This window comes from Coffea arabica, chromosome 8e (genome assembly GCF_036785885.1).
Source record: "Coffea arabica cultivar ET-39 chromosome 8e, Coffea Arabica ET-39 HiFi, whole genome shotgun sequence".
Taxonomy (NCBI): domain Eukaryota; kingdom Viridiplantae; phylum Streptophyta; class Magnoliopsida; order Gentianales; family Rubiaceae; genus Coffea; species Coffea arabica.
In genome coordinates, this window is record NC_092324.1 from 30,288,757 (window position 1) to 30,360,845 (window position 72,089).

General features: G+C 35.7%; 2 protein-coding genes and 1 long non-coding RNA gene across 5 annotated transcripts; 1 reads left to right on the plus strand and 2 right to left on the minus strand.

Moving 5' to 3' along the window:
• The first annotated feature begins 15,370 nt into the window (after positions 1-15,370).
• On the plus strand, positions 15,371-17,137 carry LOC113703405 (uncharacterized). 3 transcript variants are annotated; one of them, XM_027224759.2, is made up of 3 exons: positions 15,371-15,750; positions 16,171-16,490; positions 16,901-17,137. In XM_027224759.2, exons 1-3 carry the CDS (start codon positions 15,683-15,685, stop codon positions 16,909-16,911), a joined length of 399 nt encoding a protein of 132 aa, XP_027080560.2. In that variant the 5' UTR covers positions 15,371-15,682; the 3' UTR covers positions 16,912-17,137. The 3 variants fall into 3 exon arrangements, with proteins under 3 accessions (XP_027080560.2, XP_027080559.2, XP_071916675.1); XM_027224758.2 differs by having other exon boundaries at positions 15,379-15,750; positions 16,171-16,522; XM_072060574.1 differs by having other exon boundaries at positions 15,383-15,709; positions 16,171-16,522.
• Positions 17,138-24,221: 7,084 nt separating this feature from the next.
• LOC113702727 (probable WRKY transcription factor 17) lies at positions 24,222-26,362 on the minus strand. The gene is made up of 3 exons (XM_027223854.2): positions 25,539-26,362; positions 24,777-24,902; positions 24,222-24,654 (listed from the first exon to the last, which is right to left on the minus strand). The coding sequence occupies exons 1-3, from the start codon at positions 26,267-26,269 to the stop codon at positions 24,444-24,446; spliced, it is 1,068 nt and encodes a 355-aa protein (XP_027079655.1). The 5' UTR covers positions 26,270-26,362; the 3' UTR covers positions 24,222-24,443.
• Positions 26,363-46,068: 19,706 nt separating this feature from the next.
• LOC113703464 (uncharacterized) lies at positions 46,069-61,526 on the minus strand. Its single transcript, XR_003451457.2, has 5 exons — positions 61,164-61,526; positions 59,335-59,394; positions 53,177-58,606; positions 52,166-52,227; positions 46,069-46,532 (listed from the first exon to the last, which is right to left on the minus strand). It is a non-coding gene; the product is annotated as an uncharacterized lncRNA (long non-coding RNA).
• Between the last annotated feature and the right edge of the window lie 10,563 nt (positions 61,527-72,089).

Below are 72,089 nucleotides of genomic sequence, written 5' to 3' on the forward strand. Positions count from 1 at the left end.
TCTAGCAAAAAAGTGGGTCGGATACAAAATATAGGATTCCGACCCATATCCGACCTGGACCTGAATAATACATTAATAATTATAAAATATAAATATTTCTAAATACATTCTTTTACTAAATTAAAAAATATTCTTTTACCAAATTAGCCAAATTACCTGTATCCCAGATGAAGCATCTAAGAAATTAGGATTTGGAAGAGGCAAACTTGTTTGGCCAGAAATGTATTCATCACAAGTTGCATATAAGTGCTTTTTGGTAAATATCCTGGGATCATGTTGGGCCGTTTTGCTAACATGAATAAGAGAATGAATGATACATGTTGGGTCTTTTCTTTCCGGTAGACCCGGGACCTGACCCGAGATCCTTCAAACCCGGTTCCGAAATCTTAAGCACAAGACCCGTTGGGTATATGGGTCAAGTTTGGGTCTAATACATTAAAATGGGTTCGGGTCCGAAATTTTCAATTCCGACCCGAACCCGATCTATTGACAAGCCTAGGTTTAGCGGAAGATAATAACTACCAAAAGTCATAAACATTTCCCACAATTGAACATTCAATCTTAAGTATATCACCAACCAGATTAGAGTATAAATCTGTCCATTAAACACAAAATACAAGTTTTAACATCGAGATACAAATTGGACTTCCAAACCAACTATCTCTACTCGATGCTTCTCCCAACCTCATCTCCTGTAAGGAAAACAAAACTAAGAGTTGAGCTAAAGTTCAGTGAGGTTCAAAAGGGACAAGTAACTAATAAGCAATAGAAAACATTCACTAAACATAGCAATTCAAGTTATAACTTTCAATAAAAGTAATCAATCAATTCAAAGGATACAGATTATGTTCACTCCGCCATTCTTTCCCCTTATAACCTCCAAAATAATGAACAATCCCCTACATTCATTAATCAGTTCAATAATCTCCGAACTTTAGGGTAATACTCGAGTTTACCATACAATTGTCCAAAGTGGCTGACCTAATCGACCAAGTTCAGTACTGGCTCAGCTAGGTCAACTTGCCAAGGGTTTAGGGCCCAATTCGGCTGATGTGATAAAGTACACAATGACCTATAGTCATGCACATTCCATTCAACAATCACAGTAATAAACTATTCCAGTTTAAAGAGGCAAGCGGCAATAAAGTACACCCTAGTCTTTTAACAATAATTCCAATAACATAGCAATAATCTCATTTCTTTTCATTCATATCATTTACCAATACGCAAACAAACCACCAAAACCAAACAACCAAATAAACAAGTATTAACAACTTAAGAACACTCACCAATCAATGTATAGTTCACACGTTGTCCTCGGGACAGGGTTCTTGATTAATCTCAACTCCTGAAATCCAACACAAGTATTAAATTATCTCAAATTTTAGTTTAGTATGTTAAGTGGTGTATTATCTATACCATCCTAATGAACAAGTTTAACTTATCTAAAGTTGCAAGAATTAGGATTTTGAGTTGCATTTTAGTACTTAGTACTTTATTAAACTTTCATATTTATGAAATAACCCCAACTTTCTTAAATTTTATGTTTAATGTTTATAATTTTTGAATAGCTTAAGTTTCTAGCTTTGAGTAAGTGTTATTTTATTTTCTTTAGTTTTTAAAATTCATTAACTTTAGTTTTCTTCTTAATTTTAGTATCATGATCTTTAAGGATCTTCATTCAATTAGAGCTGTAAACGAGTCGAATCAAACCGAGTATCTCATGTTTCAACTCTGTTTGTTAAGCGATTCGAACAAGGTTCATGTTCGTTCGTTAACTTTTGAACTCCAAACCTGTGTTCGTGTTCGGCTCGTTAAACAAAGTTCATGTTCGAGTTCGAGTTCGTGTTCAACTCATTTAACATAAACGAGGTGTTCGTAAACATGCTTGAAAAGCTCGAATCCAGATTATTTTAAGTCTTAAATATGCCATACAAATCATTAATCATCTTAAAAAACAATTAAAGCACTAAGTGACTAAATTCTATTATTCATTAACTGTATGATACGTTCCTCGATCAACTTGTTTCGAGACACGTAGCACGTTTGCCCAAGGATCTAGCGAGGATGTCCAACGCTTGGAATTGCGGGATCTAGAACCAAACGGATGACACGATTGGATTCAAGACTGTAGTACGACGACTCCAGTGAAGGTGACTACTCCACGAGATAGGTCGATAGAACAATCTAGGACGAGATGCAAGATTACTCAAAACCCTTGCCAAAGCAAGTAAAAGGCTCGAACACTCTTCTTAGAAGAAGGAACGAAAATAAGACAATTTTATTGATAAAAGTTCTGATCCTTAAACCTTACAAAGCAAGCCTATTTATAGGCTAAAGTGACTAAAACCCTAAAGGCTAGGAAAAGGAAAAAGTCGGCTCATGCTCTTGGAACAAGATGGGCCGGCCCATGTTCTTACTTAATCATTAACTAATTGCTAACTAATTGATGGGGCCTAAGGCCTTATTCTCTTGGTGGCCCGCTTGACTCTTCGTGGGCTTGGATCATGGTGTAGATAACTTGATTGTCTCCGTCCAAGCCTTCAATATCTCTATAGACTCCATGTTGGTCTTGGTCAATTCGAACAAAAGCTTGGAGAAATTCTTTGAAGAGCTTGGCTCGTGCATGTGTGACTGGGCCCAATGGAACTCGGATTGGGTCATTACTTGGGCTAAGGTCCGTGCACACATCAGTCCCCTCCACTTGAGAAGGATTTGTCCTCAAATCTGGATGGAAATGAATGACACGAACAAGGGTTGGTAGTCTGAATCCTCAAATCGAACGCCACCACAGATTGACTTACATGTTTCTTGGTTAGTTTGAAAAATGCTCACAACCAGCCTAGAAAAACTCATGGCTTTACTCCAGTGGCTCCTCTTGTTCGTATCATTCCCCTCCTCTTGAAAGCAATTTGCCCACAAATTGAAGCACGAATGGTGACAAGACGAGTTACATGCCTTCGACTCAATCTTGTTATGATGGCTACAGATGGCATCCAATTCAAAGCCCATGTGCTAAGTTGGGAAATAACCCTTGTCGAACCTTGAATCTCACAAACCATCTTCAATGTATGCTCAACTTGATCGTTTGTGGTCATGAGGTAAGGGTCCTCAAAGTGGTATGAAGTGTATCCCATGAAATCGAACTCGGTCTCGAACACACTTGCAAGGCACCAAGGCGGATTTGGTGATGTTGGAGCTTCATGTGGACTAAGAGCAAGACAAAAATCGTAATGGTCATTGAGGTACTTGTTCTTTAAATGAACCCTTGGTACACAAGCATCCCCAAAATGTGGAGTGTTCCCTTCAAGACGAGCTCAAATCAACTCCCCTTTGGTGTGGACTGATTTGAGTTGACATTGTTCCATGAATGGATACCAACGGGGTTTAACTCTTGGAGTACCAACTCCATGGAGGCTTGCAACGTCTATAATTGATTTTGGAATGGAACACACCAAGATCAGCTCAACTTGCCTTTGCTTGATCTGTATAAAAGAAGAAACACTAAACAAAGCAAAGGTAAGTTCGTTAAGAAAATAATAGGCCTTCACCGGGTTGCTCAAGATCAGCCCACTTTCTCTCTTTTCTTTCTTTTTACCACCCATCTCATTAGATTTTTTCATCTCTTTTTCTAGTTCAACAGCTGACCCTTTCATTTCATTACTTTCAACTCCCTCGGATTTTACCTCTGCAGGCACAATTCCCCCATCTAGCTTTTTCTCCATTCTATAATGCTCAACCTCACTTTTCATGCATGCTAGATCAATACAAAGCTAGTCATAAGTAAGTGATACAAGTGCCAAATGACGACTATTAAATAAGAAGGAATACTTATTAGTATGTCTGTCATATCTAACTTCTCGCCTCGACATCCATGCTTTGCCCAACAACACATATGTCACTTGAATTGGGACTACATCACACAACACCTCATCCACATATTTGCCGATTTGAATAGGTACAAGTGTGTGCTTAGTAACCCAAACATCACCATGAGTGCTCGTCAACTTGTACGGTTGAAGATCATCAATGGTTGGAAGATTTAATTTCTCAACCATGATAGCACTTGTAAGGTTGACTTCACAACTCCCATCAATGGCCAAGCTACAAATTTTATCTTTGACACCGCAATGGGTATAAAACCAACCAAGCAACTGAGATTTGACGAGGTCCAATTGCTCATCTACACCACGTAATGCCACTTCTTTGACTCCCTTAGGATCAGGAAGACAATGTTGTGGGCTAGCTTTTATGCGTCTTGTATTCGCCATGACGTATGAGAGAACCTGTAAAAAGTTAGCAACGAAACCGAAGATATTGCCTCTCACGCTCCCTTACATGTATATACTCGTACTCGTGTATATGGATGTCTAAAACACTCTAAACAAGAACAAGAAGGTAATGAATGAACCATAGGTAAAGAACAAGAAGTAGAATCTGAAATTTCCCTTTTAAGATGAGCTCGAATGAATCCTCCAATGGTGCGGACAGATTTGATTGGACGTTGTTCCATGAATTAATACCAAAGAGATTTAGTTCCTAGAAGACAAACTCCATGGAAACTCACAAAGTGTCCAAGTGACTTCGGGATGGAACATGCCATGACCAATTCTACTTGACTTTGTTTAACCTGCACAAACGAGAATATACTAAACAAAACACATGTTATCCGGTTAGCAAACAAAGTGTTCACACGTTCAATGTTTGCAGACATGGTCAACTCTTTTTCTTGACTCTTCACTAAGGCCAAATTGTTCTTGCTTATCCCCACTCCCTTCTTCTCGGACCATTGATCCTTCATTGCACTTGAGTTTTGTTTTTCATTGGGGAGCTCTTGTTCACGGCTCGGCAGCAACTCATTCGTACGTGACTCTTCAATCAACGAGGGACTAGACTGAATTTTTCCTTTATTACCACCGGTTGGCACATGGTTAAGTTGCTCCAAGTGTGAATCCAGCACTTGGCTAAGTCTTTCCATCATGTCATCAATCAATGCTTTAGTCCGACTTCGGAATTTATCCTTTGATTCACGAAGCTTTGACTCAATTCGAGAATTCTCAAACTCCTCGTCTTGATTGTCAAGACACTTCTTAGATGCACCTCGTTTGCTTGAAGTTGACCTCGATTTAGATGCTCTACGCAGACTTCTTTTCTCCTTCTCATACTCATCACAATTTTGTTTATACCTTTCATATACACACAAAGCACGGTGGCGTTGCATCTCCTCCCGGAGTGAATGATACCCATGTTGTGAACTGGATTGCATGGAACTAGAGTACTTATGAGTAGGCATCTTGAGACCCCTCCTCTTGAGAGGCTCATTCTCCAAGAATTCTTGGTTGTATGGGTAAGACGCAACTTCTCTAGGCATGAGTGCGTGACCTGCCAAAATGGTAAGCAAAGAAAAGGAGATTCCTCACGTCACACAAGCTCACGTGTATGTGTTCATCCCTCGTGTATCTCTCGAAGCGTTCTAATGGACTTACCAAATACCTTTACCTGTTGGATTAGGTAGTTGAGAAATACTGCTCAAGTCCAACAACCGTTACCAACCTTTCCACAAGTGTAACCACAAGAATGTAGGAGAAAATGTAGGAAAGTGTTCCTAAAATCTAGGAGAAAATATAGGAGCAAATGTAGGAGAAAATGTAGGAAAGTTTCCTAAAATCTAGGAAGAGAATATAGGAGAGTTTCCTAAAGTGGATGAGAGAATATAGGAAAGGTCCTAAAAATGGATGAGAGAATTTTAGGAGAGTTTCCTAAAAAATGGATGAGAGAATATAGGAAAGTTTCCAAAAAAATGGATGAGAGAGTTTTAGGAAAATTTTCTAAGAATGGATGAGAGAATTTAGGAAAGTTTCCAAAAAATGGATGAGAGAATTTAGGAAAGCTTCCTAAAAATGAATGAGAGACTTTAGGAAAGTTTCCAAAAAAATGGATGAAAGAGTTTAGGAAAGTTTCCTAAAAATGGATGAGAGAATTTAGGAAAGTTTCCAAAAAAATGGATGAGAGAGTTTGGGAAAGTTTCCTAAAAAGGTAGGAGAGAGTGTGTCCAAGTGAGTACAAAGAGTTATCCAAGTGCTTTATTTAGTTTCCTAATTGATTTGGAAACAAGTTAGTTTTTAGAAACCTTTTGAAAATCCTTTTCCTCTTGAACAACTTTTGGTAACTTTCTTGAAACAACTTTTGGTAATCTTCTTGAAACAACTTTTGGTAACCTTATTGAAACAACCTTTGGTAATCTTCTTGAAACAACTTTTGGTAACTTCCAAATTCTACTCCAAGAAAGATTGTACAAATCAGATTTGGTTCCCTATTCAAAACAATTCGGTTGCCCCTTTCTTTCCTTTCCTTTCCTTTTTTTTTTTCTTGCCAACCGATTCCTCTTTTCTTTCTTTTTTTTTTCGTTTTTGTTTTCTGTTTTTTTTTCTTGACTACAACTATCAACCACGACACAAAACAAGGAAGTCCACAAATAATAACTACCAAGAACTCCAAGATCTTTCAAGAACTTTCAAGGAAGTTGTCAGGAACTTCAGAAATTTCAAGATTGTGGTCAAGAATTCAAGAAACTCAAGATTATTGTAAATTCTCTTCAAGATTCACAAAATTCCAACAAGTTTTGCCAAAATCCAGATTTGAAAACCAAGTAAACAAGTTGGATAATACAAACAACAAGGCTGGATAGATTTGTATTCGGATGAACAGTAACTATGAACAGCGTCGGTGAACAGTACGATGAACAGTGTCGGTGTGAACAGTACCGGTGAACAGTGACTTTTTTTTTTTTTTTTGTTTAACAAGGCAGCGGAAAAACACAAAGACCCTACGATACAACTACGAAAAATAAGGATATAACGAAAGATACCTCAACCTAAGTTCTGAAGCCAACTGATACGTTCCTCGATCAACACGTTTCGAGACACGTAGCACCTTTGCCCAAGGATCTAGCGAGAATGTCCAACGCTTGGAATTGTGGGATCTAGAACCAAACGGACGACACGATTGGATTCAAGACGGTAGTACGACGACTCCAATGAAGGTGACTACTCCACGGGATAGGTCGGTAGAACAATCTAGGACGAGACGCAAGATTGCTCAAAACCCTTGCCAAAGCAAGTAAAAGACTCGAACACTCTTCTTAGAAGAAGGAACGAAAATAAGACAATTTTATTGATAAAAGTTCTGACCCTTAAACCTTACAAAGCAAGCCTATTTATAGGCTAAAGTGACTAAAACCCTAAAGGGGCTAGGAAAAGGAAAAAGTCGGCCCATGCTCTTGGAACAAGATGGGCCGGCCCATGCTCTTACTTAATCATTAACTAATTGCTAACTAATTGATGGGGCCTAAGGCCTTATTCTCTTGGTGGCCCGCTTGACTCTTCGTGGGCTTGGATCATGGTGTAAATGCCTCGATTGTCTCTCTCCAAGCCCTCAATATCTTTGTGAACTCCATGTTGGTCTTGGACAACTCTAACCAAAACTTGGAATGATTCTTTGAATAGCTTGGCCCATGCATGCGTGACTGGGTCCAATGGGACTCGAAACATGTAAGTCATTGCGTGGGTTTTGACCCGTACACACATCACTGTATAACTAACATTAACATAAAAACAACAAAGAAAACAAAGCAATTTGCCCTCCAAGTATAAAAGTCCAGCCATAACATTAACCCTAAAATTTGTCAAATGACAAATATGTCCATGTTCGCGAACATGTTCGTGTTCGCTCGGTTATTAATCAAACAAAAAAACTCGTTCGAACTCAGTTCGTTTAAGGTTTCAAACTAGTCTTTCACGAACACAAACGAATTGACATGAACCGAGTTATCGAACAGCTCAGTTATTTAACAGCTCTACATTCAATTAAATTCAACTAAATTTTTTGCCTCTTTATCATTCAAATTTTCACAATTTTCACCTTAAATTGAATATATTTGATATGTATCTCAAAACAAAGAAATATGCTATGTGTGCAATAAAATTCCTTTTCTAGAAATTCAACATGTAATCAAGAGACCGTAAGCTTCAAATTCCTCCCACAAAAACTCATACTCCTTACTTAACCCACCATACCCTTCTTGTATGTCAGGATAAGTAAATTTAATGGCTTAATAAGTGAATTTCCCTATACAGAAGAGATGCGGTCGGGAAACAGAAGAGATGCGGTCGGTACAGCCCCAAGCTACGAACCAACTTGATGAGGGGGAATTCACTGAGTCGGAGGCTGAGGATGGCCATTCACCAGCTAATGGAACCTTCACAGTGGCTGCATCGACAGAGAAGGCGATGGAACGTAAGCAAATTACATCTAAGGTGGGAAACGATGCACTTGGGAAGGTAGCCAAAAGTCATGATCCACATAATGTGGTATTAGTTGGAGCCACACCCCCTTGTGGGTACAGTTACAAGAACAGAAACGGAAAAGTCCCGGTTTGAAAATGTGCCACAGTTTAAAGATGTGTTCGAAGAGTTTCAATGGGAGAAATTACATGGGAAGATTCCTCTCGTTCATCTAAAACCTTTTCTTCATTCAGACCAAAATGGAGAGGGAAAGGATGATTCGCAACGTGATAAAGACGAATATCACGACCAGACTCTAATTCACGAGCAGTTTACCCAAGTGATATCAAAGAAAACGAGGAAGCAGCTCTCAAAACAAGCGGAGCATTGGACAACATCTTCTATTAACCAGAGCTGAGGAGGAAATCAACATGCCGTTTCTTTCAATTATCGTGGGAATTGTGTGCGCTTGGTAGTATTCTTCCACGTGATTCTATTTTGTCAGCCATCATATCCATCTTCGCGTTCTAAGGGACACTTCTCGTGTAGTTGCTGCTACTCCGGCTCGGGTTTCATTAGATAATGGATAACACGCTTGCGTAGGAGACCATTTTGGATAGATTAAAAATATCTTTGTTGCTCGTATGAAAAGACTAGTTATTATTGCGAAGGTAGATTTTTTGCCAAAAAAAAAAAAAAAAAAAGTGAATTTCCCTGTACATTTTAAGAACTTTTGGAACATTATAGTAGGAAATAGAGTTCATCTTCGATGGTTAAACCAGAATTTTCCAGCTTTGGTATTTCCTACTCAAGTTGAACTTTTCTGGTCTTTAATTCGTTAAACTTCACATACATAGCCAGATTAAGGTAAGGGAAGATACATAAAGTAAATTACAACTAATATTCAGCAAAACACTTAGAAAGAAAGTTGAAAATTTCCAGCTATATACCATCGGGCAGCATATAATTTTAAAACAGGATTTCCAGCAATAGTTTCTTTATAATTTACTCCTATCATGCTTGATTCAAATCAAAAACTGCATGCATATCGAGATTAGGAAGGTAAGGTGCATATATAGTGCATGCAAACATAATCTAATAAGTTTTAAAGGGAAAACAACTGAAAACTTGCAGCTTAACTACATCGGCAGCAAATAACATCCTTAGCAGAAATTTCTGTTTAGTCTTCCTTCAAGACCAACACTTGATTCAACTATTTTCTAGTAGAACTCTACTTGCATGTGGAGATAAGGGAGTTAAGGCCTAAATGGAGTGCATTTAGACACAATCCATCATGATTTTAAGAAGGAACAGCCGTAAGTTGCAGCTTTTCATCTCAGGTTTCATGCAACCTCTGAATAGAAAATTTTTCCTGTTTTAATGATCTTTTCCCCCACTAAATTCTTCTTTTCTTGATACTAATTCATGCCAAAACTTCATTAATCTGAAATAGGAAGAAATAATAGAGAACTTAGTGATGCTCACCTCTAGTTCCTCACAGTTTTTGAGCTGGAAATTTCTGCCTTTCTCCCCCAATTCTCTTAGCTGAGATGAGTTTCAGTTTTATTGTTTCTTGGTTGACGCTCAAGATTGAAGAAAAGAAAGAGAGGCAGCTGGATTCCTTTGTGTTTCTCTGGGTTCTTGGAAAGCAAAAGAAAAGAAAAGATAGGTAGCTTCTTACTAGTTTCTCTCAGCCAAGAATGAGACTCTTTGATGCTTAGGTATAAGTAGTGTGTGCAATAGTGTTTGGTGTGCATGGAAAAGGGACAAGTATTTTAAACACTTGTCTTTCATGCGTCTTTTCTTTCTTTTTTTTTCATGCTAATGCCACAACAATTTCCTAGTTCCACTAGATTAATATTTCATGATGTAAATGATGCAATCTTTTCTAAGGTGTATCAATTTATTCATTTATTAAAAAGAATAATTGGACATATAAATCAGTCAATAACAAAAGGGAAAATGTAATGTGCGCTAAATTTTAAATAAGACATGAAAATTTTCGAGCTCTTACAAAAACACAAATCTAATTCCAAGTAGGAAATGTGATAAGTGACTGGTTCAAGTTTTGAAAATTCAGCTTGAACTTGACAAGGAATCTAGAAATAACCTTTTTCCCACAAAGAACAATGATTAAGAATTTGTTTTATCCCAATCCAAAGTGTATTTGAAAAAAAGAAAAAGTTACGAAGCTCCAAATCCGATTTGGAAAACTAATTGGAAAACTAATAAGTAGCGGCTGTATTATTTCTAATTCCATCATCGATTGTGCATTTGGTTCCTAAAACTTATCAAACAACATGTTTTTTAAAGATGTTTGAAAATCAACAAGACGATTTGCAGAATTTTGTTCAAGAAAATTGGATGGACATCCTTCAATTTTCAAGAACAAATACTGACAAGATTTCCAAGATTTTTAAGAACCAACTTATGGTTCAAGGACTTTCAAGATTTTTAAGTTTTTTCAACCAAGAATTTGATTCAAGTTTCAAGAAACAATCAAGATCAATCCCAAATTTTTAAGAATCAAATTAGAGTTCCAAGTTTCTTTCAAGAATTTCAAGGTTCGAAAAGTTTGAAATGAAGAATTCAAGAAACCTTAAAGATTGTTTCAAGATCTTCAAGAACTTCACAACTTTGCTTAAGAAATTCAAGAAACTCAAGAAAGTTTCAAGAACCACAATGGACAGCCAAGAAATTTTTCCAAGAAATTCAATAACTTCAAGAACTAAGATTTAGGGTTTCAAGAATCTTGAAGATTGACAATTTATCAATCGAGAACTTCAAGACATGAAGAAATTTGATTCAAGATAACCCATATTCAACAAGACTCATGAAGAAAACCCTAGGTATGACTTCAAATTTCCAAGAAACGATTAAGCAGAGATTTTTTTTTGAGTGAACAGTAACCACGAGATGAACCGTTATAATGTACAGTATCATGAATGATACATGAACAATATTTGTGAACAGTACAATGAATAGTAGCTATGAATAGTAACATCATACTATTCATGTATCGTTCATCATACAGTACACTATTACACTATTCACTGAATTTGTGAACAGTACAATGAATAGTGTAATAGTGTATAGTATGATGAATGATACATGAATAGTATTTGTGAACAGTACAATGAATAGTAGCTGTGAATAGTAACATATTTTTTGCCTACATAAAGACACAAGAAACACACCAGACAAGAAGATGAACAACAAGATGACTCAAGAAGGAAAGACAAAACCTTAGAAACTCTGCATCATAGTTTCAACTAGTTCTAATGCCAGCTGATATAAACTACATTCGACTTGCTACGCAACCCGTAACATGACAAGCTCTAGATCTAGAATTGGATGGTATCAAGGTTCGGCAGCGAAAACCCAGCTCGTCCTTGTGCTATGCAAGATCAAGCTAGGTTTCCACTACCAATCCTTGATACCATCATGATATTATGTGCAATTATTGTTATCAATATGGCCATATGAAAAATGATTATTATGTAAAAAATGTTAAATTAGGAATGAAGGCCTTTTGGATATTAAAAGATAGAACTAACCCCTATGGACCTAAGAAAAATGGGTAACAAAAGTAATTTCTCTTGTTTAGGTACAATATGAAAAGTTTGGCCCAAGAAAGGCTTAATAGATGTCACAAAATACAACTTGGAGTCAAAAGCATGAAAGGAAAGAAGAGAATAAAGTAAGCAAAACACTAAAGTGATGATAGGATGCATCTTGAATCACAAAAGATAATACATCTCTTAAATAAAAGAAAGTGTGCCAACTCTGAGGTATGATTTCAAAATCTAAACTATTATTATCTACTTCAATCTTGGTCTTGCAATTTGGAATTGTTTACATACCTAATGGCACCATATATCTACTTCAAAAATACTTTTGTGGTTGAAAATCCTTTATGATTAACTTGTTATGAGTTTTATATGTAGATTACACTAAGTTATCTAACTTTGATATAGTTTAACTACTAGATATAATATATCTTCTTATTTAAGTATGAGAGCATTCTACCTTAATTTAGTTAAACCTAACATATTAGTTTGAGCAAGTGAAATGATTGTGACGATATTTATCAACTTTATATTTAAATGCTATATTTATACATGTTCACATCATATAAGAAAATGAATTCGGTATCCATCTAGTGATTTTCATATCTTCATTCATGATTAGAAAGATGGAATGTTCTTAATCTAACAATAAATAATGTATTTACGTCACATGTGCTTAATTGTTGATCAACTCTTGTTTTGATGATACTTGATGTACTCCTTGATAACTTACTAATACACTTTTTGGAATAGGAGAAACTTTAGTAAGAAAATGTACTTTGTGCTTACTTGATGAAAAAATGTACTTTGAAAATGATCTTTCACATGAATTCCCTTAGATGTACTTGATGATATGATTTGAAGGAAGTAATTCCTTGAATTTGATTCGTCCCTTTGTATTTATTTGATTTCTATGCTTATTTTAAGGGAGAGACATTTGATGAAAAATATTAGTAAAAATCAATATTGCCTTGATTTTAGGGGGGACCTTCATGCCTTTCTTTTGTCATGTTCAATGTCCCTTTATGCTTATTTATTTTTGATAATGTCAAAAGAGGGAGAAGATTGATTAAATGATATTTCTTTGAATATTGAGCTCGTTCCTAGGGTTTTACTTGAGATACCATAAAATAAGAGGGAGTCTATTTAAATTTATTTGATAAAAAAAATCATCATTTTGTTTGTCATCATAAAAAAGGGAGAGATTCAAGATTTAGATTGATCAATCCTTGATTTTAATGATTAACAATCCAAAATGATAATTTGGACTAATATTTTTAATGAGAATTTTATTAGTACAGGTTCTCAAATAATTGGTAAGAGAGAGAGTGAAGAAGAAGAAGAAACGAATTCATTAGCTGAACATCGGATGAAGCTTTGGACGAAACCAAGTGTTCTTCATTGTAATTAGTTTTTCGCTGATCTGCTATATCCATCTATACGTTCCAAGGACACTTGAAAGAACCTCAATAGTTCGCACAAGGAGGACACAGTCAAGTTGAACATGCAAACGTGTAAATTATGGAGCAACAAGAAGCCGGACTCTAAATAACAATGCCATTACTTCTGCTTGCAAGCCCAATAAAAAACCTCAAGAAAAAAGAATGCCAAAGTAAATTTACCTGTCTCATCTCTAAGAACTCCTCTGCTACCACTCAAACCCGGGATTTCTTTTATAGAGGCCATCAGTGCCTAGTTAATATTGAGGACTTTCTTTTGCTAGTTCTTATAGAATTAATATAATATGCAAGTTTCTAAGAATTATTGTATAGGAGCTTTCATTTTAATTTAGGGGTTTATTTCATCGATATGTACACTTGGAGGTAAGGTATATATCACCCTCATGGTTACTTCTTTTTATTAATTAATAAAATACAGGATAGTATCCCTCTCCTTTGTACAGAATTTGCCACCAAAAATAAAAAATAAAAATGCAAGCAGACAGCTAAGTGCAAAATGGCTTAGACGAATAGGTTGTGCCATAATACATGAAATTATAGTTATAAAGAAGTTTACATTACAATAAATCACAATAATTAGGGGGAGGAGGAATAAGTTAGACGGTATCAAGAGACAGGGTGTAAATGAGAAGTCCCAAATTTAAAACCTCCCACTTACACTAAAAAAATTAATCACAAAAATTAACAAACTCAAAGCTTAAAATTTAAAGACACCATTTAAACTTTTTCAAGGGAGCATAAATGCCAAAGTTAGGTTATTTTAACATGCTACGTTGAGTTGCTGCAGTTGCCCAATTTCTGAAGAGCTATGCATTTGGTGCAGGTAACTATATTTTTTGAAAACGAAAACTCATATCTTAACCCTAATTTTTTTTATTAAGTTCATGTATCTTAAATACTTCAAATTTCTCCTCCACTTTTTTAATCTATTATTTTTATTTCGATCAAATTGTCTTCTTCTTTTTTTTTTACAATTTCTTTGCATGCCGCTATGGATTATAACTAAGACCAAAAAATTATAGCAACCACTAAACTATTCCATTTGTACATTTTTGGGCATTAAAATATCTTTTGTTTTAATATGGTTACTAAACTCTTGAATCGATATATTAGTGGTCGTTCTGTCAAATGCTGTTATTAATGCTAACAGAATGAACTCCATGTACATTTCACATGCCAAAAGACAAGGCAGTTGCGTCCAACCATAGGGCAACAAATTTTATCGGCCACTAATCTATTCAAATTTTACATTTTCAACGATTAAAAAGACTTTTCGTTTCAAATGGCCCATTCAACTTAGCAAAGTGGTATACTAGTTGCAATTCCATCGGTTTTTCTCTTAAGATCTTTATTTTTCACCTAATTCTAGAATTTGATCTTCAAAAGTCAATTTTAAAATTTTTTTACATCTAGAGTTTTAGAATTTTCAATAGTTCCAAAAAAATAAAATTTAGAATCTGTAAAGTTGTAATAGTAGATTCTGATTTATAAGTTTTGGCAAAATATCTAAATTATACAATAAATTTCCCGTGAATTAATTCCAAGAATCCTGAAACTAAATGAAAATAGTAGATCTAATGATAACTAACAATATTTGAATCAAAGACCACTAATATACTATTTTTGTGAGTTGAGTGGCGACTTGAATCAAAAAAAATTGTTAAGTGACTAAAATTATATTGTTTATATAGTTCAATAGCTGTTTATGATTTTTGTCTCTTTTATTTGCATGAATTTATTTTGGCATATGTAATGAATATGCAATCCATTTTGAATTGGAGGCCATTTTGAATCAAGAAATAATGGGTAAAATATAGAAAGCCCCCTATGATTAAAGTAACTTGCAGAAAAGTCTTTTATAGTTTCAAATCATTCATTTCGCTCCCTCGTGGTTTGAACTACATCAAAACTAATGGAGACAGACGAAACGATACAATTATTCTAACATATATATAATACGTAAAAAAGACCTTATAACAACCATCCTGATTAAGCAAACTTACAGAAAACCCCCTGTAATTCAACCAACCTACGTAAAAGCCCCATATGATTACCTATTGCTGCTACTATCATTCTCCACCTTCTACTGCTACCCTCACCTCCATCACAACCTCATCTCTCTCCTTTTTCCTCCTCTCTCTTTCTCCTCCTTTCCCTCCCTTTCACCCCCTTCTTTCCCATTGCGACCCCCTTTTTGCACCTCCTCACCTTTTTCTCGTGACCAAATCTATCATAGGAGAGAGGGAAAGGGAGGGGAGAGAAGAGAGAAGAGAGAGAGGGAAGGGAGAGAAGAAAGAAAGGGAGGGATGGGGTGGTGATAGAAGGGAGGATGGCGGTAGAAGGTAAAGAGTGATAGTGGCAAGAGGTGGGAATGGTGGTGGAGAAAGAGATGACGATGGTATTTTATTTTATTTTATTTATTTTATGTATAGAAATAAGGTAAGTTTATTTAGGAGCTTTTATTAATTTATTTTGTTTATAGAAACAAAGTGAGTTGTATTTCAGAGTTTTTATTTATTTATGTTATGTATAAAAATAAGGTAATTTGTATTTGAGAGTGTTGGGTTATTTTTGAGAATTTTATAAGGTCTAAGAAGTTTAATAGATATATAAGCTAAAATTTTGATTTAAAAATTATTTCAAACCCATTAATTTAAACAAATTTTGTCACATTTTAAAATTAGTTCAAACCATGAGATAGCAGAATATAAGTTTTGAAACTTCGGGGAGCTTTTTTATAGGTTTGCTTAACTGCAGGGCATTCCTGTATTTTAACCAAAAATAATTGTTCATTGGCTGCTGGAGCTTTTAGCTTACAAGTATGGCTTCTATACTAACTCCTCGATGTTTCTCACACAGACTCTCTCCTTCTTTTCCCCGCTTCCATCTTCCGCCATCATCCCATCCTTCTCGGCGCAGTCCGTCTCTCATCAGAATGGAGGCATCCTCCAACGGTGCTTCTGATGCCAAGGAGACCGCCGCTCCGGCTGACCCAAGCAGTGACTCCACCAACGCCGCCGCCAGCAATTCAGAGTCGGAAGACCCTTTGATTCAGTACGTGGTTCTCCGGAGGGACTTAATTGACACTTGGCCTTTAGGTAGCGTGGTTACACAGGGATGCCATGCCTCCGTCGCCGCCATTTGGTCCTTCAAAGACGACCCTCATACTCTCAACTACTGTAACCCCTCTAATCTCCACGCTATGCGCAAGGCTAGTGGCTTCCTCTTTTATTTTATTTGAATATTAATCTTTTTTTTTCTGGAAATTATTGGAGCGGGTTTTTCGTTTAATTAGCCGAATGCGTATAGTTTTGCTGAGCAAAGAGCATCTAAGATCTCATATTGTTAGGGGAATCTACCAAAATTGCACTATTCTGAGCTAGAATGTGGTAGAGTCTGGTTCGACTCAGTGTGGTTGAAGTAGGCCTGTTACCTTTTCTTGATAGGTGATGTGAAGTATGATTGTTTAGAAACTTAGAATGCAACATAAAGAATACTAATGGTGGCATTCCTCTGTTGAATAGTCCGCTCATAGGCAAGGCAAAGATATGTAAATCCCTTTTTTGTCTGCTCTATTATTTGGATGCAGGTTACTCTTGAAGTGAAGGGTGAAGCGCAGATTGTAAATTTGTCGGAGAAATTAAATTCTAGTGGTATTGATCATAAGCTGTGGATTGAACAACCTGAGAATATTCCAACTTGTTTTGCTACAAAGCCATATCCTAAATCTATTGTATCGTCATTTTTCAAAAAGGTGAAGCTGTGTAAGTGATGATATTCTGGTGCCACTTGGATGATTCTTAATGCAAATGAATCTTTTGCCTTTCGTGTGGGCTATCCTATGGATTAACCTGATGTGCTCTATCTGCGTATACTGTTATTTTAGTTGATGAATATTTAATGCCAATGTTTGCACTGCTGATATACTTTTCCAAAGAACTACTTTTACATCATCTGGCCTACAATGGATTATTTGTTTTTATTACGTGATTGATATTTAACTTGAATTTTTGTTGGTTATTGGTGACAGCAGTTTCTGTTAACGATTGTCTAGTCTTTCAAATCTAGTGCTGAAGAACTTTTCACTCTCTAGAAATTCCACTTGCTTAGGAGTTCTTATGCTTGAGGTTGTTTTGCTCTGCATCAATTTAGCCGTTAAGTTTTATTCATGTGTCTACCATATTAATCTGTCCCTTGATCTTCTTTTATTCTCAATCAAAGTTGACATAGGTCCTAAAGAGTCCAATTATCTTTAATTTTGTAACTAAGCTGTAGTGCTACAAACAAATGCAACAAGAATTGTTTTGGAATTTGCTTCCCAAAATATAACCTTTGTACGTTGTGAACAAACATCATCCACACAACTATGCATTTGTGTTGTGTTGAAATTTCAGTTGTATGAACTCTTTGAACACGTCAATGGTTTTTTTTTTATTTTTTTATTTTTAAACACACCAATGTTATTAGAACAGATTATCTGTCTCAACTTTCAACCATTATGTGAAAGTATGCTTCGCATGGCATGTGCTGCACATTTGTTCTATGGCATAACAAACTTTTGTTAGGTGATGGTGCTTCCATTTGTAAAGAGGTTCTTGAAGTTTTGACATTTTCGATTCATTTCCGCATATGTATTCTCTCAATGGGAGTGGGAGGGACAAACATAAAAAAATTAACATTAGTCTTTTTAATTGACTATTCATACTGCTCAGATATTTGGTTGTTTTTATGCTACTTTAGGTGTGTTCAGGTAGTTTTTGATAAATCGACTGCCCGTGGATCACATCTCTTCTTTTTGTTATGTATCATGTTGAACACAGAATCTTTTAAGACCTAATTTTCAACTGAAAACATATCTAAAGGGTATTTCTAGATCACCAGTACTCAGATACATTTTGTTTGTGTTTTGGTGTAATTAATAGTTGTGATAGAGCACAAACAAATAGATGCACTGGAAAATGATTGTTTAGGTTGTGATCAATATCTGGTTTTTAGGAGGTCTTCGGTGGTTTATTCCTTTATTTGGCAAATCTTGATATGAGAAATAGCCATGTGAAACTAATTCCAAACTCCTGAAAAAATTTTCATGTAAGATTTATACTTTTGCTACTTAGCTCATAGCTGTCTTATGAATAACATACTCATTGGAAAAGGAAGACAACTTATAAGATTGGACTATCAAAATCAGGAATTTAAGATGGATGGGAGCTTGTAGCATAGTTTTTCATGATGATTGTGGAAGTCATATTCATTGAAAGAGTTTTGTTGGTGGCTGAGAAATAGCAGTATGACTTATGCTGAACTATTGAATGCTAGAAAATTTAACCTTTAGCCTGGAAGATGGAGATTATGAATTTTATAAATAGTCTGCTTGACCAGCATACGGCACTAACTTTTTGAGGAAATGCTAAATACATTTTAGTTTTACATTGGATGTTGCTGGTCACTTCCTCAATTAGAATTTTTCGTGCGGCATCTAATTTTTGTGAAGAAGGTATAATAGCAAATGTGGGACACAGTTTAGATTTTGTTCTGCTTTTCCTAGATAATATTTCTGCATTGACAGAAAACTTTAAGTAGATAGGATAGGATGTTAGAGGTTTGCTTACTGACCATCCTCTTGACCTGCCCTGTGCCCCCCTCTCAGGCATACCTATCCAAATAAAAGGAAGAAAGTGCCTTACATGGACATAAACACTATAAATTATTGTACCTTTTGCACTGTTCACAAACATTGAATAGGCCTTGAAATTCATGCCTTCAATGAGGCTGAGACGCAATTAAAAGCAAAATGCAAATAGAAACAGAGCACAATCAATAGAAATAGTTATTGTTAGGAATAGCAGCCAGCCAGATTAAATCTGGAACTTACGGGTATTTGAACTTATTAAAGTCCGATTAAGGCGACTGATGGAGAATTTGTTAGGGTTTGGTATTTCATGGAGGTTACCAGCGGGTAACCCGATAGGAGTTGGTAAGAAAACCCCAAATACCCACTACTTGATGTGTGGGTGAAATTGTTATATGATATAATTTAGTTAACAAAAATCTAAATGTTGAAATTTTCCTTAAATCAATTTGAAACTTTCAAAATTTTATCAATTGTAAACCGTTATTGGCTTCCAATGCTTGAAAGCTCAAAACTTACACATTTGGCTTTCTAGTAAATTAGTTTAACATCATTAATTTAAAGGCTTTCTTGGATATTGAAATCTATAAATAAGACTCTATATATTGTCTAGCATAATAGTACTGAGACTCTTGATTGACACCCACTTAAGCAAAAACTTTTGCATTTGGTTGAGTTTTCATTGGATTGATGGTTAACAAATAACCCATGGGTACCCGAAGCAATGTGGCTCTGGGTTTGGTATATACATTGTTTTTTTTTGAAACACTTGACTGGTACAGGCTTGATAAACACGTCAAAATCGGTCAGGTAATGGGTTTGGTATGGTCAATTTAGATGGGTACCCTACTCGTTGCCATATCTGGTTGTAGTCATAGCTACTTCATGAATTAACTGATAACAGAATTTATCTTGTTCTGTGAAGACATTATTCCGCTGCACTTATCCACTGTGCTATCATATAACCCATATCCAATCTTATGTTGTTTCATTTCCTATTTGTTGAAATTTGTGAGCATCTGGTTGAGTTCCCTTTGCTTTATTTTCAACTCCATGCTTTTATGTCAATATGTAGAGAAAACCATATTTTGCGGAATGAAAAGTGTAATCTTGCAGTATGTAAGTTCATTCTGCAACGATTAACTGAACTTTATTTGATCAACATGAAAGATTTCCTGTTCTAAATTGCTAGTTTTGATGAAATTATGGGCTTCCTTAATCCAATTGCTTCAGAGAAAATGTTTTATTTTTTTTTTAATGAATTTTAAGTACTACATACAAGTTGGCTGCTTTCTAAGCAGCTCCTCCAAACTAGGTCCAATGGAATTATTAGATGCATGACCACATTTATTTACTGCAATTGTTTATTAGTGTACTGGATTTACTCCAGAGTACATGCAGCCTTTCTTTTGCTTCCTTAACAGTAGAACTGCTTGAACAATATGCCTTTCTTATTGCTTGTGTGCCTTTCCTTCCATTTCGGATTTGATTATTAGATCGATGTATTCTCTTTCGAGTACCCAACGAAACCAAATGAGACCCCTCAAAAGGATCTTTTTCAAAATCCAGTGCAGGACTAAGTTCCCATATTGGAACATGGAATTTGTGAAGACAAGTTGTCTGTTTTTAATGTTAAACCAAATGAATTATTAGCAAAATGTTGAAGGAAAACTGGATGTGTATAAAGTCTGTTTTTTTTCCTGGGTTGAATTGGAAACTTGTATGGGCATGGAATGAGATACTCTTGCTGATAATGAGAGGTTAAATGAACTTAACATTCCCATGACATGAAACTTTGTAAACAGAGAAGGATACAATTGGATCATGAGTCTCACAAGTTCATTTTAGTCCAATTGAAAATAGCCAATTTTTTTACACTCAAACCCTTTCGCTTACACCATGTCTAAATTCATCTACATCATTCTTCTACTTATTTACAGCTCAAGGCAAGCTGGTTTGAACTGGAACTTGCGAGGCCCCTAATCAGTTACGGATCATGGGCCTCACAAGTTCATTTTGAGGGCAAAATAGCCAATTTCTTTTTACACCGCAATTTTACTTGTCTACACCATGCCTAAATTCATTTATACCATTCTTCTACTTATTTACATCTCAGGGCAAATTGGTTTGAATTGGAACTTGTGAGGCCCGTAATCCGTATCTTTTACATTTGAACTGGAACACGTCTAACCGGTTTACTTCGAAGTTTTGTTTGTAAACATTTGATAATCACAATTAGTATGGAAGTTACAAATTACTCGGTAATGGAAACGATTTTTGACGAAAGCCTATTGCATGTATGGTTTGACAAATTCTAGGAATATGTGATCTCCCTTGGTCTCTTTCATTCTTGCGTGTTCTTCAAAATGACCTGCAAAGTGCATGGATCATGTCTGATATTCGATTGATCTCTCTGTCATTCTAGTATGTTCTTCATATGGCCCCCAAAGTGCATGGATGATGGCTGATAATTGATTCATTTGGGAATCAAAAAAAGAAATTTTCAACATTTCCAACAGCTGACGAGCTTGTCTCATTTTGATTTCTAGAGATGAACTTATCAACTGTTCATGCTGTTGTTTCATTTCAAAAGATGAACAAAGCGTTTTAGTTCCTATGTTTAGATGATCAGCACATACTGTTATCCATCATATCAACGGAATTACCATGACTGGCAATGTTTAGTTGCATTTTCAAACTTTTTAACTCCTTCACCATTGTTCCTAGTCAATTGCCTTGACAGTGTCTCGTGTGGGCATGCAACTTTGCTTGTGCTGAGTGGCGGGTTTGGTTCAGAGAACAGGTCGAGGTTGTAAGCTCTTTTTACGGGAGAGGAGGTTTTGGATGTCGGTTTGGAGGATTTCAGGATTGGATGACGGGGCTGTTGAGATATGCAAAAGGGAGTAGATTTCATGTTGCTACTGGAAGGAAAGGGATGGTGGTGGCATTGGAAAAACTTATATCTAGTTCATAACAAGAAAACATAAAGTTTATAAAGTTAAATATAAATTAGGGTGCATTTCATTTTAGGGTAGAGCCATATGATTTCGACCAAGTGATTTAGTATGCAATTATGCCGGATTTTAAAGTTGTTAGACAACGCAAAATATCGAATGCTGAATGGTCAAATTCGGCATTAATCAAAATCAAGTACTTTTTTTTTTTTTTGGAAGGAAATCAAATACCTTTTTTTTTATTTTAAAGTTTGGCATTTCGAAAGTTTAGCACCAAAGATAATTTGAACTCCTTGCGTGACACAATGTTGGGTTTTCGTCGAATGATGAATTTGAACATTTCGGCACCCAATAAAAGATCCCTTAAATTTAGAAAGCTCTTTCCCCTGCTATTTTCAATTTATTTTTGCTTTCCTCATTCCTTTTCATTTTATTATTTCTTCTTCTTCTTTTTCACTCGCAGTCTTGACTCTTCCTTTGTTTCCTCACCACTACCAAATGCCCAGAGTACAAGAAGATGATAAATATAAAATTCGTACAAGAAGATGATAAATATAAAATTCGTTCAAATTATCCATTACAATAGAACATGACTCCAAATTTAAAATGTCCCAAGTTAAACTAGAGATGCTAAGCCACGTTATAAGTTTTCATTTGGCTAAAAGAAATCGAGGATTGAACAGATTATAAGCTCATCGTTGCTTTTGCTGACATGAAATACTAAATCAAGAGAAATATGGCATTAATTGCCACATGAGCCACCCCACACAGCATCGATCCATAAGGTTGCTACGTTAGGTTTGATATTTTGTGTTTGTCCTCGACATAAATTTCTGATCTTTGTAATTATTTTGAGCTGATCATGAAAAAGTTGACAGTTGAAAAGAACATGTTCCTTTTTGAAAAGCTGCACTTGAAATATGCCCCGCAAAATGAATCTTTTTCCAGCTCAAGATAAGTCAAAAGCTAAAGAAAAAAAAAATAAAAAGGCCAACAATATGTTGAAACTTATCTTATAATTTATAGAAGAAAAAAAAACCAGTTTTAGCTCACTTTCACATGTTGCACTGCTAAGTTGACGTTCTGATTTCGAGCTCATTAATATGTTGTTCCAATCACAATACCTAAACTCCACAAGAAAAAGAAGTGCAGCAATTATTTTTAACCATCAAGATATAGGAAGGAGTCTTTCACAGTTTCATTTTCCTATACTTTCTCATAATCTTGATGTCAATAAGAGATACACATCTTGAATACTCTCATTCAATCCATATAGTTGCCTGTCGAAGGAACTTTGTATTCTTTTTCTTAATTGTATATGCATTATGATCCACTTCCGTGGGTCTTTCGACAAGAAAGGTGTATAAGAATAATTCCATTACATGCTTTGTAAATTCGTACTACAGTCATGATGCACTGCGTTACTTATTTGAGTGGGATTTATAGGAGCACTTTCAGGGTGAGAAAGGATGAGTTGGTGGGAAGAGGTCATCTATGACTATGGCGGAGAAGGAAAAATGGAACGCAAAAGGAGTTAAAGAAGCAGGAAAAAAAAAATCAAAAACTGAAAAGAAACAATGGGAGAAAAAATTGGAAAAAAGACAATTTTTTGGATTTTAGGGTACTGTTAGAAGAATTATGAAGGATAAAGTGCCTATTACCGATGAAATTCAACTTTTAAGTCTAACTGTACATGTACATGTATTAAAGATCGCTTTTAAACTCTAATAAAAAAGTAAACTAAAAAACTTTCGATTCATATATTCAACCAACTCCAATTCCATCCATTCAACTTCAATTCAAGGATTTGAAGTAAATTTATTCACTTTAATACTAAAAACTTGAATAAAATTGAAGTATTTGTTTTAAAAAATAAAAAAATTAGTAAATTCTAATTAAACTTTTCAATTTTTATTAACTCAGTCAATTTCTTTTTGAATAGTCATCGAACCGGATCGAAAACAAGACCTGTCCGCCATTTGACCGGTCAGTCTGGTCGAATTTTCAAACCTTTTTTTAAAGCAGACTGAGTTAGTCGTTGGTCATACTAGAGACGAGCCTTTCCAGATAAATTTTATTCTTTAGTGCAGCAACTGTTGCATATTTTAATTATCCAGTGTACTCCAGCTAATTTTGTTCCTTAATCTCTCTGTTAGTCACATGTCATTACACGACATTGTTGACTTTCCCATGTATTCTTTGCAGTTTGCGCAGAACAAGAATCAAACGATCTGATTCTCTGGATTACAGGAATTTCAACCCATCCTTTTTCCACGACCCTTCTGGTTCACTAAACAAAGACAAAATAAAAGTTTGACAAAAGAATATTGAAATTGAAACAGATCATAAGCAATCTTTTAAAACATTAGTCAAAATTAGACCAAGCCTTTCAGACCTCTTTTCTCTCCTAACCATGTACATTAATGTCCCACCATCCCAAACCTACCCTACTTATAACTTCCTCTTTGGCTAAAACACCCCTCAACTACCCAGAAGTTACAAAAAGATCCCTCCTAACTTTCCCTTTCTCTTTTTGCTTCATTAGTTCTTTAATCTCTCTGTTGTTTATATCCAGTTGACTCGAATACCACTAAAGTGCCGCCACTTCCAGCACTAGTGGTACTATTCTCCTGCATCGCGCCTTGCGTATGACGATGCTCCCCTTCATAAGTCACAACCAGCATCGTTGGATCATCAGTCGCCCTCTCCACATGCTTTCTTGCTGGGCATCCTCTCACAGTACTACACTTGTAATAACCCCTGAGAAATGAATCAAAAAAACTTAATCAGATCTAGCCAAAAAACTAAAAAGATTTAAAAAAAATCAAATTCATCAATGTTAGAAAGTCCGACAGCCCAGGATGATTATGCATGATAATTACCGTGGGAAGGGAGAGCCCTTGATCGGCTTCTGACCGTACTTTCTCCACGAGTACTCGTCAGGTGGAATATCGGCGATTTTTGAACTAATCGCCGGGACTCTGACAATCGTCTTAACCCTGGATTTCCTGTAACCGAAAATTATGAAAAAATCAGTAATCGTGCGTCCCTAACAAGTATCATATGCTAACATGCACCAAATGGAGACACAAGAATTTCATTATCGTGCGCCGTTTAATGAGTACGAATACTATTGTACGCCGAGGAACTTAGTGGATGCGGTCAATCACGATGGGAGTTACGTCTAAAATACGGCAGCTATGACTGGTTGGACCTATCAAGGAACGTCACCATCACGCGCTTTTATTAAGTCAATAAATCAACAGTTCTCTAATTTTTTAAGATTTTCTTTTTTCCGTTGCTAGAAAAATACACCAAAAAAGGAATAGGTCAACAATATATTTTTTTTTTCAAGAAACATGTATAGATTTTCTTCCTTCCATATCTAGTTGCCAAGATTCCAGTTTTTCCTTACTTTTAATTTTTTCCAATTTACTTTTGCCTATAAAATGTCGTTTTTTTTTTCCCTTTTGACCGCCAAAAAAAGGTACAAAATTTTTAGGTTCTAGTTAAAAGAAAAGAAAATTATATATTAAAAAAATCAAATTATTCCTAACATGCGCCGGTGAGAAGGAACTTACTAACGTCCACCTTCTAAAGCAAACAGATTTATTGAAGAAATAGAGGAGGCATCATAGGTGTACCTTTTCTTGCAATGACATCTGCCGGAACCGGAGGTCTTGCCGGAGGCGCTGTCGGAGTGGCGATCATGTTCACGGCACCTTTTGCCAGCGATAGGCGGCTTTCCGGCAGAAAGTGCTGGAGCAGGAGCTAAGAACATGGACGAAGAACCTTGTTTACCGTTCGACACGCTTCCCTCGCCGGTGATGGACGACATGAACGAAGAGGAGTTCACTGACGTCGACATCGGCGGCGATATGCTAAAACTGTCCTTAGCAACCACCTCACAGTTCGTCACTTTCGGGTCCACTTGATTCGAAATCGGAGCCACCAAGTTTGGCTTGGTAAAATCAAGAGTCAACATCTGCTGTGGCTGAAAAGTCAACCCCAGAGATGGAACCCCCGCCGGCGCCGGTTCCGGTGCTAGAACCGGAGCCGGAGAGAGATTCAAGTCCTGGCAAGGATGAAACTGAGAGGAAGTAGAAGTAGAAGGCACCGGAGAGGACTGAAAACCCAAATTCTGCGGTTTATTAACCGGTCCACGCCTGAACCGGGCGTGACCAGTCCGATTCAGACTTGACATGGCTCTATTAAACTTGGAGACGGTAGAGTCGGCCAGCTCTCTGCAGTCCATTTGTTGCTGATGTGAAACAAGTCGGATCAATTGCTCCATGGATTTTATCCCGGCCGACGCTGCTTCTTGCAGAGCAACTTGTTCGTTAATTTTTGAAATTCCTATAAAATCTAAAGCCATTTCTCAAAAATTTCTTTACACCCAAAAAAATGAAAAAAGATTAATTTGAAGGCATAGCAGAAATGAAGTGGAAGGAGGAGGAGGAGGGGGAATATATGGGAGATTAGGGTGACCGGATGACCGGGTATCAGTCAAAGTAACACTAGTTTGAATATGTATAGGTGGTGTATAGTGGCCTTTATTTTTCTTTCCTTCTTTCCTTTTTTCTGGTGGTATTGTTTTATTAAGTGGGGAACAAGTTAAGATGATTAGTAGGATTTCAATATCTCGCCAGAGGAGAAAATTGAATTCAAGCCGTGTCGAGGATTTGGTAGGAAAAGGACAAGTTATGGATCGGGTTGTGTAGTTGTGTGGAATTGGATCATTAGGGGATGGTTTTGTATATACTGTTGTGATTTTGGTGGTCTGGGCGACAGGTATTAATAGTTGTTTTGTGGTTCATGGTTGGTTGGGGATTCTGGCCGTGATTATGGAAATCAGAAACCTGACTTTGCCGTGGCATGGTTAGCATGTGTTGTTTGGTCGTGGGATACTTGGTTTTAGTTTAGGGATAATATCATACACCTCTCTTGAGATTTCTCCGAATATAACTTAGCGTCCCTAAGATTTTGAAAATAATCACTTATCTTCCCTAATAATTACAAAAAAACTATATTAACCGTTATTTAATACATAATTCATATATCAAATAAATGGAGATCAAAAAATTAAAGAAAAAGAAACAAAAGTCACTTTCTTCACTTTCCCTTATCTCTAACATTTTCTCTTACTCATTTTTTTGGATGACTGTGCGATTTTTTATTTATAAATAATAGTAAATTGAATTTTTTTATCTTTAGCTTTTGATATTGTAATAGAATGGGATATGATTTCTTTGTTTGTTTTGAGTTGATTTCTATAATAATTAGTACAACTTAAAAGTTTAGGCCATGAGTTGAGAAGAAGTTGTGAAAAATATAAGTTTCATAAGAAATTAGTTCTAAACATATAAAATTAAATTTGTGCTAATGTATTTCTTTACAAATATCTTTTTTGTTTTTCAAATTTATATTTTATAGACTATAGATTTGTGACGTGGTGGTATTATTAGAGATTGTATTTTAGGTGGTGGTCTTTCTTGGAATAAACAAAGTGGCTTATCAGTATTTTTATTTAGCAAAATGAGAAAAAGGTAGTTTAGGGTTTGTGAAAATTTTGTTACATAAATAACAAAAGTAAGGGAGGAAAGTAATATTTTAAAACCTTAAAGATGCTAGGTGATATTAAAAGAAATTTTAGTGGAGGTTTTTGATATTATCCCTTTAGTTTATTGCTAGCCTATTTGAGGCATGAATTAGAGATTTTTTTTTAAGTGCTCACTTATACTAAATTAAATGCCAAAACTATTCTACTAGTGTGCACACTCATATTCATTGTCTCTTATATTTAATGGATTAATCTTTTCTACACTGATAATATTATATGAATGATAAATATGTAAATTTTGAATTTAAAATTCAACTTTTTCACATATGTCATAGATCCAACGATGATAGTGTATACACTATCAGTGTATATAAGATTTACTCATATTTAAATACCCTTTTATTGAATTTTAATATAATCTTAGAAATTTCTTTCAAAATTTTCACTAATATCACTTAACGCTCTTAAAGTCCCCAACATATCACTTATCTCCCTTATTAGAGGCAAAAAATCTGGTTGGCCCCTCGAATTGTTAATTTTGTATACTTTCAATCCTTTAACTATTATTCATATATTTTAATCTCTCTTATTTTAACTTTCAACCCTTTAACTATTATTCTATCTTATATGTCTAAAAACGTATAATTCTAGACCTTCTGTTAATTTCAACCATTACTCCAAATGAAATCTACCTCAAAATGATGTAATTTTGATCATTTTCAATCTTCCAATCACATCTAATCACCATTGCAACTATCACATGCCAATCAATGGCCATTGATTATTCTTGATCAATAGTTGACTGCTATTCTAATGTTATCAAATTTAGATGAAATTACACTTTTAAACTTTGTTTTTCGAGTAGATTCCAAATTTAGACTCAGATTTCTATGAATCTTGCTAGTTATGAGTAGATTTTTGCTTGTGTTTCTATTGGTTACAGAAGCATCATAAATATACACTTTTAAGGTTGGAGGGCTAAAAATATACAAATAATAATTGAAGAGCTAAAAGTGTACTGACTTATTAGTTTAAGTGCCAATTAGATAATTTGCCCCTTATTAGTGAGATGTGACAACAAATTACCATCACAACATACTAATTGCCAAAATTATCCTCACTACTTTAACAATTGTTTAGGTTAAATAATATACATGAGAAAATATATAGCATGGCTATTATAACTAATTCTTTTTGCACTTGAACCATCCCATTTATTTAGTCCTTCTATGGCAATTGTCTGCTAAATTTTGTACAGGTTGTCGAAACCTGTACAATAATCAAAATAAACCTAATTGCCAATTAAAATAGCCAAAACCCGATTCCAAGTACTGGAGCAGGGACTCTAGGTGTGCAATGGGTTACTTGATTCACCCTGTTCCCGAAGAGTTTGCTTGATCCGATATACCCGAATGATTTTCATAAATAATTATTAATTTGCAGACAGGGCAAGTAGGGTTGTATTCTCAGGGATTGGGGATATTTGTCTCTTTAGAAATCCAAAGTAACACAAGGGGTGTTTTTGTACAAAAGATGACAATTAAAACAATTCAACTAAAAATAAAAGAAGCAACTAAAAATTAAATGACAATTCACTAAAATTAGAGTAGCAATAATTAAAGGTCTAGCCAAGAAATAACTTCAGCAATGGTTCACCTAATTGATCATCGATGCACAAGCAATTCCAATTATTTATTAATAAATAAGTTATAACTACCAAACAAGCGATGACAGTCAACCCCTCCTTACTATGTCGGTGATTAAGGTACGCCCGTTAATCACTGCTCTAATTGAGAAATAATTCTAAGTATGCCCATAAGATTTAATTCCCCAATTGCCTTACGTATTAGAGGAGCTCTATTCTAACCAAATAACACACTACCAGGGTTATTTCAGATTAGCCCGCGTATTCCCCTGACACAAATCCAATCATGCCAGTTGTCACTATTTGAAGGCAATTAAACAATTATAGATTTAATGCCCTAATTGACAATAGATTATCAAATTAATTAATTATCTGGATCCAAGACAATTAATTAATTAAACAATCACAAGCACTGCAATCGAGGAATATGCGAATACCAATAAATAAAAGGAAAAGACAAAATTAAATCGATCTCACAATTTTTAGTCGAACCAGAGCCTCCATTGTCCCTTGACTAGAGTGGGAAAAGTAGTTCATAGTTGATGAACAAAACCCACAGGAGATTGAAACAAGAGCTGCGGCCATCAGTTGGAAGATAGGCGAATTCAATTCGTTTGAGCAATCAAGGAAAACGAAGCTACAGAGGGAAGTTCAATGCTTCCCCTTCGTCCTAACATCCGAGGGAAACGAAGTACTAAAAGACAAGAACAAGAAAAGTCAAAGAAAGCAATTCCTAATTGCTCCAGACATGCGCCGGAGAAGTCTTACTAAAAGCATCCAAAAGAAACATCAAAAGCTAAGCCTCCAGAGTAGTGCTAATTCCCTGCAATTTCTCGTTTCTATCTAATAAGTTTCCAGATATGCGGCGGCTCCCCATTCGAAAGGAAGACTTCGGCCAAATTACCCAAAAAGGGCTCGCGTCTCTTTTGTTCCCAAAATGCCCCTGAATGCCTTCTATTTGAATTCTTTCCCGATGACTGTCAAATTGGCATTAGTTGTGGTATTTTCGTTCTACTCCCTGAAATAACTACAAAATTTGAAAAGTTAGTAGAATCTAATAATTAATCCACATCAGGTCAGGTAATAGAGGAAATTAATAATAAAATAAATAATAAAATCGCAACCTATTAATTCCCCCCACACCTAAACCATGCTTGTCCTCAAGCATAAGAACAATAAACAAATACCAATAGTTGACAATGGTCATTGCTCTATCTACCATATTGCCAAGATACCAAGAAAAATCATATATCAAGCATTAGTGATCAAAATCCAAAAAATATCACCCCGGTTAGCTTCTAAACCACAAACTCCTTCAATTCCAAGTTAACTAATCTAAGAAAGAGGAATGGCACACAACATTTATCAGCAAATGGTTCAATTATTAACCAAAATCTCAACATTAAATCCACAAGTCGGTAAGCTGACTTTTATCACACACTAACACAACTTTCACTTCTTCTTTTTTTTCGTTATTTATTTATTTATTTTTCTTTTTTTTTCAATAGTACAAAAAACTTAGTCTCTAGCCATCGGAGCCTTTTGACGCGAACTCCAACATTTACCAGATGAAGGAGTCCGATTACTCAACTCCTATCGCTATACGACCACGTACTCATAAAAATTACTACTTTTGACGCGAAAATCGACATTTTTAGGTGAAAATCCCCGATTACTCAGTACTAAAAAATAGCGGAGTAGATTCAACTTTATTCACAACCAAATAACACAATAACGCAAAAAACACCACTAAAAACAAAAATAGGAGCAGCTAGCCTCATTATTGCCAAACATGAAAAACTAAAGTTAATATTGGACCAATTCACATGAAAATGCCAACAATCATTCCCTATACCTAGAAAAGTTAACAAAAAAATCAAAAGAATTAAGCAGTCACCGATATTCATCAAAGAGATGTTTTGGATTCATCCACATTAACTCGATACACTTTTATTATTAAAACTTGGCACGAGTAGATTTAGAATCAACAATCCAACATCAAACTTGGCATTCACATGAGAGCTCATCACTAAAAAGAAAGAAAAAGACTGAATGAAAATAAACAAATAACAAACTAGAAATAAAGGAAAAAACACCTAAAACTAAAAAAACTACTAAAAACTAAAACCACAACTGATCCCCCCACACCTAAACCATACATTGCCCTCAATGTAGCAAATAAACATTAAAAGTCGGAGAAAGGGCAATAAAACTTCCCTGAAATCGGGTCAAAGTGATGGGTGATAACCAAAGTGAGGCGTAAGACCCGCATGATGCATGAGAGCTGCCAAATCCAAGTGGGTTTTCGAAGCACGATGATAGAGCAGCTGGAAGTGGAGGCGACACGATGTGGATGGTGAGCGAGCAGCGACGGCAGGCTTGGTGGCGTGAGAAGTGGCTGCGCGAGCTGCTATGGGTGGCATCGGCGAAAGAGAGAGAGAGAGTGAGAGAAATGGTGAGAGAGAGAGGCGTGGCAGTGGAGAGAGGAAGACGGTGGCGGACGGCTGTGGACAGGGGAGGACGGCGGTGTGCGAGCGAGGTGGAGGAGATGGCAGCAGGCGTGAAGGGTGCTCGGCCGAAAAAGAAGAAGAAACAGGGGAGAAGAAAGAAAGAAAAGAGGAAGAAAGAAGAAGAAAGAAAGAAAGAAAAAACAAAGAAAGAAAAGAAAAGAAAGAAAAAAAAGAGAAAAAGAAAAACAAAATAGTTTTTTTTTGTTTTTTCTTTCTTTTTTCATTTTTTTTTTCATTTTTAGATTTTTTGTAAATTCTAATTTTGAAAATCAGAAGTTATAGCTAAACGGAAAGACCCATTTTTATTTTTAATTAATTTTTTGTAAAAATTTTAAAAATTTTTATTTATTTATTTATTTTTCTTTTGAATATTATTATTATGAACAAAATTCATTTTCGAAATTCAAAATTAGAGAGTAACAGAAAATCAAAAACTGTTTTCGAGTTTAAAATACTTACCTTTCCCGCGAACGTGACGTAGGCACGTCAAAAAGGCAAGAACCCTTCTGACCATGATCTCTCCATACGACTTGACGTGGGCGCGTCATATCAGAGAGACACCTACGAATCATCAAAAACGAAAATTGAACCCCGAATTAAGTCAAACTCAAGGAAAACATAATTAAACTATCAAACAAAACTGAACAAATAATTAAAAGAAATTGGGTTGCCTCCCAATGAGCGCCTTTCTTTAACGTCTTTGGCTAGACATTGTCATGTTTGTTCAGGGAGGATAAAATCTTGTGGCTCGTTTTAATACTTCATCCTCTATATAGTCCTGATAACTCTCGTAAATAGAGTAATTCTTGAACACACGAGTTACGGTTTTCCATGGACTAGTAAATGGCGCCAAACAAGTCAACGATAATTTGAATTGTCCATTCACCCCTCCTTCACGTGCATTTATTGGTCCAAGATATATTGCCATTGCTACTCTTAATTTATTCCTGTCATGAAATTCAAGATTTTCTGGTATAATAAAGTCAATTTCATTAACAGGAATTGAAAAATAAGAGTCAGGAGAATATTGATTGAGAAATGGAGAAAATGTCACCGCATTTGAAGGATGTTCACTGGATTCATTCACTTGGACGAGTTGATATTGGGGGCTCATTTTTTGCACATCGACTTCCTTTTCAACTGCATTTTTAGATTCGTTTCCTTGAAACTCTTGCAGTTCCATGTCATTTGGCCGGATAATTGCACTCTCATCTTTCTCAAAGTTGATGTTGGTCTGTGATGACAATTCTTCACAAATGTGAGAAGCCAATTGCGTTATCCTGGATTTCAATAGATGCACTTGATCCGCCATCCCAGATGTCAATAGTTGCACTTGATCCGCCATGTTACGAATATTCGTTTGTGTCTCCTGATGAAATCGATATGTATTAGCAGCTAGTAACTCAATCATTTCTTCAAGAGACATACCTGACATGGATGATGGTTGTTGAGACTCTTGCTGTTGAAAATCCATTGGCCCGGTCACATAATTAAAACTGAAATTATCCCACCATCCTTGATCATACCTGTTTAAGTAAGGGTCATACCACGTTTGAAATCGAGGTGAAAAATCTCCAAAAGTATCAATTGAAGCACTTAGATTATCTTGAAATGCGGGGCATGTGTCGGTTGAATAACCTGAGACAAAATAAGTTCCACAATTTGCAGCAGCCCAACGATCATTAGGAAAAACACGAGTCTCATAACCCCATTCAGGAATAAAGTCCAGTCTATCATCAAAATACGGAATGTTAGCAGTCATAAAGTATAAAAAAAAATAAGAGAAAAATAAATAAAAAAATGAAAACAAGATGAACTCAAAAAGAAACAAATTAATCTGGCACCAGTCCCTGGCAACGGCGCCAAAAATTGACAGATTGTCGAAACCTGTACAAGAATCAAAATAAACCTAATTGCCAATTAAAATAGCCAAAACCCAATTCCAAGTACTGGAGTAGGGACTCTAGGCGTGCAATGGGTTACTTGATTCACCCTGTTCCCGAAGAGTTTGCTTGATATGATATACCCGAATGGAATGACTTTTTCACAAATAATTATTAATTTACAGACAGGGCAAGTAGGGTCGTATCCTCAGGGACTAGGGATATTTCTTTCTTTAGAAATCCAAAGTAACACAGGGGGTGTTTTTGTAAAAAAGATGACAATTAAAACAATTCAACTAAAAATAAAGGAAGCAACTAAAAATTAAATGACAATTCACTAAAATTAGAGTAGCAATAATTAAAGGTCTAGCCAAGAAATAACTTCAACAATGGTTCACCTAATTGATCATCGATGCACAAGCAATTCCAATTATTTATTAATAAATAAGTTATAACTACCAAACAAGCGATGGCAGTCAACCCCTCCTTACTGTGTCGGTGATTAAGGTACGCCCGTTAATCACTGCTCTAATTGAGAAATAATCCTAGGTACCACCATAAGATTTAATTTCTCAATTGTTTTACGTATTAGAGGAGCTCTATTCTAACCAAATAACACACTACCAGGGTTATTTCAGATTAGCCCGCGTATTCCCCTGACACAAACCCAATCATGCCAGTTGTCACTATTTCAAGGCAATTAAACAATTACGGATTTAATGCCCTAATTGACAATAGATTATCAAATTAATTAATTATCTGGATTCAAGACAATCAATTAATTAAACAATCACAAGCACTGCAATCGAGGAATATGCGAATACCAATAAATAAAAGGAAAAGATAAAATTAAATCGATCTCACAATTTTTAGGCAAACCAGAGCCTCCATTGTCCCTTGACTAGAGTGGGAAAAGTAGTTCATATTTGATGAACAAAACCCACAGGAGATTGAAACAAGAGCTGCGGCCATCAGTTGGAAGATAGGCGAATTCAATTCGTTTGAGCAATCAAGGAAAACGAAGCTACAGAGGGAAGTTCAATGCTTCCCCTTCGTCCTAACATCCGAGGGAAACGAAGTACTAAAAGACAAGAACAAGAAAAGTCAAAGAAAGCAATTCCTAATTGCTCCAGACATGCGCCGGAGAAGTCTTACTAAAAGCATCCAAAAAAAACATCAAAAGCTAAGCCTCCAGAGTAGTGCTAATTCCCTGCAATTTCTCGTTTCTATCTAATAAGTTTCCAGATATGCGGCGGCTCCCCATTCGAAAGGAAGACTTCGGCCAAATTACCCAAAAAGGGCTCGCGTCTCTTTTGTTCCCAAAATGCCCCTGAATGCCTTCTATTTGAATTCTTTCCCGATGACTGTCAAATTGGCATTAGTTGTGGTATTTTCGTTCTACTCCCTGAAATAACTACAAAATTTGAAAAGTTAGTAGAATCTAATAATTAATCCACATCAGGTCAGGTAATAGAGGAAATTAATAATAAAATAAATAATAAAATCGCAACCTATTAATTCCCCCCACACCTAAACCATGCTTGTCCTCAAGCATAAGAACAATAAACAAATACCAATAGTTGACAATGGTCATTGCTCTATCTACCATATTGCCAAGATACCAAGAAAAATCATATATCAAGCATTAGTGATCAAAATCCGAAAAATATCACCCCGGTTAGCTTCTAAACCACAAATTCCTTCAATTCCAAGTTAACTAATCTAAGAAAGAGAAATGGCTCACAACATTTATCAGCAAATGATTCAATTATTAACCAGAATCTCAACGTTAAATCCACAAGTCGACAAGCTGACTTTTATCACACACTAACATAACTTTCACTTCTTTTTTTTCGTTATTTATTTTGTGACGGCCCCACCTCACCCTAGGGCGAACCAAAGGGTTTAGCGGATCGCCTGCCCAACTCGCGCCGGGACTCACTCACGCGAAACTTGAGAAAATATCTTATATTCATAGCGAATAAGTAACACCACAAGTTCCAACTTACTATATACATTGATACTCAGGTCCAGCTACAAGGCTTATACATGTCCAAATACATTAACGTGTTTACAATCCAAGTCCAATCAACCCTAGTCGAGTGCTAGCGCGAGTGCCATTCAAAATTCAAAACTTAGACTACTCTGTACAAGTCTCACGCCTCGCTCGTACCCCCTGCTAAGGAAAATAAATGGAACGGGGTAAGCTATATGTTTAGTGAATAATTGAGGGTAAAAATGTAAATGCACATTCAATTAAACATATAAATCTAAATATTTCACATCAATACAGAAATGTAACATCACAATGGTAGGATACGGGTGGCTCCAAAGCCAGTTCAATTCCCCGAGCTTGAACGCCTGTTGACACTCCGTCAACCAAAATACTCATAGACCGTAGACTCCACTTAACTTTCCCCATTCACCTTATCAACCCCCGCTGGCCAGTCAACAACACACAACAGCTCGAGCGAAACAAAATTTCTTAGGTTTAAACAAAGATTTAACAAAGAACGAAATCCCAAGATTAGCATGAAACTAACTTCGACCAAGCCCCGACTGGCTCGAATAATTCGTCTACCCTTGGAACCGGGTTGGAACCAAGCCCTGAATATCCAATCTCTCAATAGATGATATCTCTCAACAAAGTACACAACAAAGTACTTACCCGAACAACACACAGCAAAAGGGGTTTAACTTTAATCATGTAATCACCCCCATCAGCACACAACAAAAGGGTGATACTCAATATAAGGCATGTATTCTCACATATGAAATCAAAACAAAGGATGGGTTTAACTCGAGTGAGATAAAGTACACCCTCGCCTAAGTGCACATTTAACATATACAAAGTATTTTGACAATTTCACATCAATAACAACCCAATTACTCACTTGATAAAGTTTGGCACGAAAAATGATACAATTCACTGAGCATGACCGTCACCGTCAAAAGTCTCACAGTCTGTATTAACAGATTATATACACACATAAGTGAAACGGCCATAAAATAGCAGTTTATAATTTAAACGATCGAAAACGGTTAAAAATAATAAAAAAGGGTAAAAAATGACATTAAGGCCGAAAGAATGTCGAAATCGACTGAAACGGCCGGAATGGTAACAAAATAACAAAAATAGTCCTAAACGGTCCAAAACGGCAAAACCGGTTGAGAAATGCACGTGCACGTGCGCGAAAATGAAAATGGTACAAAACGGGTTACACGATTTTGGCCATAATTGGAGCTGTGGTTATCGGATCAAAATGTACTAGGTAGTGTCTCGAAACTTAGACAAAGAATTACAACTTTCATGAAGACATCTCAACCCAGTTTTCAGTGTATCCAAGTCAAATTTGCAAAATACGGAACTAGAACGCCAAAGGCTAGTTTAGTCCTCTAGTGAAAATTTGGCGGCATGCGCCTTGCGTTTACCTATTTTTCAGCCATTTAAGGCTTCAATATTTTCATCAAATCAGTGCCAAAGTCACACACAAAATCATCTCATTTCAATAGTCGTTCCATAGGCTCAAAGTCATACGAGTACAAAATCAAATTAGGAAAATGTCCGGAAATGAAGTTTAAGGCATAAAACAAAAGACAGATTTGCTGTTGTTTAGTGTAACGGGCACAACAGAAGATACACTTATCGGATTGGGGTACAATTAATAAAACTTTTTGAAGTTAAGACAAAGGCCTACAAGTTTGATGAAGACCACTCAGTCCAGTTTGTAGTGTATCTAAGTCAAAATTTCAATTTACAAAACCAGAATCTCACATTCGGGCTAGTTAACCGCACTATACGTAAACGATAATAACTCAGGCTACCGAAGTCCGATTAAGGCGTTTTCAAGGGTGCTAGAAAGATAAGACATAGCACTATAACTTCTGTGTTTTAGCCAAATGCTAATTCAGTACGGATCAGGGTGAACAGACGCGGTCAGATTGATGAAATGTCAAAACTGGCCACAAAGCTCTACCTATGGTAGTCAGGGTTATTTTTGTCTTTTCACCTACTACAGTACTCATATTGAGCTGAAATTTTACAGGCATCTATAAAACATCATTCCCTACAACTTTCATGTTTTAAGCTAAGATTAATTCGGCCTCTAACATAGAATAAAAGACACTGTCAGAAACAAGATAATTTCAGCATTAAAACTGAAAATTTGTATCACTTGCTGGAATTTTCTCAAACCACCATAGAAATCACCAAATCCTCCACACAAACCCACAAAAGTGATATATAAACCATCATTCACCCTTATTAGCATCTTACAACATCAAAATCAACATTTCTACTCAATTACTACAAGCTTTTACAAGAGTTCAAGGCTACTTTACCTTCCAAAGGTTGGTTCACAAGGTTGCACTTCAAGAACCAAGTTCCTTAGCTTTCTTTTGCTCTAACTCCCAAGCTTGTTGGATGAGTTGCACACAACCAGAATTTTTCTTGTTCTTCCTCTTATTTCCTCTCAATTTTTTTCTTCCTTCTTTTCTCCCAAAAGCTGGCCGAATGTTCTTTGTTTTTGTTTGGCTTTTGTCTTGCTAAGTTAAATAAATACTAAGTCCCTTGGTCAAAGTCCACCTACCTTTTTGATTAGCCAATCAAAATTAAGTTTAGGAATCTCATAGAACCTTTAGAAAGTCTAGCAACTTGTAATTAACCAAAAGTCACACTATGGCCCAATTAAATTCACAATCCTACCAATTTACTCCACAATTTACATACTTGATATATTCCAAAAACCTAATTACACCTCAATTATTCCACTAATCACCCAATCATTATAATTACCTATAATAAAATATGCATTGTCATATATAAACTCAATTACATAATACCTTTTAGTCACAAGTAAAACTAAGGTTTTGATTTAAATTTAAAGTGTCCAATTAAAAATAATAATATTTTAAAACAAGACAAAAGAAATAAATCAAAATTTTAAAAGAACGAGGGAAAAACATTGTCCTAAAATTCGGGGTATCAAAATCTCCCCTCCTTAAAAGAATTTCGTCCTCGAAATTCATACATTTATTCGTAAATTCATATATTTATTCGTAAATATGTATAAGCAAAATAAAATAGCTATAGGGTTCAATAAAAGTATTTTCAAAACACATTGAAAATAATATACTTTTTTTATATACATATCATAGCAATTCACACATCCTACGGTACATTAACCCTAAGTATTGTTCAGGCACTATACTTAATCAAAACTTGACGAAGTACAACCAAGTACGTACGCGTGAATAATCAGGGTCCCCAATCTCACTGATATCTTCAATATATCCTAAGTTCAGATTATTCGTATTCCCCGTGCCTTGGTTTTTGCCATCCAAACTTATCCTAATAGTACTAGAGATATCGATTTATCCTAAAGGTATCACTCTTTGGTACTCGGGTACAAGAATCCAAACATGTGATAATTCACCACTCGAACTGGCCAGGTTCAAGAGGAAATCAACTACTTTTGAGATTCCTACCCAACATACATATCTAATGTCCCAACAATAGACATTTGTTCCACACTTAACAAGTCAATCCCCACAGTCCGAGAACCCTCTCCCGGCACGAGCTCGATAGGAGTTCTAATACCATCTGTGACGGCCCCACCTCCCCCTAGGGCGAACCAAAGTGTTTAGCGGATCGCCTACCCAACTCTCGCCAGAACTCACTCACTCGAAACTCGAGAAAATAACTTACATTCATAGCAAATAAGTAACACCACAAGTTCCAACTTACTATATACATTGATGCTCAGGTCCAGCTACAAGGCTTATACACGCCCAAAAACATTAACGTGTTTACAATCCAAATCCAATCAACCCTAGTCGAGTGCTAGCGCGAGCACCATTCAAAATTCAAAACCTAGACTACTCTGTACAAGTCTTACGCCTCGCTCGTACCCTCTGCTAAGGAAAACAAATGGAACGGGGTAAACTATATGCTTAGTGAATAATTGAGGGTAAAAATTTAAAAGCACATTCAATTAAACATATAAATCCAAATATTTCACATCAATACAGAAATGTAACATCACAATGATAGGATATGGGTGGCTCCAAAGCCAGTTCAATTCCCCGAGTTTGAACCCCTGTTGACACTCCGTCAACCAAAATACTCATAGACCGTAGACTCCACTTAATTTTTCCCGTTCACCTTATCAATCCACGCTGGCCAGTCAACAGTACACAGCAGCTCGAGCGAAACAAAATTTCTTAGCTTTAAACAAAGCTTTAACAAAGAACGAAATCTCAAGGTTAGCATGAAACTAACTTCGACCAAGCCCCGGTTGGCTCGAATAGTTCGTCTACCCTTGGAACCGGGCTGGAACCAAGTCCTGAGATATCCAATCTCTCAATAGATGATATCTCTCAACAAAGTATACAACAAAGTACTTACCCAAACAGCACACAGTAAAAGGGGTTCAACTCAAATCATGTAATCACCCCCATCAGCACACAGTAAAAGGGTGATACTTAATATAAGACATGTATTCTCACATATGAAATCAAAACAAAGGATGGGTTTAGGTCGAATGAGATAAAGTACACTATCGCCTAAGTACCCATTTAACATATACAAAGCACTTTAACAATTTCACATCAATAACAACCCAATTACTCACTTGATAAAGCTTGGCACGAAAAATGATACAATTCACTGAGCTTGACCATCACTGTCAAAAGCCTCACAGTCTGTATTGACAGATTATATACACACATAAGTGAAACGGCCATACAATAGCAGTTTATAACTTAAACGATCGAAAACGGTCAAAAATAATAAAAAACGGTAAAAAATGACATTAAGGCCGAAATAATGTTGAAATCGGCTGAAACGGCCGGAATGGTAACAAAATAACAAAAATAGTCCTAAACGGTCCAAAACGGAAAAATCGGTTGAAAAATGCACGTGCGCGTGCGCGAAAATGAAAATGGTACAAAACGGGTTACACGATTTTGGCCATAACTAGAGCTGTGGTTATCGAATCAAAATGTACTAGGTAGTGTCTCGAAGCTTAGACAAAGAATTACAACTTTCATGAAAACATCTCAACCCAGTTTTCAGTGCATCCAAGTCAAATTTGCAAAATACAGAACTAGAACGCCAAAGGCTAGTTTAGTCCTCTAGTGAAAATTTGGCGGCATGCGCCTTGTGTTTACCTATTTTTCAGCCATTTATGGCTTCAATATTTTCCTCAAATCAGTCCCAAAATTACACACAAAATCATCTCATTTCAATAGTCGTTCCATAGGCTCAAAGTCATACGAGTACAAAATCAAACTAGGAAAATGTCCGGAAATGAAGTTTAAGGCATAAAACAAAAGACAGATTTGCCGTTGTTTAGTGTAACGGGCACAACCGAAGATACACTTATCGGATTAGGGTGAAATTTATACCGTTTTGAAGTTAAGACAAAGGCCTACAACTTTGATGAAGACCACTCAGTCTAGTTTGTAGTGTATCTAAGTCAAAATTTCAATTTACAAAACCAGAATCTCACATTCGGGCTAGTTAACCGCACTATACGTAAACGACAATAACTCAGGCTACCGAAGTCCGATTAAGGCGTTTTCAAGGGTGTTGGAAAGATAAGACATAGAACTATAACTTCTGTGTTTTGGCCAAATGCTAATTTAGTACGAATCGGGGTGAACAGACACGGTCATATTGGTGAAATGTCAAAACTGGCCACAAAGCTCTACCTATGGCAGTCAGGGGTATTTTTGTCTTTTCACGTGGTACAGTACTTGGATTGAGCTGAAATTTTACAGGCAGTTATAAAACATCATTCCCTACAGTTTTTATGTTTTAAGCTACGGCTAATTCGGCCTTTAACATAGACTAAAAGACAGTCAGAAACAGGATAATTTCAGAATTAAAACTGGAAATTTTTATCACTTGCTGGAATTTTCTCAAACCACCATAGAAATCACCAAATCCTCCACACAAACCCACAAAAGTGACATATAAACCATCATTCACCCTTATTAGCATCTTACAGCATCAAAATCAACATTTCTACTCAATTACTACAAGCTTTTATAAGAGTTCAAGGCTGCTTTACCTTCCAAAGGTTGGTTCACAAGGTTGCACTTCAAGAACCAAGTTCCTTAGCTTTCTTTTGCTCTAACTCCCAAGCTTGTTGGATGAGTTGCACACAACCAGAATTTTTCTTGTTCTTCCTCTTATTTCCTCTCGATTTTTTTCTTCCTTCTTTTCTCCCAAAAGCTGGCCGAATGGTCCTTGTTTTTGTTTAGCTTTTGTCTTGCTAAGTTAAATAAATACTAAGTCACTTGGTCAAAGTCCACCTACCTTTTTGATTAGCCAATCAAAATTAAGTTTAGGAATCTCATAGAACATTTAGGAATTCTAGCAACTTGTAATTAACCAAAAGTCACACTATGGCCCAATTAAATTCACAATCCTACCAATTTACTCCACAATTTACATACTTGATATATTTCAAAAACCTAATTACACCTCAATTACTCCACCAATCACCCAATCACTATAATTACCTATAATAAAATATGCATTGTCATACATAAACTCAATTACATAATAACCTTTTAGTCACAAGTAAAACTAGGGTTTTGATTTAAATTTAAAGTGTCCAATTAAAAAAAATAATGTTTTAAAACAAGACAAAAGAAATAAATCAAAATTTTAAAAGAACGAGGGAAAAATATTGTCCTAAAATTCGGGGTGTCACATATTTATTTCTTTTTTTTCTTTTTTTTTCAATAGCACAAAAGACTTCGTCTCTAGCCATCGGAGCCTTTTGACGCGAACTCCAATATTTGCCTGATGAAGAAGTTCGGTTACTCAACTCCTAACGCTATACGACCACGTACTCATAAAAATTACTATTTTTTGACGCGAGAATCGACACTTTTAGGTGAAAATCCCCAATTACTCAGTAGTAACTAATAGCAGAGTACATTCAAACTTATTCACAGTCAAATAACACAATAACGCAGAATAACACCACTAAAAACAAAAATAGGAGCAGCTAGCCTCATTATTGCCAAACATGGAGAACCAAAGTTAATATTGGACCAATTCACATGAAAATGCCAACAATCATTCCCTATACCTAGAAAAGTTAACAAAAAAATCAAAAGAATCAAGCAGTCACCGATATTCACCGAAGAGATGTTTTGGATTCAACCACATTAACTCGATACACTTTTATTATTAAAACTTGGCACGAGTAGATTTAGAGTCAACAATCCAAAATCAAACTTTGGCATTCACATGAGAGCTCATCACTAAAAAGAAAGAAAAAGACTGAACGAAAATAAACAAATAACAAACTAGAATTAAAGGAAAAAACACCTAAAACTAAAAAAACTACTAAAAACTAGAACCACAACTACTCCCCCCACACCTAAACCATACATTGCCCTCAATGTAGCAAATAAACATCAAAAGTAGGAGAAAGGGCAACAAAACTTCCCTGAAATCGGGTCAAAGTGGTGGGTGATAACCAAAGTGAGGCGTAAGACCCGCATGATAAATGAGGGCTGCCAAATTCAAGTGGGTTTCCGAAGCACGATGATGGAGCAGCTAGAAGTGGAGGCGACACGACGTGGATGGTGAGCGAGCAGCGACGGCAGGCTTGGTGGCGTATGAAGTGGCTGCGCGAGCTGCTATGGGTGGCGTCGGCGAGAGACAGAGAGAGAGAGAGAGAGGCGTGGCAGTAGAGAGAGGAAGACGGCAGCGGACGACTGCAGACAGGGGAGGACGATGGCGTGCAAGCGAGGTGGAGGAGATGGCGGCGGGCGTGAAGGGTGCTCGGCCGAAAGAGATGAAGAAACAGGGGAGAAGAAAGAAAGAAAAGAGGAAGAAAGAAGAAGAAAGAAAGAAAGAAAACACAAAGAAAGAAAAGAAAAGAAAGAAAAAAAAAAAGAAAAACAAAAACAAAATAGTTTTTTTTCATTCTTTTTTCATTTTTAGATTTTTTGTAAATTCTAATTTTGAAAATCAAAAGTTATAGCTAAACGGAAAGACCAATTTTTTTTTAAATTAATTTTTTTAAAAAATATTTTGAAAAAAAAAATTTTAGTTTTATTTTTATTTTTTATTTATTTTTCTTTTGAATATTATTATTATGAACAAAACTCATTTTCGAAATTCAAAATTAGAGAGTAACAGGAAATCGAAAACTGTTTTCGAATTTTGAATACTTAAATTTCCCGCGAACGTGACGTGGGCACGTCAAAAAGGCAAGAACCCTTCTGACCATGAGCTCTCCATACGACTTGACGCGGGCGTGTCATATCAGAGAGACACCTACGAATCATCAAAAACGAAAATTGAAGCCCGAATTCAGTCAAACTCAAGGAAAACATATTTAAACTATCAAACAAAACTGAACAAACAATTAAAAGAAATTGGGTTGCCTCCCAATGAGCGCCTTTCTTTAACGTCTTTAGCTAGACATTGTCATGTTTGTTCAGGGAGGATAAAATCTTGTGGCTCGTTTTAATACTTCATCCTCTATATAGTCTTGATAACCCTCGAAAATAGAGTAATTCTTGAGCACACGAGTTACGGTTTTTCATGGACTAGTAAATGGCGCCAAACAAGTCAACGATAATTTGAATTCTCCATTCACCCCTCCCTCACGTGCATTTATTGGTACAAGATATCTTGCCATTGCTACTCTTAATTTATTCCTGTCATGAAATTCAAGATCTTCTGGTATAATAAAGTCAATTTCATTAACAGGAATTGAAGAATAAGAGTCAGGAGAATATTGATTAAGGAATGGAGAAAATGTTACCGCATTTGGAGGATGTTCACTGGATTCATTCACTTGGACGAGTTGATATTGGGGGCTCATTTTTTGCACATCAGCTTCCTTTTCAACTGCATATTTAGATTCGTTTCCTTGAAACTCTTGCAGTTCCATGTCATTTGGCCAGATAGTTGCACTCTCATCTTTTTCAAAGTTGATGTTGGTCTGTGAGGGCAATTATTCACAAATGTGAGAAGCCAATTGCGTTATCCTGGATGTCAATAGATGCACTTGATCCGCCATTTCGGATGTCAATAGTTGCACTTGATCCGCCATGTTACGAATACTCGTTTGTGTCTTCTGATGAAATCGATATGTATTAGCAACTAGTAGCTCAATCATTTCTTCAAGAGACATACCTGACATGGATGATGGTTGTTGAGACTCTTGCTATTGAAAATCCATTGGTCCGGTTGCATAATTAAAATTGGAATTATCCCACCATCCTTGATCATACCTGTTTGGGTAAGGGTCATACCATGTTTGAAATCGAAGTGTAAAATCTCCAAAAGTATCAATTGGAGCACTTAGATTATCTTGAAATGTGGGGCATGTGTCGGTTGAATAACCTGAGGCAAAATAAGTTCCACAATTTGCAACAACCCATTGATCATTAGGAAAAACACGAGTCTCATAACCCTATTCAGAAATAAAGTCCAGTCTATCATCAAAATACGGAATGTTAGCAGCCATAAACTATAAAAAAATAAGAGAAAAATAAATAAAAAAATGAAAACAAGATGAACTCAAAAAAAAACAAATTAATCTGGCACCAGTCCTCGGCAACGGCGCCAAAAATTGACAGGTTATCGAAACCTGTACAATAATAAAAATAAACCTAATTGCCAATTAAAATAGTCAAAATCCGATTCCAAGTACTGGAGCAGGGATTCTAGGTGTGCAATGATTTACTTGATTCACCCTATTCCCGAAGAGTTTGCTTGATACGATATACCCGAATGGAATGACTTTTTCACAAATAATTATTAATTTGCTGACAGGGAAAGTAGGGTCGTATCCTCAGGGACTGAGGATATTTGTCTCTTTAATTATTCAAAGTAACACAGGGGGTGTTTTTGTATAAAAGATGATAATTAAAACAATTCAACTAAAAATAAAAGAAGCAACTAAAAATTAAATGGCAATTCACTAAAATTAGAGTAGCAATAATTAAAGGTCTAGCCAAGAAATAATTTCAGCAATGGTTCACCTAATTGATCATCGATGCACAAGCAATTCCAATTATTTATTATTAAATAAGTTTTAACTACCAAACAAGCGATGGTAGTCAACCCCTCCTTACTGTGTCGGTGATTAAGGTACGCCCGTTAATTACTGCTCTAATTGAGAAATAATCCTAGGTATGCCCATAAGATTTAATTCCCCAATTGCCTTACGTATTAGAGGAGCCCTATTCTAACCAAATAACACACTACCAGGGTTATTTCAGATTAGCCCGCGTATTCCCCTGACACAAATTCAATCATGCCAGTTGTCACTATTTCAAGGCAATTAAATAATTACGGATTTAATGCCCTAATTGACAATAGATTATCAAATTAACTAATTATCTGGATTCAAAAAAATCAATTAATTAAACAATCATAAGCATTGCAATCGAGAAATATGCGAATACCAATAAATAAAAGGAAAAGATAAAATTAAATCGATCTCACAATTTTTAGGCGAACCAGAGCCTCTGTTGTCCCTTGACTAGAGTAAAAAAATTAGTTCATATTTGATGAACAAAACCCACAGGAAATTGAAACAAGAGCTACGGCCATCAGTTGGAAAATAGGCGAATTCAATTCGTTTGAGCAATCAAGGAAAACGAAGCTACAAAGGGAAGTTCAATGCTTCCCCTTCGTCCTAACATCCGAGAGAAATGAAGTACTAAAAGACAAGAACAAGAAAAGTCAAAGAAAGCAATTCCTAATTGCTCCTGACATGCGCCGGAGAAGTCTTACTAAAAGCATCCAAAAGAAACATCAAAAGCTAAGCCTCCAGAGTAGTGCTAATCCCCTGCAATTTCTCGTTTTTATCTAATAAGTTTCCAGATGTGCGGCGGCTCCCCATTCGAAAGGAAGACTTCGGCCAAATTACCCAAAAAGGGCTCGCGTCTCTTTTGTTCCCAAAATGCCCCTGAATGCCTTCTATTTGTATTCTTTCCCGATGACTGTCAAATTGGCATTAGTTGTGGTATTTTCGTTCTACTCCCTGAAATAACTGTAAAATTCAAAAAGTGAGTAGAATCTAATAATTAATCCACATCAGGTCAGGTAATAGAGGAAATTAATAATAAAATAAATAATAAAATTGTAACCTATCAATTATCTTTATTATTCTAATATTTCTTGGGCAAAAAAAATCTAGAAGGAAAAAATTGAAATGAAGAAAAACAATGGCAAATCTAACAATTATTTTTGCACTTAACCCCAACATTCTAAAATTTTTAGTCCTTCTATGCCAACTGTATACTAACACTCTTGCTATTCTAAATTTGTTTAAGCAAAAAGAAAGAAAAGGAAGAGAAAGAACCAAAATCCATTTAAAAAAGAGCTATTTATTTTTTCACTTAAACACAAAAGGTTACAGTTGTAATAAAAATACATCTCCATCCTCAAATTATTATTTTGTGATTATTATGATGATATTGGGTTATCATTGTTACAAGAGATATGATCTAAGTGAAGTCAGTGATATTTTTGGTACTTGAACGGATGTCAGTGATATTATCAGAAACATCAACCGAAGTTTATGAAATTATTCATGGATTTTAACATTTTAAAAGATTAGCATATGAAACATCTATTTGGGCTAAGGTGCAGCACAGGCTTGGGGGATGGAGTACACGATATTTGTTGGAGGGAGGAAAGATTATTTTATTGTGTCATGTTTTAAATTCCATGCCATTATATTTGTTACAAGCTATGGATCCTCTGAAGATGGTTCTTAAGATGATTGGTCATATTTTCAATAGTTTTTTATGGGACAGCAGCTCCTGGGAGATTTTGTGTTTTCCAATGGAAGAAGAGGCTTTGGGCTTTAGGTCTTTTGAAAGTGTTACTAAGGCTTTTGGCATGAAACTTTGGTGGAGGTTTCGCCAAACAAATCTATTTGGGCTATGTTTATGCATAATAAGTATGTTAAGGACTATCATCTCTTGGAAATTCGGTCATTAGGTGGCTCATTGGTATGAAAGAGGTTACAATCCATTGGTGATGAAACTGGGCATTACATTAGATGGAAGCTTGGTGAAGGTATGGTTGATTTTTGGCAAGGCAGATGGCTCCTTGATGTTCCTTTAAGAGAGGAGTTCGGTGTTTCACACACTTCTCATTGTTTGGTTGTTGAGTTTTATCTTGTTTAGGGTTGGAATATTCCAAACTTGAGGAGTTTCCTACCTCAGTATTTGGTGAACTTGGTGGTGGAATTGGGGTTTGATATTTCTCAGCCTGATTTGATGATTTGGTGTGCTTCTTCCAATGGGTTGTTTGTCACGTCTTCAACCTATGATATAGTTAGGTATAAGAGGAATATTTCCCTTCTTTGGCAGTTGATATGCAATGAGCTTTTGCCCCTTAAAATATCTTTTTTGGTGTGGAAAGTTCTGAAAAATTTTGTTCCTCTAGATGAGATCATTCAGCAAAGGGGTGTGGCTGTCCATATTTGGCAACATTATTTTGCAATATTTGGACTTCCTTTTCAAAGATTTACATGTTTATCTTCTTTTTGATGGCTTGGTTTGTTTCGATTAGTAGTAAGTTAGCTCATATTCATTTTGTTGTTCCGACATTAGTTGTTTGGCTTCTCTAGTGTGGGTGAAACGCTAGGCTATTTGAGGGTTTTCCATTCATATCTAATAATATTATATTCAGAATTGATTAGTTTTTGTCATTATTAGGTGTTTCTCATATTTTGCAGCCATCTCAGATTGGTGGAGATGAATGTACATTTGTGACTCAGTACGTCAAGCATTGCCCTCCTCCAAGGGTGGTCCATAAAGCTATTTTTTGGGAGAAACCTGTTCAAGGTAGATTGAAGATCAACACAGATTCTAGTGTGGTGCAAGGTTGTGCTTCAGGTGGAGGGATTCTGCGTGACCATCCAAGGATGTTGATCATGGCATTTTACAAGGAGTTTGGTGACATGAAAGTTCTCTTGGCTCAAGGGATGGCTCTATTATTCAGATTACAATTGTGTTCCACTTTGGGATATTTAGATGTGGACTTTGAGGTGGCTTCCTTAGCTTTGGTACATTTTATTTTCTCATCAATTTCTGCTTGGCCGATCTCAACATTATTGAAACTGAACACCGATGGTTGTTCTCTGGGTAATCCGGGAAGGAGTGGAGGTGGGGGGGTGTTGAGGAATAGTGCGGGAATATTCTTGTTAGGTTTCGCGAGTTATTGGGGTGAGACGTCGAGTTTATATTCAGAATTCAAGGCTTTGTTATTTGGAGTTAAGCTGTGTGTTACGAGAGGTTTCTGTTGCATGCACTTGGAATCGGACTCTTTACTTTTGGTCCAAATGGTTAAGGGGGTTAGTAGGTGCCCATGGGGATTGCAACGAGAGCTGGATGAATTGCTTGCTTTTTGGCATTCTTTTCATTCCGTCACTCATTGTTACCGTCAAGCGAATGGTCCTGCAGATCGGTTATCTAAGGTTGGGGCGGAGTTAGGTTCTACTTTCGTATACGATTCGTTCTTGCAATTGCCACGGGTGGTTCGAGGAGACCTTAAGCTGGATAGGTTAGGTTATCCTAATTTTCGTGCCTTTTGAGGTAGTGAGTGTCGGAGCTATTGTACTCGGGGAGGTTTTTCCCCTCTCTGTAACTGTATTTTATTAATAAAGGAAAAAAGATTATTTAAAAAAAATGTTATTGCAAAGATTAGTATGATCCTTTTAAACTTTAATTGTTAGGTAAGGCACATTTTTCGATACACTAATTTAGTAGTGGATAGTCTGGTATCTTTGGATGGTAATTCTGAAATTGTTATTCATACTCCAACTAGTCTTCTTTTGCGGATTAGAGGATTACTGCATCTATAGATTCTCTTAGTTTCCCTATAGTTAGATCATTCATTGTAAAGGAGTAGCACTCCTGGTTTATTTATCATATATTGTACTTAGGAGGAAAGGTTTATGTCCCCCTCCTTGTACTTGTTTTGATTATTAATAAAATTTGGACTGACATCCCATCTTCGTGTACGGGATTTTGCCAAAAAAAAAACATGAAACATTTCTTAATAAGTGCTGCTAATATACTTATGAAGTTGCAATTCCCAATGTTATTATGTTTTTTTATGAGAAATTTAATTATAACTCTCAGCATCTCATTTGCATGTGGTCTCTAATTTTTTGATAATCCAAACTCAAGGAAACTGATAACAAACTCGATTAACAAGTTTGCTTAGTCTTCAATTCATTAGATAACAAAGTCTGATAACTCAAAATTTTTTTAGTTTCTTTTTTAACAAAAAAGAATCTTATTGGTCATAAACATAAAATATCAACTAAAACTCTTCTTTTTTAACCCAAACATTGATAGGCCATGGTTATTCAAGTATTAGCAGGGTTTTTAGGTCTATTAAGCAAGAACGGTTGAAATTTTACTACTATTCTCTTATTTTTATCCAGTGGATGATTTTTTGAGATTAAATTCCAATATCTAAGATTCTTATCAAGCATGTGGGGTGTTTATATCAACTTATTTAGATCTTTCTAATTTTTTTTATGTGACAGCCCCACCTCACCCTAAGGCGAACCAAAGGGTTTGGCGGACCGCCTGCCCAACTCTCGTCGGGACTACGGATCTGGAACAAACGTAAACCCAACCAACCGCTCAAAAGAACTTCGAGAAGATAACATTCAGAATCCAATTGAGCCGAACTAAAAGATACAATCAATCTTTAGTACGACGTTTCCACAAAAAAAAAACCAAAACGAAATGGAAGGGCCACCGCCACACCATAATCCAACCAAGTACAAGTAGACTTTGTTTAACATGAGAGAATGTACATTCCCAAATATATGTTACATAAACATGAGGAAATACTTCAAAATATACATAGTAGTAAGTTTACAAACCAAAAGGAAACATCGTATCAATTCAAAAGCAAATATACATATAACACGACCATATCAAACAAATCACACAGTAACAGTCAGTCAGATACAAGCAAAGGAAATCCTATGGAAGTAAGGGGGTCATTCAATAGTACATACTACGAATTAGACCAAGAGTACAAAAGCAACCAACGAAAAGCTTCCCCCCCTAAGGTTCCATCCGTAATCTACAAGAAATCACAATTTATCTCTTAGGCAGGGTTAATCATCCACACATCATATAAAGTTTCGTAGAATCAGATGTCTAATTCGCCCAAGTTATTTCTAACCTAGGCTTTCATCCCTTTTTGTATTCGGGTACAAGAATCTAAAATAAGATAATTCACCACTCGAGTTGGCCAGTTCCAAGAGTAAATCATCTACATTTGTAATTCCTACCTGACATACGTATCTACAGTCTCCAAGTACCAGAATAATGTTTTGAAACCTAGAATACACCGTGATTCATAGCTTATGATCAAAAGAGTACTTAGTCCCTTATACTTATTCACATGAGCGAGACCACAACACCACTTGGCTCCAAGTTCACTCCGCGCAGAGACCATGCGAAGTGGCTCTGATACCACCTGTGACAGCCCCATCTCACCCTAAGGCAAACCAAAGGGATGGGCGGACTGCCTGCCCAGCTCTCGCTGGGACTACGGATCTGGAACAAACGTAAATCCTACCAACCGCTCAAAAGAATTTCGAGAAGATAACATTCAGAACCCAATTGAGCCGAACTAAAAGATACAATTAATCTTTAGTACGACGTTTCCACGGAAAAAAAATCAAAACGAAATGGAAGGGCCGCTGCCACGGCACAATCCAACCAAGTACAAGTAGACTTTGTTTAACATGAGAGAATGTACATTCCCAAATATATGTTACATAAACATGAGGAAACACTTCAAAATATTCATAGTAGTAAGTTTACAAACCAAAAGGAAACATCGTATCAAGATACATTTAGGGTTTCCAAATTGTCGAGGAGCTATACCAAAAGAACAAAAGAGTTTCTAACTAGCTCAACTCATTCTTCAAAACATCGAAATTCCAAAGGATGGTTCGTTGTAAGGAAAATAAGGATAACGGAACGGGGTGAGCTAGAAGCTGAATGAGGTACCAAAAGTATAACAGTAGAAATCACAAGAAAACACTTTTAGGGCACATATACACATCAAGTAAGAGAAACGAACGAACACCACAATTTAAAGGATACAGGTGGTTCTCAGGAGCCAAATCCCCGTTGCAATACTTGATCCAGCCTCGTTGACCCTCCGTCAACGTTTAATGAAACGCTCATGTCCGTAGACCCCTCTTACGCCAAAATTCCGTTCACCAAACATACCCCTTACCGGGTCCGAACGCCAAACAGGAACAGGAATAGTAATACTCGAGTATACCGGAAATTTAGAGTTTCCAATACCCATAGATTCCCCAAGAACAGGCACCCATGGATTGTCAATTTCCTCGACCAAGCCTTTGCTGGCTCGATTAAATTAACTCCCCATGAGGTTGAGCTCAGATTTAACAGGAAGGTCATTGGATACACTTCCAAACGACATTATAATAGGCGCAGGTAACAGATTCAAGTATATACAGGAAACAAGTCACACAGGCCAGAGAACGAGTGCGATAAAGTGCACACTCGTCTCGTACAAAATAAACAGTCGGTAAAGACATTTAAATAGCAATTTGCAAGTACGGATAACTAGTTTAGCAATAATTCAAGGGAGTGGTACACTCACCAGTTCACGTAAAGATACTTCAGAAGTTTCCACAAAAGTAGGGCTCTAATCACCAAGAAATCCTAGAATAACCAAGGTAAACAATTATGGTTCCCACAGCCACAAATCCAGTAAATAAAATGCACAAATGAGGCTCGACTACAAGTCGTAGACCTCACCAAATAATTACTCATGCAAGCGTGCAAAACATGATTTTGGGACGAAAAGGTAACATGAAGACCTAGGGCTCGAACAACCCCAAACCCTTCTTATATATATCCCAAACCAAACCAAACTCGAAGAAACCAACACTCCCAAAATTTGGACAGCATATCCCCTACATTTCCTTACTTTTCCATCCTACAATCAAAACTAATTCATCTCAAATCAACCACATACAAGTCATAGACTATAAAATACACCTTTCGGCACAACAACCACAACTGAAGCTACACTTATCGGATTGAAACGAATCTTATGGAGTTTCGAACCCAAGACATATACCTACATTTATTATGAAGACCTCCAAAGCCAAATCATGCAGTTTCATGGTGAAAAATGAAAATCTCCACGAAAACAGAAATCTGTCCGCGAAACAGGATTTATGGGCAATCAAGGGTATTTCAGTCATTTCATGGGATACAGTGCTCCGATTGAGTTGAAATTTTGTAGGCATCTATTTAACATCATTTGCTACAACTTTCATTTTTAGCCTAAGCCTGATTCGGTCTCTAGCATGCATGAATAACGCTGGTCAGAACAGGACAAAATTGAAACCCTAAAGCTGGAATTTCCGCAAAAATTCTAAAATTTTCCGCAAATAACTACAATTAACACACAAAAACTTCATTTCATACCATATCAAGCTATCATTCATGGCCAACCACTAATGATCATATAAAATCAGAAAATATGAAATTTAGCTAACTCTACTTCAAACCATAAAACCTTCCATAAATTAGCATATTTGGCAACTAAAACCCACTAATTTGACATTAGCAAGAACAAAAAGAAAGTTTCCAAGCAAGGTACCTTGACACTTCAAGAAAGATGGTTGTTTAGTTCTTCCTCCTCCAAAATTAATCCACCAACAACCTTAGTCTTCCTTATCTAGCAACTTTGATGGTGTATTTTGCAACTCACTTGGTTAGAACTCAAGATTGAAGCAAATTGAAGTTGGCAAATGAAGTTTACTCCCTTGGTTTTTCTCCTCAAGAAGCTCGGCCAAGAAGGTAAAGAATGAAGCAAAAATTGGTCAAAATTAAGGTTTTAGTAAAGGTAAAGAAAGTTAGGCAAGTCCAACTTCCAATCATATCGCGACACATGGCACTTTTAATGGGTCAAACTTATCTTCTTTCTTCCAATAGTTAATCTATCTAGCTAACCTCTAATTATCTTCTAACACCTTGTAAAATAATACCCATCAATACCAAACTCCAATTAATTGCCAAAATTTACCGCACTTAGCGCACTAGCGGGTCCCACGTCCAATATACACTCATAATTTCTCATGAACTAACTTATACTAGAAAAATAATTTAAAAACTATATTTACTTATAAAAATATCTGGAAAATCAATATAATAGGGTATAATGAAGAAATGCATGCGAGAAAATAAAATAAAATATTATGAAATAAAAAAATTTACGGGTCCTCATACTTTACATCTCGTAATTATGTAAATGCAATGCTTTAAGATTTATTACTTAATGGTAATGGAATGATTTACTATTTAATTATTTTTCCCTTTCTTGATTTAACTAGTCCTGATTTGCCATGAAGATATTCGAGAAGTGATTTATCATAACTTGTGGACATTTATAAGACTGAATCCAGAAGTGATTGAGATATTCCTAATACAATTAGCTATTCACTATTCAAGCTGCAAAGCACAGGTCAAACTTCAATTACAAAGTAAAAGATCAGTATCACAAGAAAGACAATATTTTGTAACATACAATATGAGCATCACCTATGTGGCGACTGGAAAATTTGTTCATATTTTCTTAAAATTTCCTCTTATTTTGATTAAATTACTTTATAATATCTTTACTACTTATTTACTCCTTCAATAGTTGTAATGAATAAGAGATTGAAGAGTTTTACCCTTAGTTTTATAGTTCGGGTAAATTAGGATTTTCATGTATTTTGGTCATGTGATCACTTGGTGAGATGTGTGTACTAAATTTGGTGGTTAAGAGTGAGTTTTAGATAAAAAAAAAGTGTGTGATTAGAAGTGATAATAATAAGTTAGTAAATTATAAGTGAAAACCCTAGTACGTGCGAGTTAAAGAAAACGGTGTGAACCGACATATACCGTTTGTTACCGAGTGAGTACACTACTTGAACACTACTTTATTACCTTAATCTTCTCACTTTTATTTCAGTAAAATTAGCCCAAAATATCCCTCAAGTCAGCCAAAAATGTTGACCACAAAAGAAAGAGGAAAAGAAGAAAAATAGGAGATTTGATCCTACGGCGACACTTGGCGATCATCTAACCAATTTTGACCAAACTAATTCCTATCTTCTTATCATTCCTTGAGCTTCATTTCTTCCTCATTATCCTCCATGGTGGCCAAGAGTTAGGGAGAGAAAAGAGAGAAGAAACACCACACTTTCAATCTTGATTGTTGGCTTAGTTTAAGTTGAATCCAAAATCTAAACCGATTAAACTCTCACTTGGGAACTTAGGAAGCTTTGTGTGGTAAAGTTTTGGAAGGAAAGGTTGTGGTTTTCTCTTGCAATCAGCCTTGGTGAGGTACTATTGTTTCCTTTCCTTTTCTTGTACTTAATCTTGCTAAAGTTTGGATAGAAGCTCTTAATCTTGGTTTATGATGGTTAATTAGTGAGTTTTGCATGATATGGTGGAATGCTTAGCTAGGGTTTGATATTTTCAGTTGTGAATCTTGTTTTTTTTATCTAGTATATGATGTTGATGAGCTTGGATAGGGACTTGGGGTAGTGATTCAAGACATGAATGTTAGTTTTAAGCATTGAATCATCAAATTCCAGAAATTGTAAGCCAATCTGTCCTGTTTCGGACCTGTATATTTGAGTATGATAGAAGCTGAATCAGGTCTAGATCAAAACATGAAAGTTGTAGGGAATGGAGTTATATAGCTGTCTATAAAATTTCAGATCAATCGGAGTACTGTAACATGTGAAATGACTAAAATACCCCTGACTGCCAAATGCCCTAATTCGTGGGCAGTTTTCTGTCTTCTCTGAGATTGCACATTTTGACCCTGAAAATGCATGAACTAGGTATCGATGCCTTCATAGGAAATGTAGTTCTCTATCTTAGCTTTGAAACACTATAAAATTTATCCCAATCCGACAAGCGTAGCTTCAGTTATGACTAAAACGCCAAGAGACGTCAAACCTGCTGTTTAGCCATTTGTCTTTAAAACTTGTTTCCGGTCGCATTGTTAGACTTATCTTGCAATTGGATGACATTGAGCCTAGTTGAAGGGTTATTGTGTTAACATTGCTTATGTTTGACTTGGGGCTGATTTGAGGAAAATAATGAAGCCATTAGTGGCTGGAAAATAGCTAAATACAAAGAGCATGCAACCCAATTTTCACTCGAGGGCTAAGTGGATGTACTCGCGACTTGAGCAAAGATTTGAGAATGAATTGAACTTGAATTGTTTAGGGTATTTGAGTCTTCTTTTGTAGAGGTATATAAGCTGAAATTTGGCCGAAACTCGTACCCTTGGGAAAAGTGAAAGTAGCGACCAATAGAAATACATTTTCCCTGTCTTTTCGACTCAAATGGGAATTCCAAAGTTTTAATCGCTTCATTGCCAAAACTAAAACAAGCGCGCATGCGTTTCTTTACCGTTTTTACCGTTTTTGCCATTTTGGCCATTTTAGTCCTTATTTTCATTGTGATGGTTGTTTGACTGATAGTTGAGTATAATCTTCTATCACAGGCAGTGACGACCCGGACAGAGTCAGTGGACCCATATAAATTGCCTTGATTTGTGTGCTAGTTATTTTGGGTGAGTAATTGGGTTTGTTTATGTGATAAATTGTCAACATGCTTTGTATATGTTAAATGGGTACTTAGGCGAGAATGTACTTTATCTCACTCGACCTAAACCCATTCTCTGTTCTTGATTTAATACGTGAGAATACATGCCTTGTGTTGAGTATCCCCCTTGTGCTGTGTGCTGTTGGGGTGATTACATGACTTGAGTATTTTGATGAGTACTTTGTTGAGAGATACCCTTTGTTGAGGGATTGGATATCTCAGGGTTTGGTTCCAGTCCGATTCCAAGGGTAGACGAACTATTCGATCCGGCCGGGGTTTGGTCGAAGTCAGTTCTATGCTAACCTTGGGATTTTGTTCTTTGTTAAAGCAAAGTAATTTTGCTCGAGCTGCTGTGTGCTGTTGACTGGCCAGCAGGGATTGATAAGGTGAACGAGGAAAGTAAGTGGAGTCTACGGACTATGAGTATTTTGGTTGACAGAGTGTCAACAGGTGGTCCAGCTCAAGGAATTGAACAGGCTTTGAAGTCACTTGTATCCTACCATTGTGATGTTACATTTCTGTTTATTGATGCAAAATATCGTGGTTTACATGTTTATTTGGATGGGATTTTATGTTTTTACCCCCGATTATTCATTAAGCATATAGCTTATCCCATTCCATTTGTTTTTCTTAGCAGGAGCCGACGCAGAGATCGGTCGGGAAGGTGTATAGTATAGGTGACTTTTGGTTTGTAGAATAGTTGATTTTGCCCTAATACTTGATGTAAGTTGACTAGTAAGATGTATATATTTGTTGTGGCAGTTATAGTTCGTAGTTTTGATAGGATTTACTTTCTGGTACTAGTGGTGTGTATGACTTAATGTAGTAGTTTTTGCAACTTTTGAAGACGTAATTGTGTAAATGGAACTGTCTTTTGCGTGAAGTCTATTTTCTCGTTTTTAAGTATCGAGTCCTGGTGCGAGCTAGACAAACGATCCGCTAAACCCTTTGGTACGCCTCTGGGTACGGTGGGGTCGTCACAACCTAAGATTAGCCTTTTATAGAGATAAAAGTAGAGATACAAAAGTAATTGATCTGAGAACACGATTTTACCCTCGCACACAACCAAGAATCCTCTATTCTAGTAGACTCTAAGACAAATGCAGTCATTAACTATTTGTTGAAACCGGTAATGTTCCACCTTCAGGTCACCTTGGAAGATTTTCTTTTTAAGTGACAATCAGAACCTAAGACTTGTAACTTTAGAAAATCGCCCTTTTTTAAAGTAACAACATGTCCTTCAACATTTCGAACATCTGATCATGTACTATGTGTCCAAGACTGCATCCGAAATACACTTGAGTTGCTCCTTGAAGTGCTTCGAACATCCAATCAACCCAGTGTATGTCCAAGGTTTTGTTCAATGCTAGGTGAAAGACATCATATCTTCTTGATCTTCATTCTGTTTTTTTGCCAATTATCTGAGCAGCTATACTAATAAAATTCTCACTCAAAAACATTAGTTCAAATCATCATTTTGACTTGTTAATCATCAAAATCAAGGATTGATTAATAACCTAGGCCTTCAATCTCCACCCTTTTCGATGATGTCAAACAAAATGATAATTTTTTTGATCAAATAAATTCAAATAGACTCCCCCTACTCTATGGTATCTCAAGTAAAACTCTCCCTAAGTACAAGTCCAACACTCAAAGAAATATATTTCAATCTTCTCTCCCTTTTGACATTATCAAAAATAAATAAATATAATGGGCATTGTACATGAAGAAGGAATTGCAAGAAACTTTCCCTAAAATTAAGGCAATATCTATTTTTACTAATATTTTTCATCAAATGTCTCACCCTTAAAATAAGCATGTAAATCTATTAATTACAAAGGGATGAATCAAATTCAAGGAATTACTTCCCTTTAAATCATTCATCAAGTATGCATAAGGGAATTCATGTGACAGATCATTTTCAAAACAGATTTGCTCATTAAGTAAGTACAAAGTACATTTTCAAAGTACATCAAGTAAGCACAAACATCATTTTCTTACTAAAGTTTTTCCTATTTCAAAAAATGTAATAATAAATTACCAAGGAGTATATCAAAACATCATCAAAACAAGAGTTGATCGATGATTAATCACATGTGATGCAACTTCTATGTTTGATCAACAATTAAGCATAAGTGATGCAACTTCTGAGGTTAAGAACATTCTTGTGACGACCCCACCTTCACCTAGGACATACTCTAAAAGTTAGCGGATCGCCTGTTTGGCTCTCGTCATGACTCACTCACTTACATTAACTTTAGAGATAACATTTTGATAAACCAAAACCAAAAGCTCAAATCTTTTACAATACCAAGTTCAATGCAAAAGTTTCAACCATAATATGAAACTAAAGGATTTACAATCACAAAAATCTTCACGTTAACTCCCTAAGATCCCTTGTTCGTTCCTTGACCAACAACTCCTGTAAGGAAAACAAAAGTAAAGGATTGAGCTAAAGCTCAGTGAGGTTTGCCGAGCAAGCAACCTTTATTAAACACTTAAATCAGTACAATTAAGCAAGTAGTGCATATTTTACTGTACAATCACTTTCATTAAGCAATTGAGGAAACACTTCACTAAACAATCACTTTTAAAAGGATACGGTGCTCGCATTAGAGCCACTTCAATGTCATTGAGCATTCATTTCAGTGTCAAGAGACACTCATTTCACTGTCATTATACATTCATTTCAATATCATTGTACATTCCGCCAATTCACCTCCTTATGTCCTCCAAAACAATAAACAATCCTCTACATTCAATAATCAGTTCAATAATCTCCCAATCTCATGGTAATACTCGAGTATACCGAAACATTTACCCAAAGCTACCGTCCTACCCGACCAAGCCCTTTGCTGGCTCGAATAGTCCGTTGAACAGAGGGTTTTGGGGCTCAGTTCAGCCGATGCGGCAAGGCACACATACGGTTTACATTCATGCACACTTACAGTAACATTTAGTCAATTATCGACCTTCAAACCCAACTAAGCCGAGTGCGATAAAGTACACTCTCGACTTAGAAAGTGAGGTACAATTGAGATACACTTCACAAGGAATCATTTAATAATAATTCATGATAAGCACATTTGTCACATAATTTCACTTAGATACACATAAATAGTTAAACACATAAATTCGGAAAACACTCACCAATTATCCAAGTAATTTACTCTCAAGCCTCGGGTCTGTTTCCTGGCTCGCAGCTACTTCCTGTGATAAATATATAATTCCATTGTAACTTTACAATTTGTAGATGTTCACCTATTAGTTAAATTATTCGAATTAGGTTTGACTTTCAAATATAAAATATAACATATTCAATATTTATTCTACTTTATTGTTTAAGCTATTAAAATCAAGTTTGACCTTAAAATACAAAATATACGCAATATTTATTCCCCAATTTATTTCGAGACTTATTGACTTTATTATCTTAAATCAAGAAGCATACGTATTTTCCAAGTTAATAATTTATAAAATATTTATTTTAGGATTAAATCATTTTCCACTCAAGATTCTAAGATCAAAGCTTAGGAGTATTCCATTGGTTCCCTTTTAATTAATTAAACTCTAGGTTATTTGGAAATTAAATTTTATTCCACTACACTAGTCCCTCAAATTTTATAGTCTTTAAAATATTTGTGAAGACAATATTAAGTGATTAGAAGCCAATTTAGGTACATAACTATCATGAGGTTTTCTCTCATTTGCTTTAGTTTAACTCTACTCGTGGAACTATATATGGCCATTAAATCTCGGAACAACCGTAGCTATCATTTATGAAAGCTTACAAGGTTGGAAATTAGAAGAAATGCTGGATAAAAGTTGATTCCTCACGGCTAGCATTATAGCAAAATGCATCCGGAAAAATAAAAGAAGGCAATGAGGAACAATGAGGATGGCAGCTTTGCTATCCTCTGGTGTTTTGGTCATAACTGGAGCTACGCTTATCGGATTGAGACAAATTTTATAGCGTTTTGAATCTAAGACATAGACCTACATTTCCTATGAAGACATCGACATCCAGTTCTCGTATTTTCAAGGTCAAAAATGGCCGGTCAGAAGCACCTTCTGCTTCATTCTCTCGGCCATAAGGTGATTCAGCACACAAGTTCACAGCTTCCTCTCCCTTTGCTTCAATGTAACCTTACTTATGATGCTTAACGTAGCTACTAAACCACAGGGCAACCTTAGTTATCACCTGTGGAAGTTCACAGATTCAGACATTAGAAGAAAGCTGCTTCAAAAGCTGATATCCTTCCCTTTAGTGTCATAACAGATTGTATCAGCTCCCTTAATCGAATGTTAGTTAAGCTTCCTTAGGTTTTCTGATTTCCAAGACACCTATCTGTTAAGGTAGAGAATTAACATGTCTTCCATGTATTCGTTAGTGAAGATTCCAGAATCAGTAACATCAGGTCATGCAACCTGTTTAATTCCTTCGGCCAAGCACCTACAGTCAGTCGAGTTCATCAGGTCTACTATATTCACTTTAGTTTCTGCTTGTTTCTGTCTCATTTGTTAAAGTCTAAGGACTTTATGACATGCTACAGCTCACTACGCAGGTTTAGCAGCTAAGGGTCGCGGGGAATACCTAACACTTCCTACCAGTTCTGCTCAGTCGAAGCCTCAGATTCAGCAGGTAGTGGCTTAGCAGCTGAGCTTTCCCATTTGTTTCTCTTCAGTTTTGTACTCCAGCTAATCGTGCAGAGTGTATTAATCTACTATCAATTTATCCTAAATAAAACATGGTAGATTATGATCAGAACTCAGAAGAATAGCTGAACTAAGTCTCATGCTTGAGCTCAGCAGCAGAATCTGATGCATAACAGCATGCATCAGATTTCCCTCGAGTTCCATTTTCTCACGGTTCAGTCCAGAATTAGTTGAGCTTTAAATCAGAAATTTCCCTCAGTTGAAGCGCAACTTACAGGTTAAACATATACTCAGTATATATAAGTGTTAGTCATGGAGCTTACCTCTTGTCTTAAGTTCTAAAAATTGCAGACGAAACCAGCTGCTATTCCAACTTCTCCTACTTCAGTTCCCAAACTGCACCAGACTCTTCTTCGTTCTCACTCTCTCAACCTTGCTCTCTCTTTTCTCACTCACTCGAATCTTCTTTTGAAAGAAAGCGAGAAAGAAGACAGCTTTGTTTGTTTTTGCTCTCAGTCCGCCAGTTTTCATTTCTTTAAGCTACTCTCTCGTTCGGTCACTGCTTACTCAGCAGACTTAGGAGTTTTTATCTTCCTGACAGCTGTCTCAACTACCAGCTACTCACCGCCCCAAATTTCATTTCCACCGCTTAATCTAATAGAGCTTGCATTTGGTTCAATGAAATGTATTCTTTTCTCTCGGTTGGTTTCTAAATTCTGATAGTTTGTGTGATGGCTGCATGGTAGTCAGTCTTGAAGTTTGAGGTTGGTTTGGTCTTTTAGTTGTAGTTTATTTGCTCACTAAGGCCTAAAATTTTATGATTTCATGCATGGACCCCTAACTTCATTTGTATTTTCGTGGAAAATTTTCTTACGTTGATTTAGTCGATTTCGACACATTTAGTTTTAAGAAAATCTCACTGGACATGTACTTGTTAAATTTCTAGTGTATGTTACGTGTCTAGTAACATTTGCAATTAATCACAATTTACGATATGCACGTCATATATTTATTTAATTCATACCATTCTAGAATATTTCCTAAATTCTTAATTTTATAGGGATTCAATTAGGCAATTAAGATAATCGTTTATTCGTTATAAGATTTCTAATATCAAAGTAATTAAAATAAAAGAAATTCACAGCATAAATATAATTTTTCTCGAGTTCTCACAATTCTTATGCATTCCATCTATTTAAAAAGATTGAAGATATGAAAGTCACTAGTTGGATACCTAATACATTTTCTTATGAGATATAACATACATAGATATAGCATTTAAGTATAAAGTGAGCAAATAGCATCACAATTTTTTCACTTGTACAAAATAATATGCTAAATTTAATTAAGTTAGGGTAAAATATTCTCACACACAAACTAAGGTGATACATTGTACTTAGTAATTAAACTATGTCAAATTTAGATAACTTAGCATAGTCCATATACAAGGATTTCCAACAACACAAATTCTTTTGAAAAGTGAGTGCTCTCCCTTTCTTTTGTTAGACATGAACTCATTTAGAAAATATTGGGGGTTATCACAATCAAGCATTTATATGTTCAAAATCATCAATTTGAATACCATTTTCACACATAGGACAAATATGAATAAAACATTAAAATAGTTATGCATTCCAACATCATATGTTCTTAAAAAGATGCAAATTAGAATACATGGTACAATTATGTAAACAATTCCAATTCGCAAGACCAAGATTTGGCATAAATAATATAGTTTAATTTTTTGAGATTATACCTCATTGTTGGCACATTTTCTTTTATTTAGGACTCTCATTACCTCCTATGATCCATAATGGACCTTATCATCGTTTAAGTTTTCTGTTGCTTAATTTACTCTTTTCTTCCTTTTCATGCTTTTGACTCCAAATAGCATTTTGTGATATTCATTAAGATTCACCTGGATCAAGTTCTCCATGGTATACCTAAATGAAAAAAAATTATTTTGGTACCTTTTTCTTCTTGAATCTAAGGTTAGTGGTGTCTTTCAATACCCAAATTGCTTGTATTCCTAAGTCAATATTTCTTTTTGCATAACAATCATTTTTCATATGGCCATATTGACAACAATAATTACACATAATATCATGATTTTTAACATTTGACAATTTCATAAAGCAAAGAACATTCTTTCTGAAAATAGTGAAGTTTTTGTTAGCAATTGTGTTCCTATCCTTTTTTTTTTTCTAAAACACTTTATTTTTTTTTTTTAAAGAAAATCATTAAAATCATCCATTCTTTTTCTTAACAAAGTTTCTTCTTTCTTCTTCCTTAATATTGTCATAAAATTTAGTTTTCTCATCCAACTTTCTTTTCAAATTCATTCTTTTTGCAAACAAAGTCAACTCCATTTTTCTTCAAATCATCATTTTCTTTTCTTAATCTCTTATTTTTTTGAAAAATTTTGGAGTTCTCATATAACAAAATATTTATTTTAATTAATTCATAGCATATGATTCTCTTAAACTATCATGTAATTTAAGCATAAATGTTTCAATATCATCATCAATATCACTATCATCTTCATCAATAGAAAAGGAGCAATTGATATCTTATAATCTCCAAAAGCCATCAATGCCATTTGAATTCTTTCATATTCTTTTTCAACTTCATCATCCAAATTACAATCATTCCAAGTTATTTGAAAGTTGTTAAAGTTGCCTTCTATTTCCTCTAGTTATGGTGGAATTTAAAAATTGGTTGTTACATGGTCTATCTCTTTTAAATCTTCTCTTGTTTCTTGAAGATTTTGGTCATAAGAGCAACATCATTTTCATCAAACTCCACATCCTCACAATTAAGTGAGGGTAAATCATCTTTTTCTTAAGAGACTTTGAGTGTAATGCTCCTCTTGAGTCTAGCTTTCTCTTGATCTTGCACTTTTGATTTTAGTTTCAACTCGTAAGATGTTAGTGAATTGATAAGAGATTTAATAGACATGGAATTCAAATTTTTTGCCTTTTCAATAGCTGTGACTTTAGTTTTCCACTCCTTAGGCAAAGCGATCAAGATTTTTTTATTTCATTCACCTAACGAGTATTTTTACCAAGCAACTTAAGATCTTTGATGATGTGATTAAATCTATAATACATCTTATCAACATTCTCATGAGATTCTATTTTTAAAAGATTCATATTTAATAACAAGTAAGGATTTCTTTTATTCTCTAATATCATCACTATCTTCATGAATTTCTTTTAACTTATCCTATATTTCTTTAACTGGCTTACATAGATTTATTGGCATCTAAAGTATTGTACAAAACATTCATAGTTTTGGCATTCAAAGTAAGGATAGTCTTGTTTTAAGTACTCAATTCACTTCTAACTTTAGGTCTAGACCTACCCATATTTGCATCCAAAATAGTAGTTTCATAAGGACCTTTATTAACAATATACCACAATTCAATGTCATCCTTTACTCCTAAGTCAATTGAATTTAATCTCTAGGAGACCAAACTCTGATACCAATTGTTAGGTTCAAACCAACCTAAGAGTGAGGATGAATTAGGTTGATGAACAACTAAACAAAGTATGGCAAATTTTCACTTGATTTTAAACTAGTGAAACATTTCTAAGTGATCACATAAAGCAATGAAGATAGGAAAGATAAAGCACTTCAATTTGTATAACAAGTGTTAAAAAGAAAGCAACAAGAATAGTAGAGAGAATTGCAAACTAACAAACTTTCAAATTTCTTCTAAACCTGAAGTTGATTTTTCCACTAGTAATTTCTTCGATTAATAGCGTAGCAAGCCACCTTATATATAAGAAAACTCACTCTTTGTTCATCCTAAACTCTCATTAGTTGATTCAAAGAATTTGACAACTTCACCCAAGTTAACCTTCACTATGCTACAATTGATTGCTCCCAACTAATTAAGAACTACTACACTTTTCAACCTCATCAGAATTACAAGTACACTCACACACGAGAGTATTTTCCTCAAAATCACTCTTGCAAATCTTGTAGTCTTGTAGGTAAAAATCTTTCTTCTTTTCACACTTGGGATATTTATAGGCAGTGAAATTCTATCACATAAGTCTCTTCAATAGTTAAAAAGACTATTTGTTGAAAACTAGCCATTGGATTTGTTGGACGTCTGATGCAAAAGCTCTGCATTCGAAACATCATCCGATCCTACTTTGGAATCTCTTTGCTAAAACATTTGGACGGCCGTTGTAGAGTTTGAGAGTGCATCTGACAAAAATAGAGAGTTCACAAAGAATTTAGCCAACTTGTCAGATGTCCAATAAGCATGTTGTGCATTCAAGAGAGGTCCAAAGGTTAGCTATAGTATTTCCTTCATATTTTCAGACTTCCAATCATATATCTTGTGTTTGAGACTATGTCCAAAATCCACTTGAGTTGCTCCTTGAAGTGCTGGACATTTGATCAACCCAATTTGTGTCAAAAGTTTCATCTGATGCTTAGCAAAAAGCTTTGTTTTCTTGTTCATCATTTTACCAATTATTTGAGCAGCTGTATTAATAAAATTCTCACTAAAACATATTAGTCCAAATCATCATTTTGATTTGTTAATCATCAAAATCAAGAATTGATCAACAACCTAGGTCTTCACTTTCCCCCCCTCTCTCTCCTTCTTTCCTTTCCCTCCTCTCCCTTTCTACCTTCTTCTTCTTCCAACCTAACTTCTACTCCTCCCTCTTCTCTCAGATCTAATCAAGTAGATTTGAGAAAGGGAGAGGAGCAAGAGGTTGTGTGCTGCTCCCACTCATCCCCCCTCTCTTAAATCTAGTGGAGAGAAGGAGGAGCAAATGTGAGGTTGTGAGGAAGTGGGAGGAAGAAAATGAGGAGAAAGAAGAAGCTGGAAAGAAGAGAAGGGAAGGAGCAAGAGGGAAAGAGAATGATGGAGGGCGGTGAGGAAGGTGGTTGTCCTTTTGAGGTGATGGTGAGAGTGGTGGTGAATGGGGATGATAATGGAGAAATGTGGTAGAGAGGAGTGGTGGGATGATGGGAAGGTTGAGGCAGAGAGAAAGAAGAAGAAGTTTTCAAATTGTACAAAATGCCCCAAAAATTTTATGTTCCAAAAAAAAAAACCCAAATATACGATTGTACAGTAAAATTTTTGAGATACAATACTACAATGCAATTTTTAAAAAAATATTTCAAATACCTAATCCATATGAATCCTATATCTATATTTACCTTTTTAATTTGTCTGAAAACATTTTTCACAAAATTTATGATCATTCTATTTGAATATTTTATAGGATTGCCCCCAAACTAGATCCTCATTGACACTTTGTCCCCAACAACAAAAAAATAAGCTTTTGTTTGAAATTTTCCTACCCAAATTATTTGGTAAAGTGACATTTATGCCCTTAAAAGATAGCTATATGCCTATAACAGAAAGATAATGGCTAAAATACTCAAAAATATAGTTAAAATAGCTGGACATTTCCAAAAATTAGTAACTTTTCACATAAATATTTTACAAATGGAAGCAATCTACAGCAAAAATTAGGATGAAAAATTCAAAGTGAATGACCACGTGAGAAATGTAGCATAGCAATAATTCAAAAACTACATATTTGTCAAGTTGCAACTTTGCACTTTTTTTTTTCAAATTGAAATCTTGATAACATGCTTTGAATGGTATTAGTATCATATTGTATAGTTCATAGAATAAGTTGGGTTTCATTATATTAGGTAAAGAATATTCCAACTTCATTATTTTTTTTATATACTACTAATGAATTTTTAAATTGTTAAATTCAAAGCAAAAAGAATAGGGATAATATAAATTTTAATAAGGGCTTTTGTGTCACAAAGGTTTTTGTTCCCTTGTATCTTTCCAAAAATTTTCACTAGTCCATAAGGTTTATGTCTTTATGCCACATTTTCGTCTTGCTAAATAAATTAGTTTTTTCTAAAAAAACGCTGCAATAAGTATTAAATTGAGCACTTTGAATTGCTTATATTTTTGTGTAGCTTTTTTATATTTTTTTGGTTGCTAAAATTCTAATTAAATATATAATGCAATTGTTTTAAAATGAACTCAGTAATGATTGGAAAGATAATCATTTATGAATTCAATTGTTATACATGTTAAAAAGTTAGCCAAGGATATTTTGGTTGTGTAAAATATGACAGCTTAGTTGCTTCATTACATAGTTAAGGGTGGAGAGCAAATTGTATATTTTCTAACATGAAGGCAAAGTGTTACTTGGGTTCTAATTCAGGGGACCAAAATGTAATTAATTCTTCTTTTTTTTTTTTCACAAACCCCATAGGCAAGGAAGGGATGCCAATCCTTTATTTTATTAAATAGCAAAAATTAAAATAGGAGAGGAACATAAATCTTACCTCCATTACACGATCCAACATAAAACTATAGATAAGTACTTCTTCCTTATATGAGATGATCTAAAAGACAGAAAATCACTAGCATCTAAATTAACTAATGCTAAAATTGAACTAGGTAGTTGAGATTGACCGAAAAGATGTTGGCTCGACAACATAACAGAAGCTAACCTATTAGCTATAGAATTAGCCTACTGAAAATATGCTTGATTGTACCCCCAACAAATGAAAGCAATTGACAAATTCAGGATAAAGTACTACAAACAGACAAACTGCACATTGCTTGCAAAAGTAAAAGCTTTGCCTACATCTCTAAATCCACCTTAACAAGGGTATTAGAAAAACCCTTATCAAGGCATAGCTGAAGACCAAAGAGCAAAGTGTTTGCCTCCATAGTCTGAATCTCCATCTTGTCAAACTCTTTGTAAAAAGTAAAAGAAAACCTTCGCTGAATTAACTAAGGATCTATTTGGGTTGCATGTTTTACAAAACAAAAAATAAACATAGTGTTTCTTTAACAAAATCTATAATAGCCTCCCAAAATAAACTTCGAGAAAACATCACAATCCTATAACATTACCACCCATTTTTTCTCTAACAGCACTCTTCATCACTTTCTTACTCTTCTTCCACCACTGCTCGATCTCTCCTTCTTTCCTCCACTACTGTACCCATTTTGCACCACTACCTCTCGTCCCATAACCCCTTCCATCACCCACATTCCCTATTCCCCTACCCTTTCCTCTTCTCCCACCGCCTCCCTCTATCTATTCCTTCCTATAGCTCACACACTACTTTTCAACTGATCTAGTCACACATATTTGGTTGTACACGACTAGATCTGGTGAATTGCAAGGTAAGGGAGAAAAAAGGTAAAGAGGTAAGGAGATAGGAAAAGAAGACTAAGGTGGGAAGGGGAGAGGTAAAGGAAAAAGGTGTTAAGAAGAGGAGAGATGGTAGAAAGAGAGGGTTCTTATGTGTGGTTGGGGATAATGGGGAAGGAAGAGGCTATGGTGTTAAGGGAGAGGTGAAAAGAAGGAGAGAAGGGTGATAGAAGAGAAGAAGGCGATGGAGGTTGGTGAGTGTCAGGATGAAGGGGAAGTGGGGAGTCAAAAAGGGAAGTGGGGAGTCAAAAAATTAGCAGTTTTCAAGACAACATTAAAAATGCTTCAATAACATCCAATCTATCTTGGCTTTCACGCACATAACATACAACCACAATTTTTCTAAAAAGAAGAAACCTTAAAAATACCTAATTCAAACAAACACCAATATGGTAGAGCTAACATATTTTTCACAAATTGTAACACTCCAAACTTTGAACACATAGGTTTACCACCAAAGAAATATTCTTGGTATAGTAAAGTCCCTAAATCGAAAAGATACATTAATGCCAGGGAAATACAATTGCTTGACAAGTGAATCTAACAAGAATTGTACGACTTGAGAGTGAATGTGACAAAGTTTGGCCAATTTGTGAGGACTAAATACCTCTAAAAGATGTGTAGTTGAAATACAAAGAATGTAGAAATAAAAAAACCCAATACAACCTATTTTTGTTATAATTTCTCTTATGAGCAAACTCTACTAACTAGACTTCTCAAGATTAAACCCTAAGCTAGCAACTCAGAATATGTTCTTTGCATGAAAAGTTGACATTTTACCTATAAGAAATTTGGCCCTGAAATCATTTTTATTGAATCCAAATGGCAAGTGCTTTCTTATTTATAGGTAATATCTTAAGTAATTTGCTTAAACAATATTACATAGAAGTAAGTATTGAATGTTGACAACCTAAACTTCTTGTAGTTTGAACATAATTTTGCAAAATCTAAGGACCAACCTATAATAACTAAAAATTTGCCACGTTCCTTCTCATAATAACATGTGTCTACCCACGTATCCACAATTGACACAATTTGTGACATATGTAACTCAAAAAGTGACACGTGTCAAAAAATTACCAAATATTGTTGAGGAGGTTTTAAATTAGTGACTATGGTTGAGATCTTAGAATTTAAAGGCCTTGGGTTCTAAATCCCTCTTTCCCCTCCCCACTTCATAAATCCCACTTCTCTCATGATAGAAAAAATTTTAAAAGAAATGACACGTGTCTTAAATTTAGCAACTTCCATGCTGACTTACCCACTACCCCAATACGTGTCATGCTCAAGTTAGTTGAAGTGCTGGCTCATCATTTTCATGAAAGCTTATAAATAGAAATAGGACTTTTCTCTTTAGTTATACATCAAAAATTTGAAAGCCACCCATTTCTATTCGAACGAGAGGTTAAGAAAGCATAGAAAAATCGAGGTAAAAGAAAAGTAAAGAGAACTTTACAAGATACGACAAAGGACATAGCAATGAGATAGTGTTGAGTGGAGGTTAAGCTAACCTAAATTAAGAAAATCCAGATGAGTGTCCACTACATTCATATAGTGATAGTGATATTATTGTATTCATGTAGTTCTTATATAAAAGCTCTCTTGTTATATATTGAGCATATAGTCACAAATTTGCACTCATAGTAGCGGTCATATAGTCTCATGCTAAAATCGAACCTAAGTGAAATTAATGACTGTTACTCTTGAGTATTTGAACACTACTATAGTGTATGCTCTTGTTTTGATAGTTGATCTCTCAAGAAGAATGTGACAGCCCCACCTCCCCCTAAGGCGAACCAGAGGGTTCGGCGGGCCGCCTGCCCAGCTCTCGCCGGGACTCAGTCGCTCACTACAGTCCTCAAACAAATTACGAGATAAATCTCAAATATACATCACATGGTCCACAAATATACATCCAAGTCTCCAATAATTACATGTCATAAACGAAGCGGAAACGATTCTCAACTATACATAAAATGATTCCAAATCCAAATTGTACAAGATATAGGCCATCTATTCACGTGAATAAGCACAACAAGTCCTTCCTTCGCCTTGAGCCCTGTGGAGGGGAATAAAATATTTTTGGGGTGAGCTAGAAGCTCAGCGAGTAACCAGAAAAATCAGTAATCAAATCGGTTTCACAATAGTTCATTACAATAGTTCATTTCAATAACATCATAAATCAATGATGTCATAAATCCATGATGGAGTAACAATAATTCAAGAAACATTTACAATGGAAAGCGATAGTAACATTCATTAAAAGGATACGGGCCCACATGGAGCTATTTGTTCGTTTATTCGTTCCCCGGACATTTCCCTTATTCCTCCAATCATTTAAAAAATATTTTTGTAAGTAGAATCCCTCGTTCATCCTTTTGTTCGTTCATCCCTTTTCCGGACGTTGGCCGGACTCCACCCATCCGACCATTGGCCGGACTCCACCCATCCGACCATTGGCCGGACTCCACCCATCCGGACGTAGCCGGACTACAAGGTAATACTCGAGTATACCAAATTCACCCAGGGTCACCATATCGCCCGACCGAGTCCGCTTCTGGCTCGAGTCAATCGGTAACGAAGGGCAGTAGCCAGTTCAGCCAAACGGCTTACATTCATGCGCAACTAGCATTTAATCATTAATCATTGATTTTATTTAGGTCGAGTGCGATAAAGTACACACTCGCCTAGAAAACTCGTTTTAACAATCATTGAAAGCACTTAACACATTATCAATCAATAATAACAAGCCAATAAGTCAAGAAATACAGCAAACAAGGAACACTCATATGCAAGTATGCATGATATGCAAGAAAACAGTTCAAAAGTAACTTTGGAAACAGGTCAAAAGTAAATAAGACAAGAAAACAGTTCAAAAGTAACTTTGGAAACAGTTCAAAAGTAAATAATGCAGGAAACGGTTCATAATTAACTTTAGAAATAGTTTGAAGTCACTCACCTCCATGGCTCAGAAACCATCCATCATATATCATTGTCTTGCTCAAATCCAAGTCTTAGATCACAAACTCAAGGCAAACAAGTCCTTTAAAAGTTCGGACAACACTTCCCCTAAATTTGCTAACTTTTCCAGCCATCATGGCTTCATTATTTCCTCAGCCAATCCCAAAGGTACACACACAACAACAAGTTCATCCAATAGTCATTCAGCAAGTTCCAAGTAGTACTAGTACAAGTCAAACTAGGGAAAAGTCCGGAAATGAAAGTTAAGCTCAAAACCAGAAAAACAGCTTTTGACGTCATTTTGCGGTAATGGCACCAAAGGCGTTACGATTGTCGGATGAAGGTGCAAGATACACCGTTTCGAAGCTAAGAGATAGGGCTACAATATTACAGAAGGTCACTCAACCCATTTTCGAGTGTAACCAGGTCAAAAATGCAAGATACTATACCAGAATCACAAAAATAGATTCACAGAACGCATTCTAGCGGAAATATCATAACTCAGGCTCTCCAAGTCCAAATCCAGAAATTCCAAAACCATATGAAAGCTAAGAAACAGGGATACATTTCATCAGAAGACCTCAACAACCAATTTGGAAGAAATTCCAGCCAAAACAACCAATTACAGGCGCAATTCTTACATTCGGGTAAAACCAGAACAGCAATAGTATTTTCGACGTTTCTCAAGCTACGCTGCTCCGATTGACCTGAAATTTTGCAGACACCTCTAAAATATCATTCCCTACAACTTTCATGTTTTAATCCAAGGCCAATTCGGCCTCTAACTAGGAGCTAAAAATTCGGGCAGAATGTTCCTTCACAAAACCTAATTTTCTGAAATTTCTTCCAAAACAGAAATTGATTGCAATTGTCCACTTTTTCCACCTTCTAGAATCATTATATACCATTTCCAATCATCATAGATAGCCACACAATCATGCTTATATTAAAACAGAAAAATCCCCAAAAATAATAAAACTTCATCACTTCAACCACAAATCAAGAAATAATCCATAAAAGTGCATCTTATACCACCACCAATCATGAATTGAACATCAT

What these genes read in the sequence shown, in the direction of transcription:
- LOC113703405 (XM_027224758.2), top strand. Translation starts at nt 15,683, where the DNA reads ATGGTGGTGGAGAAAGAGATGACGATGGTATTTTATTTTATTTTATTT. An exon ending in ATTTTATGTATAGAAATAAG is followed by an intron (nt 15,751 to 16,170) that starts GTAAGTTTATTT and finishes TTTCTCACACAG; the next exon opens with ACTCTCTCCTTCTTTTCCCC. An exon ending in ATCTCCACGCTATGCGCAAG is followed by an intron (nt 16,523 to 16,900) that starts GCTAGTGGCTTC and finishes ATTTGGATGCAG; the next exon opens with GTTACTCTTGAAGTGAAGGG.
- LOC113702727 (XM_027223854.2), bottom strand. Translation starts at nt 26,269, where the DNA reads ATGGCTTTAGATTTTATAGGAATTTCAAAAATTAACGAACAAGTTGCT. An exon ending in AGATGTCATTGCAAGAAAAG is followed by an intron (nt 24,903 to 25,538) that starts GTACACCTATGA and finishes TTTCGGTTACAG; the next exon opens with GAAATCCAGGGTTAAGACGA. An exon ending in AAGGGCTCTCCCTTCCCACG is followed by an intron (nt 24,655 to 24,776) that starts GTAATTATCATG and finishes TTCATTTCTCAG; the next exon opens with GGGTTATTACAAGTGTAGTA.